The sequence below is a fragment of the Schistocerca serialis genome, chromosome 2, assembly GCF_023864345.2.
Source record: "Schistocerca serialis cubense isolate TAMUIC-IGC-003099 chromosome 2, iqSchSeri2.2, whole genome shotgun sequence".
In the NCBI taxonomy this organism is placed as follows: Eukaryota; Metazoa; Arthropoda; class Insecta; order Orthoptera; family Acrididae; genus Schistocerca; species Schistocerca serialis.
Genome location: NC_064639.1, coordinates 395,436,761 through 395,508,849, shown reverse-complemented (window position 1 = coordinate 395,508,849; position 72,089 = coordinate 395,436,761).

Below are 72,089 nucleotides of genomic sequence, written 5' to 3'. Positions count from 1 at the left end.
TTCACCACTATGCCCTTCTTTTGAAGCCATCTTTGTTTTCAGCACTACTGAGTGCAGTGCATTTGCTCGGTCTAGCGTCGAGTTTGGAGCTTTAGTGCTCGTGTAGGGGCCACATCTTTCTCCGCAGGCAGTGGCATTACGTCCCCTTCAGCGATTTTCATTTTAAATTCCTCTGTTAGTTTCTCTTTGAATGGCATTAATAGGTGACAAATGATGTCGTGGTAAGGCTACAGTTGTTCACTGGCAGCATTCCCTGTCAGCTTGTTTCGCGCTTCATTGTGAAGACTGCAGCAACACTTCACTGATTACAGCACCAGTACAGTATTGGCTGACAGAGAGGAGCTGACAGCTCCATTGCCCGTATAATGCGCAGTTCCCCGCGACCAGGAGCGCCGGTGCTCTGAAGCGCGTGATTTCATTCACGTGGTCGTGACACGCGGCGAGAAAAATGCTGCCACTGGGCCCGCGTTTTTGGTCAATTTGTCGCGCCGTCAGCCGGTAAAAATGCACTTGGGAATGCAGAGAAGCTGAATAATTGGGTTAATGAAACGTTCGCTGTGTGTTCCGCTTGACGTTTTGATAAACTAACTTATCCGGTTAGGATAGCACGCTAAGCGCTTTTAACAAATCTCGTACTTCCTAAACGTCATTAGCGGCTTAGCAAGCGAAATGCGTTGCAACACCCTTTAGACGTCAGGAAGATAAATGTGGTGACTCTGTTGTGATACAATTAAAATGCGTGGTGTGCAGGGTGAAGTAATAGTGTTCGTTGAAATTACAGGATGACAATTATTGAACTGCATGAGAAAAAAACGTAAATTAGTTACAAACTACGGTGTGCACACACTTAAATCAACATGTAAGCGTCACTACAGTTATTCAAATTTCGGTTATGAAATGTTCAATATGCCTTCCATCTTTGGCGATAAAGTGGCGAAGACATGACCCGCTGAAGTGTCGAAACATCGATGCTGTCGATGTCCTTCAGAATGGCTGTTTTCAGTTCAGCAATGGTTCTGGATTTATTCCTGTACATCTTTAATATAGCCCCACAAGAGGAAGTCGTACGTGTTCAGATACGGGGAATATGGCGGCTAATCGAGGTGTATACTAGTGGCCTCTAGGTACCCTGGAGTCTGAATGCGGTTCCCAAAGTGACATCTCTCTCGGGCTTCGATGGGGTCGAACTTCGTCTTGCATGAACCACATCTTGTAGAAGTCGGGGTCACTTTGGATAATGGGAATGAAATTATCTTCCAAATCCTTCACGTACAACTTAGTAGTCACCGTGCCATCAAGGAATATCGCACCGATTATTTCGTGAATGGACATTGCACACCACACAGTCACCCGTTGGGGCTGAAGAGACTTCTCGATTGCGAAATGCGGCTTGACAGTCCCTCATATGTCACACTTTTGCTTATTGACGAACCCATCTTAACGAAAGTGAGCTTCTGTGCTAAAGCATACGAAATCAGTGCATACTGATTCCCATCATGGCCCGCGACAACCGTGCATTTTGAACGTCCTACCCCCATGAACCATGGACCTTGCCATTGGTGGGGAGGCTTGCGTGCCTCAGCGATACAGATCGCCGTAACGTAGGTGGAACCACAACGGAGGGGTATCTGTTGAGAGGCCAGATAAACGTGTGGTTCCTGAAGAGGGGCAGCAGCCTTTTCAGTAGCTGCAGGGGCAACAGTCTGGATGATTGACTGATTTGGCCTCGCAACACTAACCACAACGGCCTTGCTGTGCTGGTACTGCGAACGGCTGAAAGCAAAGGGAGACTACAGCCGTAATTTTTCCCGAGGGCATGCAGCTTTACTGTATGGTTAAATGATGATGGCGTCCTCTTGGGTAAAATATTCCGGAGGTAAAATAATCCCCCATTCGGATCTCCGGGCGGGGACTACTCAGGAGGACGTCGTTATCAGGGGAAAGAAAACTGGCGTTCTACAGATCGGAGTACAAGTTTATATGGCAACTAGCTCTGCAGATGATGAAGAAATTGATGAAGTGTATGATGAGATAAATAAAATTATTCAGGTAGTGAAGGGAGACGAAAATTTAATAGTCATGGGTGACTGGAATTCGAGAGTAGAAAAAGGAGAGAAAGAAACATAGAGGGTGAATATGGATTGGGGGAGAGAAATGAAAGGGGAAGCCGTCTGGTAGAATTTTGCACAGAGCATAACTTAATCATAGCTAACACTTGGTTCAAGAATCATAAAAGAAGGTAGTATACATGGAAAAATCCTGGAGATACTAGAAGGTATCAGATAGATTATATAATGGTAAGACAGAGATTTAGGAACCAGGTTTTAAATTGTAAGACATTTCCAGGGGCAGATGTGGACTCCGATCACAGTCTATTGGTTATGAACTGTAGATTAAAACTGAAGAAACTGCAAAAAGGTGGGAATTTAAGGAGATGGGACCTGGATAAACTGACTAAACCAGAGTTTGTACAGAGTTTCAGGGAGAGCATAAGGAAACAATTGACAGGAATGGGGGAAAGAAATACAAAAGAAGAAGAATGGGTACCTCTGAGGGATGAAGTAGTGAAGGCAGCAGAGGATCAAGTAGGTAAAAAGACGAGGGCTAGTAGAAATCCTTGGGTAACAGAAGAAATACTGAATTTAATTGATGAAAGGAAAAAAATATAAAAACGCAGTAAATGAAGCAGACAAAAACGAATACAAACGTCTCAAAAATGAGATCGACAGGAAGTGCAAAATGGCTAAGCAGGGATGGCTAGAGGACAAATGTAACGATGTAGAGGCTTATCTCACTAGGAGTAAGATAGATACTGCCTACAGGAAAATTAAAGAGACCTTTGGAGAAAAGCGAGCAACTTGTATGAATATAAAGAGTTCAGATGGAAACCCAGTTCTAAGTAAAGAAGGGAAAGCAGAAAGGTGGAAGGAGTATATAGAGGGTCTATACAAGGGCGATGTACTTGAGGACAATATTATGGAAATAGAAGAGGATGTAGATGAAGATGAAATGGGAGATCCGATACTGCGTGAAGAGTCTGACAGAGCACTGAAAGACCTGCGTCGAAACAAGGCCCCGTGAGTAGACAACATTCCATTGGACCTACTGACGGCCTTGGGAGAGCCAGTCCCGACGAAACTCTACCATCTGGTGAGCAAGATGTATTAGACAGGTGAAATACCCTCGGACTTCAAGAAGAATATAATGATTCCAATCCCAAAGAAAGCAGGTGTTGACAGACGTGAAAATTACCGAACTATCAGTTTAATAAGTTACAGCTGCAAAATACTAACGCGAATTCTTTACAGACGAATAGAAAAACTGGTAGAAGCCGACCTCGGCGAAGATCAGTTTGGATTCCGCAGAAATGTTGGAACACGTGAGGCAATACTGACCCTACGACTAATCTTAGAAAATAGATTAAGGAAAGGCAACCCTACATACCTAGCATTAGTAGAAAGCATTAGTAGAGAAAGCTTTTGACAATGTTGACTGGAATACTCTCTTTCAAATTCTAAACGTGGCAGGGGTAAAATACAGGGAGCGAAAGACTATTTACAATTTCTACAGAAACCAGATGGCAGTTACAAGAGTTGAGGGACATTAAAGGGAAGCAGTGGTTGTGAAGAGAGTGAGACACGGTTGTAGCCTATCCCAGATGTTATTCAATTTGTATACTGAGCAAGCAATAAAGGCAACAAAAGAAAAATTCGGAGTAGGTATTAAAATCCATGGAGAAGAAATAAAAACTTTAAGGTTCGCCGACGACATTGTAATTCTGCCAGAGACAGCAAAGGACTTGGGAAGAGCAGCTGGGCGGAATGGACAGTGTCATGAAAGGAGGATATAAGATGTACATCAACAAAAGCAAAACGAGGATAACGGAATGTAGTCGATGATGCTGAGGGAATTAGATTAGAAAAAAAGGAGTTTTGCTATTTGGGGAGCAAAGTAACTGATGATGGTCGAAGTAGAGAGGATATAAAATGTAGACTGGCAATGACAAGGAAAGCGTTCTGAAGAAGAGAAATTTGGTAACATCGAGTATTGATTTGAGTGTCAGGAAGTCGTTTCTGAAAGTATTTGTAAGGAGTGTAGCCATGTATGGAAGTGAAACATGGACGATAAATAGTTTGGACAAGAAGAGAATAGAAGCTTTTGAAATGTGGTGCTACAGAAAAATGCTCAAGATTAGGTGGGTAGATCACATAACTAATGAGGAGGTATTGAATAGAATTGGGGAGAAGAGGAGTTTGTGGCACAACTTGACAAGACGTAGGGACCGGTTGGTAGGACATGTTCTGAGGCATCAAGGTATCACAAATTTAGCGTTGGAGGGCAGCGTGGAGGGTAAAAATAATAGAGGGAGACCAAGAGATGAATACACTAAGCAGATTCATAAGAATGTAGGTTGCAGTAGGTACTGGGAGATGATGAAGCTTGCACAGGATAGAGTAGCATGGAGAGCTGCATCAAACCAGTCTCAGGACTGAAGACAACAACAACAACAAACGCAAACCGTTCAGTATTATGACGATTTTATTTCTTATAGTTCAATAATTGTCACATGTAAGAAATGAGACAGGATCTAGACGAATATGCTTACTAATGTTTACTGAGGTCAGCTATTCTTGGCTGCCGGCTCATATACTAGATTGCTCTCATGTCTGGGCGCTACAAAAACTCGTACTCGGGGAGAACTCTTCACATGCTTTACTACACTACTGGCCACTAAAATTGCTATACCAAGAAGAAATGAAGATGATAAACGCGTATTCATTGGGCCAATATATTATACTAGAACTGACATGTGATTACAATTTCATGCCTTTTCACGCAGTTCCTGAGAAATCAGTACACAGAACAATCACCTCTGGCCGTAATAACGGCCTGGATACGCCTGGGCATTGAGTCAAACAAAGTTTGGATGGCGTGTACAGGTACAGCTGCCCACGCAGCTTCAACACGGTACCACAGTTCATCAAGAGTAGTGACTGACGTATTGTGACTGACCAGTTGCTCGGTCCCCATTGACCAGACGTTTTCAGTTGGTGAGAGATCTGGAGAATCTGCTGGTCAGGGCAGCAGTCGAACATTTTCTGTATCCTGAAAGACCCGTACAGGACCTGCAACATGCGGTCGTGCATTATCCTGCTGAAATGTAGGGTTTCGCAGGGACCAATGAAGGGTAGAGCCAAGGGTCGTAACACATCTGAAATGTAACGTCCACTGTTCAAAGTGCCGTCAATGCGAACAAGACGTGACCGAGACGTTTAACCAGTGGCACCCCATACCATCACGCCGGGTGATATGCCAATATGGCGATGACGAACAAGCGCTTCCAATGTGCGTTCACCGCGAAGTCGCCAAACACGGATGCGACAATCATGATGCTGTAAACAAAACCTGGATTCACCCGAAAAAATGACGTTTTGCCATTCGTGCACCCAGGTTCGTCGTTGAGTACACCATCGCAGGCGCTCCTGTCTGTGAAGCAGCGGCAAGGGTAACCGTAGCCCTGGTATCCGGGCTGATAGTCCATGCTGCTGCTAACGTCGTCGAACTGTTGGTGCAGATGGTTGTTGTCTTGGAAACGTCCCCATCTGTTGACTCAGGGATCGAGACGTGGCTGCGCGATCCGTTACAGCCAAGCGGATAAGATGCCTATCTCGACTGCTAGTGATACGAGGCCGTTGGGATCCAGCACGGCGTTCCGTATTACCCTCCTGAACCCACCGATTCCCTACTCTCCTAACAGTCTTTGGATCTCGACCCACGCGGGCAGCAATGTCGCGATACGATAAAACACAATCGCGATAGGCTACAATCCGACCTTTATCAAAGTCGGAAACGTGATGGTACGCATTTCTCCTCCTTACACGAGCCATCACTACAACGTTTTGTGGGGCGGCGGATAAGTTTGTAAAAATAAATTTGCTGTAACAATGCTTGCAAGTTGAATCAGTTTCTGGCTCTTAGAATGTTGTTAATGCTGTCTTTCGCCGTTCTCAACACTGGCTCTCTATTTACTTTTTGGCACCCAGAAAGTGATTTAATAAAACATGGAACCAGTAATAGAGATCCTAGTGCCCACTTCATTTGAGATACAATTATAGCTGCAACTTATAGCTCTGAGGAATTAGGAGATTGTCCGGGATTTCTAATCAAAAACGGTTTTCCAAAATAGTTGAGTATATTCTGAAATTCACTGATAAAAAACACAAGTATCCCTACAACCTAACTAACAGAGCAGTTCAGAGTCTAATGCGCTGATGCAACTATAAATGTCCGAATTAAATATTAAAACGAATGCTCGCCATAATTTGATGAAAATACTTCATCAAACGCCACGCTAAATATTTGGTAGAATGTCTGTCTCGCGACGGCACGTGAAAATACGACAATACGCAAACTGAAGCTAGATAATGAAAATCATTCCAGAATTAACACTTCACATGAAATGTTTTCATGGTTCCGCGTATCTCTAGTAACTTAATACGGCACCCGAGGCTGTTTGTAGCAGTGACCCTGATGCGACGCGGCTCCCGACACAGATGGCGTGTCATTCAGCGTCTGGAGAGAACTGGGACCTTCCTTCCTCGCGCAGCGTCCTTATATATAAACCCGCGGTGCGGACGGCGAAGGGAACGCCTGATCTTTTCGGCTCTCTCGACTAGCCGCTGGGCTAGTAACGCACCACTTCAAGTTACATAATAATTTATAGCTTCTTTTGCTGATGGCCGAAGAAGCTCTTAATTTAAACGTGCATTCAGCACGCAGGTAAGTATTGATAATAAAATTTTGACGTGGCTAAGTTAAATATTTTGGGCGAGAGAATTAATTAAATTACACTGCACGCAGTAGATGAGCTCTGAACTGGCCCTTTTGAGATCCGCTATCGCTATAATTTTATAGGTATTAAAAGGAAACTTTACACATCTTCATAGTCATAGCGGACCTCCAACCTATTTAAATCTAAACATCCTAGCCTTATTTATTAGCCTACTTAATCTATCTTGCTTCCTTCAGTTTTGAGACGAAAACCACAAAATCATGAATTTCCATTAAAATCTTAATTTGTGAAATCCAAAGTACTATTTTTATTAAATCATTATGAAAGATGAATCTAAATATAAATTTTGAAGTCTCTAGCTCTTTTCTGTTGCGCCAATGATTTTTCCAGAAAAACGTCCAAATCTCGGAAATGGCTGAAGTTATCGAACTGATTTCTAACACACATTAATTTAGTATTATTTCTGACATGCTAGAAAAGTTTTAGTTCATTTGCTTGATTTTTAAGGTATTGCGCAACATTCATGACGCCAGAGCCAGCTACAGCAGACTGGCTGGCACACAATGGAAACTGATGTGAATTTACTACAGCGTGAGTAGGCTGCTTCCCTACATCACCCTCTACTTAAATTTTTTGTTTATGAATGTTAATGAATGAAAAAAAAATTTAATTACAAAAAGGGAAGCAAGAGTACAGTTTAACTCCCTATGAAAATCAAAACTGAAATATAAACCTGTAGAAACATTCAAGAAAACTGATTACCTACATTAATTATTTAAATTGTAGGCATGTTCACTGCCTTTCAAACAATGTCATTACTCAAAATTTTAAGCAAAGTCATGAAATATTTTGGCATACATATTGCCTTAGACAAACAAACACATATAAATTGAAAAAAATTATGAAAATCTTAACTGCATTAAATACATTTTTACATGCACAAATTCAAAGAAAATAACATGACACATAAACAGATGATTATTTCTTAGCAGTCTTTTCTAAACCTGAAAGAAAAGTTCACAAATAATTTTTACACACGTGGTTGTAGCCGCTTTGGCTGGCGTCCTACACGTCCATTCACAAGGGTAGAGGAGGCGAAGTTGCTATGGTGTGCGTCCTTCACGTTCTCTCTAAATTACATGGGGGAAAGGGGAGGGGTCACTGTGAGTTGTGTCCAAGTCACTCCACGCTTTCACGCAGCTACCAAGCTACCATTATCTGGTTTGTCCTGTAGAACAAACAAAAAGAGTGCCTCAGACTCTGTTCACTTAATATCTAAGGGTGGGTCACAATGAAATGGGGATATATACATCTTATCCTTTAATATGTTGCTGGAACAAAGTTAACAGAACTTTCTCAGTATTACTCTCGCGGTTACTTAATTGTCATAAAATCGTTAAACAATTGGCTCAAAACGCCGTCAATGACGTACTTGAGAAAATTTATGCTCAAGGCATACAGTCATAAATCATATTTAATCTAAATTTATTATTTCTGGGCCGGAACACTGAACCAATGCTCGGTACATTCCTGACAAATCTGCGTCTTATTTACTTAACTGACTCATCTTTGATTACCTTATTCTTAGAGATAGTATGAGTATGATTAGTGGTTGTTTTCTCAGCTTCTTTGTACATGTGAGTAACTTTTGGTAACAGTACAATTGTGAGTGTTCAAAACACACTACGTTTAGTTGACTACAAAATCCACTTATTGGTCCTCTGCTGTTGCCAGTTCCACATCTGCAATTAGGTACTTACTTACTTTGAAGTGTATTTATGCGGAGCTAAAATAATGTTTTACGTCTGTCATTATGTACTTACTTACTTTGCTAGTGTATGAACTTAGGTAATACTCACTCCATTTAAATTTAAAGCATAGGAAAGCACATTTATTTAATATTCATAGTGTACTGCAGGTGATTAGTTTGCTCATGCGACAATCCATTTCCACTCGATCGGACGCTGAAACCTCAGGTAGTCTCTCTCGGACCTACCACTAAACTGCATCAAATAATTATGGACGAACGTAATGCTAAATTCCTTAAACCTATAGGACACCATGAGCTGCTCTGTCTCATCTAACATAAGGGTACCTATGGTCGCATTCACGCCTCCAACTCATAACCTCAATACGTGTAGGTGTATCCTGTCACACACTACACTAAAATAATGGCCAGCTCCAACCTTATAAATACTTCAGGGACGTGTCCTTCACGTCTCAACCACAAACACTGCCCAATTCCATTACACTGCTTTTCCTTGCTACACCAGGTGAGTTTATCCTTACCACTTATCTGCATATTTTTCATAACACTAAGCAATCTCTTTTACTATTTCTTAGTTAGCTCTAATGTATACACTAGGTTTCACTACCACTTCAGATCCTGCTTGTACATGAATTCATATATCTTTTTAAATTACTGTTTGTGGACCATTTCCAATACAACAACACATTGTACTTACTATATTACCAGGGTACTATACATACTTGTTACTCAAATACATTTTATATCTTAATTACGTCATACTTCTCAATTATTCGTCACTATTAGGTTTGTTACATTAGGTTTTTTTTTTCACTAATCGGTATATAGAATGGTTACATAACTCATGGCTTGTTAGCCATGACGGAAAATTTTAGTATTTGGAAAGAAAAGGTCGAAAATTTTAGTGGATAGGAAAGAGGAAGAATGAGTGAGACCTGAAATGGAAAGAAGATCTCACACAGCTGGGACTGCACAGCTGCCACACTGTGTAGAGGTTACAGAACAACCTCCTCCCTACAGCATTCATTGGTTTAATGCTGGCTTGGTAACCATAACGGAAAATTTAATGTATGAAAGAAGAGGTCGAAATTTTTGAGGACAGGAAAGAGGAAGAATGAGTGAGACCTGAAAGAGAAAGAAGATCTCACACAGCTGGGACTGCACAGCTGCCACACTGTGTAGAGGTTACAGAACAACCTCCTCCCTACAGCATTCATTAGTTTAATGCTGTAAAGAAGAGTTAGAATTTTTAGGTGGATAGAAAAGATGAAGAGTGAGTGAGACCTGAAATGGAAAGAAGATCTCACACAGCTGGGACTGCACAGCTGCCACACTGTGTAGAGGTTACAGAACAACCTCCTCCCTACAGCATTCATTAGCTTAATGCTGTAAAGAACAGTTAGAAATTTTAGGTGGATAGAAAAGATGAAGAGTGAGTGAGACCTGAAAAGGAAAGAAGATCTCACACAGCTGGGACTGCACAGCTGCCACACTGTGTAGAGGTTACAGAACAACCTCCTCCCTACAGCATTCATTGGCTACCTATGAATCTGCCAGGTCGATCTGAAAATACTTTATGATGCCTTTTTAAAACCTGTCTCAGTTCTTCCTTTTGATTGCCTGAAATCCTATCGATTTCCTGCAATTTAGCTTCTATTTTGTCTAAAATAATTGCTTCTTCTTCTTCTTCTGTGTTCAGCTTATTGTTATTAAGATTAACACCTTCGTCCCAATATCTCCTGTTTTTCAGAACTCGTATAGGCAGCTCCCAAGTTTCATGATCAGTTACTACATGTTTATCACTAAAAGGTACTATAATTACTCCGGTTATTGGCAAGACCATTTTTAACTGGCTTCTTTCAAAGTCAACAACACTCTGATATTTTGACAAGAAATCTATGCCAATTAAAACCTCAATACTGAGATTGTTTACAATTAAACATGGATGATCAATTAAATTTCCATTAATGTTAAAGGGTAGTAAAGCTTCTTGCTTTACCGTTTTTGAAACCTTGCCAGTAGCACCAATTATTCTTAGTCCTGATACCCTCATTACTGTAAGCTTGTTTTTACCAGGTAATGCATCAAAGAAGGACTGAGATATTGCACTCACCTCACTTCCACTATCTAAGAGACATCGTACATTGATACCCAACATATTCACTATTATTATAGGGTGGCTTATTCTAGGTTGTACAGGTGGTTCCTCAAATTCATCTAGTAGTTCCTTTTGGATTTGTCTCCAACTAAAGTGATCGACATCTGTCTTCATTACATTTAGGTCACAGTGTGTAGGGGTTTCCTGAATTACATTCTCAGCTGCTTTTTCCAGTCGGTCTATTAACTTTAAATCGAAACACCGCACGACTTCATTACATTTAGTTTGCTGAACATAACCCAAATTACTGTAGTCTGAGCGATTCTGCGCCTCCAGACCGGGTATAACATTAGTTACAGCTAAACCACTTTCACCATTATCGTCGGTTTCCTTCTCAAGTGACAACTGGTCACAGCTACTGGGTTCATCGACCCCAAACAGCCTACCCTCTACATTCCCACTTATCTCCTGTCCTAAATCTATTAGTACATTATCAACATCCTGCACAGGCACTTTAGATAAGAGCACATCATCCTCATCGTAAATATAAGCATGAATTTCTTCTGCTTCTTCACCTGTCAATTCAGTATTTTGTAGCTCATCCCTACTGTTACACTGCTGCGCCTTATCTTTCTCTTCCCACTTAGAAAGCGTCTCTAACACGGTATCTATCAAATACTGTGAGTGATCTAATATTTCTGTTGTATCCTTAGGTGCTACCGACTCTTCATCCACATGTTCAGTTTGAGTATTCTGATCTGTCTTACCAATTCCCTTAACTACTGGCTTAGGAAAAGTAACCGCCTGGTGAGCGCCAGTGTCCTCATAGACGGGAACTAGTTTTCCTGCCTCGGCATACTACTGTTTCCTTTAGTTTCATTATAGTTAGCTGGCATAGCCTTACTTTCCGTACTGTTGTTTACATGCATATTTCTGTTTGGAACAAAATTATTATCCCTTGGACGCCATTGTTGGTTCTGATAATTATTTCCCCAATTCCTACCTCTCTTAGGATTACGAACACCTACTGTTCTGATGTTTACATTGCCATTTTGCTCGTTCCTAAAATTACTACTATTATTGTTATTGGCATTTCTGTTATTACGTGCTTGCTCCTCATTGGCAGCAACACGTTCTACACGTTCCAAATACTCAATGAAACGATCCATATTGTCTCTAGGGGGTGATATAATTCTAGTTTGCCAGTACCATGGCAGTTTAGCTTCCAGACCTAGTATAATCATTTCTGGTTTTAGCTTTTCCGCCAAATGTGACAAACGTGAAATCCATGACCTAGCAAACTCTTTAATAGATTCTTTGCCTGCATTGAAGCGTTTCCCACTCCAAAATTCTCTCAACACTTCATTTTGCTTATTGCTAGACCAATACTCATTAATAAAAGCTGTTTTAAATTCCGCTAATGTTTTACATTTTAACATAACATCAGCTGACCAACGCATGGCGTCACCTGCTAAATGGCTTCTAATAAACGAGATTTTCTCTCGTTCAGACCAAGTTGGTGGAATCACATCTTCAAAATCGTTCCAGAAATCTAGCGGGTGGATATTTTTATCTGGATCGAACCGCAAGAACTGCCGACACCCGATAAAAGCGGCGTTTGCAGCTACAACTTGTTGTACATTACCATTACCAGAAGTTACTGAAGCTACTTTACTCTCAATGTTAGCAATGTTAGTACTTATATTTTCTACTTTCATTTCAACATTATCTACTCTTTGCACAATATGAGTAGTGTCAGTTTTGATTGCTTCTACTTCTGCTTGACATATGTTTACTTTTATATTAACATCTTTAAATCTATCTGAGCACAGTTCAGACTCCGCCTCGATCTTTTCTGTTAACTTGTGCTCCAACTTCGCATCTTCCATTTGGAAGTCTTTGCGAACCTCAGCAACTTCGGATTTAACTGTTTTATACATTTCAGAAAACTGTTGAGCAACCTTTTTCTTAATATCTTCATGATTGTAATCAATTTTATAATTCAAACTGTCTAGATCCTCTTTCAACTTATTGCAACCAGCCTTGAAGGTATCGTCCATTACCTCCAATCGTTTATTAAAATTTGTTTGGCTGGCCACAATTTCAGACTTTAATTCAGCTGTCATTTGTGCATTACTGGCAGCTATTGCTTGTAATATAACATTTAGATCAACAGCCCCAGCATCTTTGGGTTGCTCACTGGTGGGTTTTTTATCACACTCAGGTGACATAAAACTAGCTCCAATACCCGAATCATCAAAATTAAATGAAACTTCTGATTGATTAGTCATCTCTAACTTCTCCTTCTTAAACTCTACCATTTCTGATGACTGTTTCATTTTTAATTCATCAGAGAAACTATCATCCAATAAATTTACCATTTCTACTTTCCGCTTTACTACAGGGGTCTCTATTATTGAATCATTGCCCCTTCGCACACTATTGTCAGGAGACAATACTTCATTTTTCACTTTAACATTACTACCTTCATGCATGTTTATACTTGAAACGTTGTCTGAATTTACAGTTCCCTCAACAGACATAGGTTCTAATTTAAGTTTAAACTCAGTTTCTTTTGGGGGTTCCATCGCCGACAGTCTTTTAGTGCAGGTTAGTAAAATTTTTAACAGTTTTTCACTTAACTTAGTTCCTTCTGCACGACGTATGGCGTTGCCGGCGCGGCGTACCAGGATTCCTGATGCGACGTGGCACGTTGAACTGCAGACGGCTCTCCGACGGCTGTTGTGTGTTTGCGTGGCCCGCAATTGCAGGCTCTGCGCCGGCTGCTCCAGCGGACGACTGCGGTGCGGCGAGACTGGCTTCTCGCGATGCCGGCAGCACCGCTAGACTCAGTGCCAGCTTCGTCAATCCAGATGTGTTGTTAATCCAATTGCGTCGTTCACATGCACATGTAACACTTTCACTGTTCTATTACTCAGCTGCGTGTCGCATTCCACTCGCGAATCCGAATAGTTAAAAATCACTTTCACTTAGTTGATTTCCCGGCCGATGCACCATATGTGGGGCGGCGGATAAGTTTGTAAAAATAAATTTGCTGTAACAATGCTTGCAAGTTGAATCAGTTTCTGGCTCTTAGAATGTTGTTAATGCTGTCTTTCGCCGTTCTCAACACTGGCTCTCTATTTACTTTTTGGCACCCAGAAAGTGATTTAATAAAACATGGAACCAGTAATAGAGATCCTAGTGCCCACTTCATTTGAGATACAATTATAGCTGCAACTTATAGCTCTGAGGAATTAGGAGATTGTCCGGGATTTCTAATCAAAAACGGTTTTCCAAAATAGTTGAGTATATTCTGAAATTCACTGATAAAAAACACAAGTATCCCTACAACCTAACTAACAGAGCAGTTCAGAGTCTAATGCGCTGATGCAACTATAAATGTCCGAATTAAATATTAAAACGAATGCTCGCCATAATTTGATGAAAATACTTCATCAAACGCCACGCTAAATATTTGGTAGAATGTCTGTCTCGCGACGGCACGTGAAAATACGACAATACGCAAACTGAAGCTAGATAATGAAAATCATTCCAGAATTAACACTTCACATGAAATGTTTTCATGGTTCCGCGTATCTCTAGTAACTTAATACGGCACCCGAGGCTGTTTGTAGCAGTGACCCTGATGCGACGCGGCTCCCGACACAGATGGCGTGTCATTCAGCGTCTGGAGAGAACTGGGACCTTCCTTCCTCGCGCAGCGTCCTTATATATAAACCCGCGGTGCGGACGGCGAAGGGAACGCCTGATCTTTTCGGCTCTCTCGACTAGCCGCTGGGCTAGTAACGCACCACTTCAAGTTACATAATAATTTATAGCTTCTTTTGCTGATGGCCGAAGAAGCTCTTAATTTAAACGTGCATTCAGCACGCAGGTAAGTATTGATAATAAAATTTTGACGTGGCTAAGTTAAATATTTTGGGCGAGAGAATTAATTAAATTACACTGCACGCAGCAGATGAGCTCTGAACTGGCCCTTTTGAGATCCGCTATCGCTATAATTTTATAGGTATTAAAAGGAAACTTTACACATCTTCATAGTCATAGCGGACCTCCAACCTATTTAAATCTAAACATCCTAGCCTTATTTATTAGCCTACTTAATCTATCTTGCTTCCTTCAGTTTTGAGACGAAAACCACAAAATCATGAATTTCCATTAAAATCTTAATTTGTGAAATCCAAAGTACTATTTTTATTAAATCATTATGAAAGATGAATCTAAATATAAATTTTGAAGTCTCTAGCTCTTTTCTGTTGCGCCAATGATTTTTCCAGAAAAACGTCCAAATCTCGGAAATGGCTGAAGTTATCGAACTGATTTCTAACACACATTAATTTAGTATTATTTCTGACATGCTAGAAAAGTTTTAGTTCATTTGCTTGATTTTTAAGGTATTGCGCAACATTCATGACGCCAGAGCCAGCTACAGCAGACTGGCTGGCACACAATGGAAACTGATGTGAATTTACTACAGCGTGAGTAGGCTGCTTCCCTACAGTTTCACCAGACAACGCCGGTCAACTGTTGTTTGTGTATGAGAAATCGGTTGGAAACTTTCCTCATGCCAGCACGTTGTAGGTGTCGCCAATGGCGCCTACCTTGTGTGAATGCTCTGAAAAGCTAATCATTTGCATATCACAGCATCGTCTACCTGTCGGTTAAATTTCGCGTCTGTAGCACGTCACATTCGTGGTGTAGCAATTTTAGTGGCCAGTAGTGTATTTGCAGTATCTATGTTTTACGGTGTACTATGCAATATACTTCTGGCATACTTTCATGTCTGAAAGAACAGACAGTGTTACCTTAGACATGATTACATGTCTAAAGGAACAGACACTGCTATGATCTACAACCGTATGAAATAGAAGAAATATTTTCGCTATTACCAATAATTTTTGTACTGCATAGCAACTACTGAAGTACGTTGACCTCCAAGTACACTTCTGCGTTCGCTTTAAACCTCGTCTTGTTTATCGATAACGAGTATGGGCAACAAAATCAATGTTTTCGAACTTATAGCTTACTCTTTCGCGTTGATTGGTCCGTACCAAACTCATTCTTGGCAATGGTTTAACCTCTCATTCCGAGAGATAGAGACAGAGAGAGAGAGAAATGAGTTTGGCCAGTGTGATGAAGTCAGAGAACCTCCAGACCCTGGCAGCCACACGCCCCACACACGCACCGAGCCGAATGTTCGAATTTATTTATACTGAAGAGGTGAACAACAAGGAAAACCCATCTGGGAAGAGTTTTTCATGTATTAACCAGCAGATGCTCCTCAGAAACAACCGAAAGAAATGACATAGAGACGACAAAATATAACTAGAAGACATTAAATATCACTATTTTGTAATGCCATCCCTAAAATTTTTTGCTTGGGGTAAGCGTAATTAAAATGGAAACAGTCATTGTATCTCAACCCACACGAGCTGCAATGTCACGATACGAGAAACCTCAATCGCGATATGCTACAGTAGGACCCTTATCAAAGTCGGAAACGCGATGGTGCGCATTTCTCCTCCTTACACGAGCCATCACTACAACGTTTCACCAGACAACGCCGGTCAACTGCTGTTTGTGTATGAGAAATCGGTTGGAAACTTTCCTCATGCCACCACGACGTAGGTGTTGCCACTGGCGCCAACCTTGTGTGAATGCTCTGAAAAGCTAATCATTGGCATATCACAGCATCTTCTTCCTGTCGGCTATATTTCGCGTCTGTAACACGTCATATTCGTGGTGTAGCATTTTTAGTGGCCAGTAGTGTATTTGCAGTATCTATCTTTTACGGTGTACTATGCAATATACCTCTGGCATTCTTTCATGTCTGAAAGAACAGACAGTGTTACCTTAGACATGATTACATGTCTAAAGGAACAGACAATGCTATGATCTACAGCCTTATGAAATAGAAGAAATATTTTCGCAATTACCAATAATTTTTCTACTGCCTAGCAACTACTGAAGTACGTTGACCTCCAAGTACACTTCTGCGTTCGCTTTAAACCCCGTCTTGTGTATCGATAACGAGTATGGGCAACTAAAGCACTGTTTCCAAATTTATAGTTTACTCTTTCGCGTTGATTCGTTAACGATGCAGTAGCGCATCGTAATTATCAGCGAAGTAATCGTTGTAAGTAACCTATAACTTCACATGCTCTGCTTCCAAACAAAGCTGCAAGGTGCCAGAAAAGGAAGAAACATTATGAGAAACTGGATGCAACACGCCAGTTCTGTCACTAAGGCCATAGGCCGGTTGTAATTTAACGTTTACTACTTGAGCCACAGTAAAAGGAAAAAATTTTACCCTCTATAGGACTGATGTTCAGACAGTGGGCTGCAGGGTTTGTGTTGGTAGTTGTGTTAGCGCCATGACTCGCCGTTAGGCGGCTGTACCAGTGCGGTGAAATAGGGCACCAGTGTGCACTACAGTTTCAGACAGTCAACATGGTCCTGTACAAGGTGATCACGGCTTTACTCATCAAAACTACAGCAGTATTGCTTCTCTCCACGAGTATCGACGCATGAAAGGTTCAAATGGGTCTGATCACTATGGGACTTAACATCTGAGATCATCAGTCCCCTAGAACTTAGAACTACTTAAAATCAACTAACCTAAGGATATCACACACATCCATGCCCGAGGCAGGATTCGAACCTGCGACCGTAGCGGTCGCGCGGTTCCAGACTGAAGCGCCTAGAACCGCTCGGCCACTCCGGCCCGCATGAAAGGAAACCGGAGAGGTAGCATTTCCGCACCGGAGTCGAAGAACATGATTGGAAATTCGAGTTAATTGGTGATTTGTAAAATCCTCCTGGGAGTGGTCGACGGCCAACTGCGGCACAAATTGTTGGAAAAGTTACCGTTCACATGGATGAGAATGCTGGGCACGATGTGTGGTCTTCAAGCTATTGTTGGAGAAGTTGCTCTTCTAACACAATGTGTCATCTTCAAGCAATACACGATCTGTATCACGATAACTGAACATTCCATGGTCCACCGTTCGAAAAGCTATGCGAACAATTGTGAAATGTTAACTCCGGTTCCAGGCCGTCGTGGATGCAGACGTTCGTCCCAACGTTTGCAATCTGGAACGCAAAAATAGAACGCAGTTTACAAATACTACCCTTTAATGCGTAAATTGAAATGTGTTTCTTTCAATGGTTTATTCGTTATTTCTCTCCAGCATGTCCTTACAAATATTTCCATAAAGTTTCATTATTCTACGACCACTGGTTTTTCATTGGAGCCCTTGCAGATAGCGAAAGTTTATTGCTATGGATCTGTGCTTTACACTGAAGTGCCAAAGAAACTGATATAGGCATGCGTATTGAAATACATAGACACGTAAACAGACAGAAGACGAAATTGCGGTCGGCAACGCCTATAAAAGGCAACAAATGTCTGGCGCAGTTGTTACATCAGTTACTGCTGCTACAACGGCAGGTTATTTAGCTTTCAGCGAGTCTGAACGTGGTTTTATAGTCGGCGCTCAGGCGATGGGATATAGCATCTCCGAGGTAGCAATGAAGTGGGAATATTCTGGTACGACCATTTCATGAGTGTACGGTGAATATCAGGAATCCGGTAAAAAGTCAATTCTCCGTCATCGCTGCGGCCGGGAAAAGATTCTGTAGGAACGGGACCAAATCTTTCAACGTGACAGAAATGCGTCCCTTCCGAAAATTGCTGCAGATTTCAGTGCTGGGCCATCAACAAGTGTCAGCGTGGGAATCGCTCAACGAAACATCATCAGTACGGGCTTTCGGAGCCGAAGGTCCGCTCATGTATCCTTGTTGAATGCAGAAACAAAGCTGTATGCCTCGTCTGGGCCCGTCAACACTGTCATTGGCTGTTGATGACTGGAAACATGTTGTCTGGTCGGACGAGTCTCGTTTCAAATTGTATGGAGCGGATGGACGTGTACGGGTATGGAGTCAACCTCACGAATCCATAGACCCTGCATGTCAGCAGGGGACTGTTCAAAGTGGTGGAGGCTCTGTAATGGTGTGGGGCGTGTGCAGCTGGAATGATATGGAACCCCTGATACGTCTAGATACGACTCTGACAGGTGACACGTACGCAAGCATCCTGTCTGATCACGTGCATCCATTCATGTCCATTGTACATTCCGACAGACTTGGGCAACTCCAGCAGGACTATGCCACACCCAACACGTCCAGAATTGTTACAGAGTGACTCCAGGTATACTATTCTGAGTTTAAACACTCCCGCTGGCCACCAAACTCCCTAGACATGAACATTATTGAACATATCTGGGGTGCCTTGCAACGCGCTGTTCAGAAGAGATCTCCAGTCCCTCGTACTATTACGGGTTTATGGGCGGCGCTGAACGATTCATGTGTGTCAATTCCCTCCAGGACTACTTCAGACATTAGTCGAGTCCACGCCACGTCGTGTCGCTGCAATTCTGCGTGCTCGCTTGGGACCGGCACGATATTAGGCAGGTGTACCAGCTTCTTTGGCTCTTTAGTGAATAAAAGGACGACGCAAGTTAGAGTAGGCGTACTACTCCAGTATGTGCAGTTACATTCAAGTTACAGCACATACCGTGCTCCGTAAAAAAAAAGCAGGATGTAATGTCCAGTGGAACCTCATATCTCTCTAATCTTATACTGCTACAAGTGTTTGTGTTATGGACATGACAGCAAGTAAAGCTGTAGGAAAATGCAAATGCGCACCAACATGTAGATTGTAGAAGAATGTCCAAAGTACATATCAACACTGTCGAGGAGATCACAATTCCGTACAAGAAACTTGTTCAGTGCCGTTACGTTTTCTAGCAGCAGTTTTCTGATGCCCACACTTGCGCCGCCAGAATCCGGATTAAATGAAATGATTTAGGCATCTTCGACACATCATCAGCTCTGACCGGGCAGGCCTAAGACATGGGCAGGGAGTAGGTTCTTACATTGAGTACATCAGGAAGTACCACGGGATGCACCATTTTCTATGGTGAGTCAATCAATTAACACCACTCTCAAAGAATCTTTAATCGCGACAGATCCAGTGGACAACTAAGCGGGAATAACTGAAAAACGATATCATGTACTGAATATCCCCATTTTCATCTCGACGCTAGCAGACACTTACTCGGAAGCGACTTAGCGTTACCGACGTGCATGCGTCTCTTGTCATTACTGAGAGCGAGAAATGTGAAGACCACACTACGATAGAAAAGTAAAACATATAAACGAAATAAGAAGACTGTGGTGTTTCTGAAACAGCACCGAGTTCACTGACATCGATTTCCCAGAACACGACGTACTTCTAAGCGACAGCAACGACAGTCACTAAGAGGTTGTTACGCTCGTGAACCCCAATGTCAAACATTCCGCAAATCCTCTTTGTCATTTACCCAGTCCACAAAATCTGAGCTAAGCGCATTAGCTTTCTACAGGCAACATAAAGTGCTTGTATCAAGTGCAGATGTTACAAATGCAACAAGACAGCCGTCCGTCCATAGCTTGTAGAGTGGGATTGTAGAATTCCTGGGGATGCGATCGTGGCTCATCGACTAGTGACCGACTAAATGAAATTTTTGTATTTACTGTTGCTGAATGTTGACTCCCCAACTACATCGGTGTGCCAAATGTAAGGACGAAAGTAGCTTCAGCATGATGTTTCACTGCTATGTAACCTAATTCGATGGAACTTGGAACTATTACAGTGTAGCATAGACGCTCACTGAAAGAAGTCCGCAATGAAATGAAATGTTGTGTGGCTGGGGCCTCCCGTCGGGTATATATGTCGCGTGGTGCAAATCTTTTTGTGTTGACGCCACTTCGGTGACTTGCATGTCGAGGGGGATGATATGATGATAAAGACAACACAACACCCAGTGCCTGTGCGGCGAGAAATCTTCAACTTAGCTGGGAATCTATCCCGGGCTCCTTTGCACTGCATTCCGCGCTGACAACTCAGCTATCGAGGCGGATGATGCACAACGAGACGAATAGAAATAACACGTTCATTCAAAGACAATAATTACACTGAAGTCACCGCAATTTTTGGTGGTCCCCTGAACATTACACAAGGCAAGACATGGTTCTTAATATGGTGTACGATCACCACTACATGCTCAGCAACGTGCTCCCATGCTGGCCTCGAGGTTGATAAGGAATTCTTATGGTACATCGTTCCATTCCTCCACTAGCGCTGTTTACAACTGCTGGATGGTCTTGATGTAAGTGGACGTGCTGTTAGATATCTCCCCAAGGCATTACACATGCGCTCAGTAGATTTCAAGTTAGGGAAACAGGGAGATACTCAGTTCGTCAAATATCCTTTCGTTCCAAGACCTCCACCATCTGAGCTGTTCGATGCGATCGCGCATTGTCACTCATAAAATTGAAGCCCGAGCCAAATGCAGCCCTGAGAAGATGCGCATGGAGAAGAAGTAAAGTTTGACAGTAATGTTGATTTGTGAGTGTAGACGTTCATGTTCAGTACGGCCATTATGCCTTCCCTCCCCATAACACTTGAAGCGCCAAAACCATCAAGTTCGACAGTGTTCCTGTTTGCGTTACCTGTTCCCACCTCTTTCCATATGAGGTACAAGAATCACTGCTCATAATCTGTCTCACCCAGAAGAGCGCGCAACCTCACCCCTCTTGAACCAGTTGCTTTGCTCTTGTTGGAAGCATCACAGAGGGTGACGCCGATGAGGGGTGCCAACGGAACACAACGCACTGATCGTCGGACAGAGAGATGAGCCCCGTTCAGACGCCGTGCCAGTGTGGAACGTGAGATTGCATGCCTTGCCGTCCTGTTAAATGAGGCCGCAACTGCACCCGCTGTCTGACATGAGCCTCTTCTTGCCTGTTGCAAGCTGTAGCGGTCACCTGCTGCCGTTGTTGGTCGTGGTCTACCGTGTCCTCTCCCTCTGAACGCTCCCCATGTACTTTAGCAATTCTTGAGTCTTGAACCAACAAATTTTGTCGCTCGCCCTGTGTCACAGTTCAGGTTTTAATAATGTATTTCCATCCTTTTTGTAGCGTCAGTTTGTCGTCGTCTTACATATGGACATTCCTCTCCTGTCTTTGCCGGCCACGGTGGCCGAGCGGTTCTAGGCGCTTCAGTCCGGAACCGCGCGACTACTACGGTCGCAGGTTCGAATCCTGCCTCGGGCATGGATGTGTGTGATATCTTTATGTTAGTTAGGTTTAAGTAGTTTTTAGTTCTAGGGGACTGATCACCTCAGATGTTAAGTCCCATAGTGCTCAGAGCCATTTGAACCATTCTTTTTTTTCTCCTGTCTTTGAAAAGTTAACGTAGACCTTTCGCGTTTCAGTTTAGGATTTTCATGGAAGCCTTTCAACATTCATTCTACCTGAAACCCAGGCAACAGTTTCAGGATAGGAAAGGGTCAATCATCAGCTCGTGGAAGGGAGGTCTATCAGATAGCTTGTCGTTTTCACCAAATTAACATTTATTTAAGAAAAATACACTAATCAATTAAATTACTGATTAATAGCAACATGAAAACGACCACAATTATAGTGATATATAAAGTGAGACTGAAATTTACCAATATAAGCTAAAGAAAACTACTGAATGAACACAAAGAATCAGAGTTTATGGAAAGTAAGAATGAAATCTGAATCGTTCAGTAAAGAGAAATTACATATACCAAATACAGAGCACATCAAATTTTATGAAGAACAGTTAGTAGAGAATTTGAACATTCTTCTTTTATGAACAGTAAGAGGGTCAACAGCTTGATTATAATTTACAAAAGTTTATGAGTTAATCCCGCTAAACTCCACCGCCCACAACCCCTGGCGGCAGTCGCTCTACCCAGTTATAGCTGCAAGGAACAAGACAACTGTTCAACTTTTACTAGGTATGACAGAGGCGAGGGCATCCGGCAGCCTACCTTCTGTGTCGTTGCAGAGCGTCTCCAGTGTCCGAGTCTGTGAAGCTGTCGGTGTAGCATCCGACTTCCCTCTCCTCCTGGGCTGCTGGCGCTGTGAATATGCGAAAGTGGGAGGCAATGGCGCAGGTACAGCCGTATGTCATTGTCATAATCATATGTGTTGCAGCCCATCTGCTTAAAATGTGACTTGTTGAATTAATTTCTTGCTAATTACTGTGTTCTACCATACTGTTTACTACTTTGCTAGGCCATAAATTTGCCTTATGTGATACAGGTTTAAGATTGTATTCCATAAATACTTCAGTTATCCGATGTACGGATAACTGGAGCTCACCTTCATTTTTTTGTGTATTACTTTATCATCTGTAGTGCGGTACTTTAGTGTAACTAATTTACTTCCTAGACAATTGTGTGAATTACAGTATTCCGTCTCAGCATGTATGGTGAAAAGAGTATGTGTAATGGAACATTTCTTCCTGACACCTTGACTGATTTCTATTTCATATGTTATTTTCTTTTCGCGCATGATATAAGGTTTTTATTGCCGTAAAGAGTTGCAGTGGGTATCCATTGTCATTCATTATTCGTCATAATTTATGTCTTTCAACTCTAGAAAAAGCTTTCTAAGAATATATGAAAGTGATACGACTTTCAGGATCAAAGGCTCCTTGATTTTCAATAAGTAATTCTGGTATAAGAATACTGTCTTTACACGACCCCAAATCCACTTTGAGCTCCCTGTAGAAGTGCCCCAGCTAAAAGTGTTATTCTATTCTTCAATATTTTCAGTAGATCTTCTACGCCACGTTAAACAGATTAATCGGTCATTCGCTTCTACAGCCTTTTATGTACAGAGATAAATCCTGCTGTTTTCGACGAGCGGGGCATTTGCTCCTTTGACAGTACAACATATTGATGAAATGTATAAGTCTGGAATGAAAAGATTTTCCTGCATGTCTGATTATCTTTGTGTGTATTCCATCTTTTCCTGCAGCTTTTTGGTTTCACTGGATGGTTGGAGTGGGGGAAGTGCAGGCTGAAAATCTTTCTTGATAGTATTTCTCCTTTTTCTACTGTAGGCTGTTGTTAACGAATGAGGAGCAAGTCAGTACAGTAAGTAATATTTTGTATCTGTGTTAGCCGAGGTGGCTGTCAGCTGAAGATAGTTACACAGCAGGCGATCCAGTGGTGCGAAGGTACCAAGTTGACAGCATGCTGACTTTAGCCCTGGCGAAAGTCTGAAGCTACTGGTCGTAAAGTCCATGGGTGGCAAGGGGCTGCTTTCACTTATGCAGCAAGTTGCCCTCGTCTCGTCGTCAAGGGATGGTGTAGACTGCGACACTGGGAATACCATACATCCTAGATACTGCTGGGTATAATGAATATCTGAGAATAACGGTCTGATCGAGAATCAAAGCTTTTGAGATGTAGTGCTACAGACGACAGTTGAAAATTAGGTGGACTGATAAAGCAAGGAATGAGGAGCTTCTACGCAGAATCGAAGAGGAAAAGAACATGTGGAAATCACTAATAAGTAGAAGCAATAGGAAGATAGGACATTTGTTAAGACATGAAGGAATGAGGACCATGGTACTAGAGGGAGCCGTAGAGGGCAAATAATTGAGGTCGTAGGTTGCAAGTGCTACTCTGAGCCGAAGAGGTTGGCACAGCAGAGAAATTCGTGGTGGGTCGCATCAAACCAGTTAGAAGAATGATGAACAAAAAAAAAAAGGTTTGATTGTGGTGGCATATATGTGAGCCGGCTGGCTAGTGTTTCTCCGGTGGTAGCACTCCAACGTGCAAACCGCAACAAGCTGGAGCGACTGAGCATTGCCGTTGGACACCGATAACTTCCATTTGCCCTGATTTTGCTGTGTAGTGAGTCTCACCAAAAGCTCTGCCGGAACTGTAAGATATCGCAACTTCGTCTTTCATGGACGCCGGCTAGCGCATTCTACAGCTTTCTGATTGAGTGTTCTGTTGCTCAGTAGCACTTTGTCTTTAATAGACACTTCTCCCTCTCTGACGTCGTTCTGTTGATCGTCTCCAGTGAAGCTGTGGCGCACCGTTATCTTGAAACGGATTATGAGTTTATTTCTTTTTGTGTGGATGTGCATCCAGAGAGATCTGGTTTGCTGCATTCTCTTCATTGGTAGTTCTAGCACTCCAGCGGATCTTCTACATTCCTCTGTAGTACCAAATTCCAGGGCTTCTAGCCTTCGTCAGTCTCGCTTTCCTATTTCATACCCAAGTAGAGTAACAATTCAAACAAATGCTTTCACGAGACGTTTTCATATTTACAGACTGATGTTCTTCCTGGCGAGTGAATCCTCACTCTAATTAAATGCACTAATTCTGCTCACAGTTTCTTTTAAGCTTCAACCGTTAATTGTACTCCTACTTCCCAGATAATCTTCTATCACTTCTAACTCCATTCTTCCAATTATCATTGGTATTCTACTTTAGTACTCCTTATAATCAGCCGGCCGGTGTGGCCGAGCGGTTCTAGGCGCTACAGTCTGGAGACGCGCGACCGCTACGGTCACAGGTACGAATCCTGCCTCGGGCATGGATGTTTGTGATGTCCTTAGGTTAGTTAGGTTTAAGTAGTTCTAAGTTCTAGGGCACTGATGACCTCAGAAGTTAAGACCCATAGTGCTCAGAGCCATTTGAACCACATCGTCACTTTAATCTTTTTCTTGTTTGTTCTCTTATCATACTCATCACTCAAAATTCACAACATATCATTCTTCTGTCCACTAATTTTGATCTTCTAGCTCAATTTAATTGCGAATTTAGCTTACAGCTTCTTGTACATCCTTGTCTCATGTCTTTTCTAAATTTTGATTCCTGTTCCTTATGAAAATTACTAATCACAGCAATTATATTCTTGTGGAGTCTGAGGATCACAAGTATGTAATTGTATTTTTTAACTGCTTTCTCCAGTACTTTGAACGTCTCTTGCCAGATAGAATTATTCAGTGCCTTGTTGATTTCTGCAGAGCATCATAAATTGTTTTATTTTTTCTTAATTGCAGTTCGATAAGAAGTCTTAGTGCCACAATCACCTCTCCTGTTGCTAATTGGCTCTTGAAACCAAATTGCTCTTCACTCAGTATATCTTTCATTTTCTTTCCAGCTATCCCCAGAATTATCCTTACGAGAACTGTGGCCCCGTATAGATGTGGAGCGGAAATTGGGGTAAAACTAGAAAGGCCTTAACTATATTGCAATAAAGAGCAATCAGTTTACTTTTGTCAAGGGATTTGCTTTGTTAATTCTTATGGTTTTAATCACACTATACTACTAGTGTGCACAACATATCGTTTGTTCTTAACATTATGAAATCATCATCAAGTTAAATATTTAATTAGTTCTAGCTCCCAAATGCAACCGCACTATTCACCATTTCGCGATTAAGTCTTTACAATGCGATTATTAACATAACTAACAACAGGCAAGAGAAACCAGTAATTCCTTAGTCTACTGCTGCCCTCGCTCCCAAACTCTTAGTGAACAATAAGCTCACCGGGTAAAAATTTGTTCACCCAAATGAATTATTAAGCTTTTACAGATGGCCCAGCAATCGAGTCTCGTGATCTACTGCGAGCGTACTGCCTGTACGTGAGCATAACGTAGTGACGACCAATGAGACATTTATGTTTGAAGTGGACATTGCAAGCAAAGGAGTGGCAGAGTGGCAGAAAGGGGCAATTGTATTAGGGCGTGCCATAGCCATACGCTGTATGATATTGTTGATGTTCGCGGGGAACAGTTCAACATGTCTACAAGCAGTGGTGTTGGTGTAATACACGTGACCACGAAACAAGACGTCAGAACTGTGGTCCGAAGAAAATCGTGGCTGAACTGGACAGGAGAAACGTTTCACGGTTTGTGAATCAAAATCGCTTCCAAAACCGGCAGGAATTGTTGCAGGTAGTGAATGAAGGTCCATGCCCACCTCTTAGCGAGACACATTGGCCCGGGAACCGAATGCAATGGATATCAGTTGGCCATTCGTCAGATAAGAACGTAAAGACGACAACAACCAAAGTTCATCTGGCTGGAAGAATATGCGACTGGTTTTCTGACCATTCCCTCACCCTGTTATATCGCGCCTGGCCTGCAAAATCACCTTACTGGAACCCCATCGAAAATCTGTGGGACATGTTGAAATAGAGAGTACACCGCTAGCGTACCCTCATTTTGGCAGAACTGTGTTATCTAATCCTCATTGCGGCGTACTTGTACAACCTTGTGAATTCACTTCCTAGCCAAATCCAAGCGGTTAACAACTCCAGGGGCGGAATGACACGGTATGAAATGTAATGATTTCTCTGGGGGTGATTAATTCCCTGTCCGGCGAGCTTACTTTACATCATAATTTTCAACCACTGACGAGAGCCGCCACCGATCCGACTGTCTACCTTGGCCCCCCCTCTCCCAGACTGACGCTACGAACATCGACCTACGAGTTCCCGCCTACACAAGGAACCTTCTGTCTCGCGCGTTTTAGCCAGTTACAGCGAGTGGGATTTGATGCTCCTACATACGGTGGACTCTTGCTTGGCCAATAGCAACGTCCTCACGTGGCTCCCAGGATGGTGACAACATTCCACGCCATCAAAATACTGCGCTGGAAGCTCCACGTCATTGTGACCAGACTGTAGGTCCTGTGAGATATTGCACTATGTATCTCACCGATATTTTAACATACATTTGTACGTTCATCTATATAATAAATACTTAGCAAGAACTTCGAGTATTTGATATGAAATGAAAATTAAAACACCTGCTGCCGTCTCTTTCGCATTTAATTTATTTACTTAAGTAGCCTTGGTGTTTCATTACATAATTTTCAGGACCAATGGCCAGTGTAAATTGTGAGGAATCCAATCCCGTGTGCAGTCATAAGAGGAGCCAGTTACTCGACACTGTCCCTTCGTTCATCAACCTCGTAACCAGAGATATACGGACACTATCCCTATACCACACTATCCCGTCGTTTATCCAGGTAGATGAACGAAGGTATAGTTGAAAGGGTACAGTACCGCCCGACATTGAAAATAGGTACAACATTCTTCGTTATTCGTGTCAGAACAACATATTTTTTGTAATAATAACTCAATTTCACTTAATACACCGAAGCCGGATGCCAGTGTAGGAAAGAATGACTATTTATTTATTTAATTGATCACACGTGCACTCCCACAAAATAAATCCCTACATCCAATTTGGTGAGATCTGCGAAATGAGTGAATGTATGGTCGTCTGCTAACCGCAGATAGTGAATGTGAATATATGATCATCTTTGGTGGAACCAAAGAGATGAAATTTACCGGAGCTTTGAGCGCCTGAAATGTGGCTGACCAATGCGGTAGCAAGGTGCACCCCCACCTCGACGGAGGTGCGAGCTGACCTGAAGAACGGCCATGTTTCAGCACTCTGCCGCTGGATCTTGTGTTGGTAAGACCTGTCTTAGGTGTGCTCCGTAAAGACAAAAGAGTGGAGACATGGTATGCATGTGAAATACTTAAGAGTAGTTTGGAATAATAATTTCTCTATTTCAGGAACTTTTGTGGGGAGAATTAAATGTCAGGCAGGTAATATTAAGGGGATCATAGTAATCTTCGGAAGTGACCTACGGTCACAATGAAACCACGTGTAGCAATAAGTAGAAATACTTCCGAGTGCTAAAGTTAAGCCGAATTACTGGCGTGTGTACTATAAGTTGGAAATATTTAAGAAATGGCGTGTGCAGGACTTGAAACTAGAGACGAGCACTTCCACGTGGTGAGTACTGTGTGAGTCACAATCTGTGTGCGAGACAAAGGATAGAGAGAAGTACTCGTCCATGGTATCAGTTGAGGACTCGCGTGTGTGATGAATATGTTCTTAATATTACTTTGCGTGTTATGTTTCCGTGTGACGCTTTATTCAAACTATAATACTCTGAGAGAGAAGCAAGGTGAGTCAGCCGTATATCCAGCAACGCCACTTGGCTTGCATTGCATAGGAAGACGTGCATATATCCTCCAGAGTTCATAGTAGGAAAGAAAAGTTACGAAGTGGGGCAGTGTCGTGTGAAACTGGGATAAATACTAATTGAAGTGGGAAAGCTGAAACTGATGTGATTATAACGTTGTGACTATTCTTTATATTGTATGTTGCCAGTGTGACGTATTTCATGAAATTTAAGTATGTGTGGTTGGCATGGGAGAGTAACAAGATAGTTTCAGAGGCAGTGGGTTATGCATGTTCTTTTTTGTACCATTCGGTCTGGAGGAAATTTTCATGATGATGTGTGTGAGAGTCGAAGTGTGAGATATAGCAAAAGGTCCACCATCCTATCCAGAAAGTGCACTGTAGCGTTAAATAATTAAGAGACCATAAGATAGAGAATCACCAATGTAAAGCCATGCCCATTGAGCGGAATTTCTCATGTGTTATTATTGTAGGTTATAGAATTTGTGTGTTTAGGTTATAGAATTTATCGGAATAAATAAGATAGTGGAAAGAAAAAGATTGGTGGCCTTTTCCTTCGAATAGTATGTTGTCATGATACCCAGAATTTATAATGTGTGCGCCATTCATAATCAGTGCGATGGCCGCGTGTTGATCAAAGCCGTTAAATAAGAACGGTCCGAGTTGTGAAAATTACTAATAGTCAGACGTGCGTTTCCGTTTCCGTTGCGTAATATTCAAACAGGAGAATAATTTGTAACTTAATTGTGAGTACTAGAGCTCATGTTACTTGATATATAAGAATGAATCCACTCGCTTGGCAGACCACTCATCTTGCAGGCCTGACTGCTTGATGCCACAGTATGAGCAAGGCATGTGGGTGCCTCTCATAGTGTCATGTAAACCAGGGATTTACAGACACTGGTTATTTAATATTGGCTCCTGTTATTACAATAGACAAGACCGGATTCCTCTCAATTTAGTCAAGGGGTCTGAAGTTGGTGTAAAGGAACTCCGAAACTGGCTACGTAAATAAATTAAAAGCAGAAGACACGACTGCAAGTGTTTCAATTTGCGTTTCTTATTTCAGTGTAATTGTCATCAATATCTGTTGCTTTCCTCTCCCGTGGATCATTGGGAGGTTTCTCAATTTCCTCTTGCAGAATGTCCTCTCTGTTTACATCTTCGTCCTTTTGCTACTGTACTCTCCGATGAAGGTGGCCTGTACCGGAGATTGTTGTTTTGCATTTTTGACACACCGGTGGGAGAAAAGGTAGCAAGAACCTCTCTAGATCAGACAGTAAAGTACGCGCTGCTCCTCCCGCTTTTGTTCACAGGGAACAGTGCAACGGACAGAGGCAACCGCATCTCCGCGCGGTGGAGCGCAGGCCCGCCCGGCCTCTCATATCGGGCAGAGCCCGGCTGCAACCTGAGCACCACCGCGGCGCAAATGAAATTCCGAAGCGACCCGCCATCGCGCAGCAACCGACTCCATTTTGCTCTAATTACGTCACGGTAATCAGCTGGGCCATCTCTCGCCGCCGTATTTCACGCCAACTGGCCCAAGTTCCGCGCCCGGGGCGGAATAATTTCGTTAATATTCCTCGGTTGGCTACTTAATTGCGAACTTCTTCGCCGAGAATGTAATAACAAATTGCTACATTTACTGGCATTCGGAGCAAGTGTAATGATGTTAGGCTGGATGCGGCAGCTACATTTAATTACTTCCCCCCCCCCCCCCCCCCCCTCTCGTGGAAACTAATTGGGCAGTGTCCTCAGCTCATTAGATTTTCAAATTCGGAGGAAGCGTTCTGAAGGAAGTTTAATGAGGACAGTTACAGCATGCGAGAGACTTACGCTACTCGATGTCGCAGGAAATGCAGCACCGAAATTAGTTTCGCGGAAAAAAAGGTGCAAAATGAGTGACCAGTGTTGCGGGTATTGATTGTTCCGAGATCCTGCAGGGTGCTGCTCGTAAGCATCGACTTGAATTTTCGATTTAGTATCCGATGGTGGCTGAACTGTCCGATAATTAGAACATAAGGTAATTAAGTTTCTCGCAATGGATGGGAAACTAAAAGGTCCTTGTGAATGCACAATTGGTACAGGGCTTGCAGAATCATTAAGTAATAGAGGCACGGATTACCTAGCTACAAAATTACCCATACAAAGATGCACGTGAGGGAAATTTACGTTCCAGAAAAACTTTCAGTGTATATGGTATAGTTTTACATTATGTGGACCGTACTTCAGACACTCATGAGTACTAGGTGAAGTACTGAGGAAATGAAAACAAGTCTCCAGTCACCATGATCGAATTCATCTTGACGGATATTCATTCTCCAGTAGGTGTGAACCTCACCGGCCACGTCCAGCATCAGAGTGGTCAAAATCTCAGCTTCTCTCTCGTCCTGGCATCCTCGCGAGAGAGAACCGCGCCTAAAACGGCATTGGCCCAGCTAGGCTCGTCATCTTTTGTCGCTCCATGACGTAAGAGGAGACGGCCCTCAAAAACCCTTTCTACAGAGAAATTTGAAATAGCTGATAGGCACAGCCCCATCCCCTCGCGCCACAAAAGAAAAGGTGCGCTTACTGTAATGGTTAGGCAGGCGACGAACAGTCGCCAGTCGTGCGAAGGGACGGCCCTCACAAGACGGTCTACCAGAAAAATTCAAATATAACCGACCAGAATGAAACATGAGTATCCGTCGACATAGAAGTTTTCTGGGCGCGGTACCATAACCAGAAAACTTATATGCCGACTAACTCTGGCCGTGGAAGCCTACGCAGTTATGTGAATTCCTGTCTTCGCTACATAGCAGAACTTTTATTACTTTAATAAAGCTGACAGTGCTCATACAGTGCCACAGTAAATAGTACTAGTGCTTACTGAAAAGTAATACCTCCCACATTTTTATGAAAAAACTCTTAAAGCTTTTTAAATAAAACAAACGTTATTAAAATTCTACATTTCTACATATTTGCACCCTCTGACGCTAGAGGGCTCCCAATTGTAGCATTTAACATGAAGTGTGTAACGCACGTATGTGTTACGTGAGAAACAGCAGGCTGTAATCTAGTTTAGAATTCGAAGTGTTCGTCCACACATAAGCAGCTTCAGCATTACCATGCTAGACCACACACGAGTGCTGCAACGTCTGGAACAATTCGACACCTTGGATCCACTGTCACCTACTTGCCTCCATTTGGACCCAACTTGGCCCCACCCGATTTTCATCTGTTTGCACAACTTAAGGAACACCTTCGAGGACTTCACTTTGATAATGATGAAGCAGCGCAAGCGGAGGTGAGATTGTGGCTCCATCAACAAATATTATATACTACGGTACCATCAACCGGTCTCTTGTTGGTTGCCAGGGTGACTGTGTAGAAATAAATATGTAGACATGAAGAATAAAGATGTAGAAGTTGGTAAAGCTTGTTTCATTTAAAAAGCTTTCAAAAATATCTCTTTAATAATTTGGGGGCGCCACTTTTCAGCACGCCCTCGCACGTTAAAGTATGTAGAAACGGACGGGATAAGTGTGTTAGCTACTTGTTAGATCACAGTTGTTTCTGTTGTATGTGATATATTCTTTTTTCCTGTGTCGAATCCACCGGAGGAATTAATCTGAAGTTGTGGCAGAAAATAATCTAGAAAAAGAGCCAGCCAGAATACTGGCGGACGCCTTTCAGTTCTTCTGTAGGATCGTTACTCCAGAACCGTTAATAATGCTCAACGACGCAAAGTGTTTATAAAAAAATGGAAAAACCCGAAAAAAATCCTTAACTTTTTTGTAGATTGTTTCTGGATTTATTATTTCATTCAACAGTGTAGTAGGCAACGTATTAAAACTTACTGATTAACTTGCATACCGCCGCGAGAATCAAACCGTGGCTCTTACCTCTCATGGCCCATAGAAGAGAGAGAATGTTAGTGAAGATTTTGCACAGATTGTGTGGGGTAACAGGATAATTTAGTCGGTAATGACATTTGCCACAGAAAGGAAGGATGTGGGTTAGATTATCGGAGAAGTGTTCTCTTACAATCTGTCAGGACCTTTTGAGGACAAGTACGTGATTAATCTCATTTAAAACCTGCAGAGTTCTCAACTTAGTTTTGGACAATCATGGAGTAACTGATACTGGGAGCTACCCATTTTTTTCAGATAATGGGCTAAAATGTAGGGTATAGTGATGCAAACGACTCGTTTACATTACGCTAGTGTTACCTAGTCAGGAGTTGGCGGCACTTGGAAGTTCTCCTTTTGTGGTGTCCAAAGATTGCCTGTGCACCTGATCTGAACGGGTTTTACTGCTATTTTCAGGGACTGTGGGATGCATCAGTCTTCTGACTCATTGGCTACAATCCGTACGAATCCTCCCTTTGCCAACCTGTTCATCTCAGCGCAGCAGCTGCACTCAATTTTGTCTATTATTTACTGGATTTACTGCAGTATCTATCTTTATCTACACTTTTTGCCCTACACCTCCCACCAGTTCCACGTAACTTATTCCGTGGAACAGACTGTCGTTCGACGTCACGAAACTTGTCGCCCTACGAAGTCAACAGAGGACTGCCATTCGCATAGTGAGAGAGTGCCCCAAGGTTGTTTCCTTACCTGTTGATAAAGGCCACTGTTGTTCTCTCCAAAACGAGTACACTGAGAAGATGCAGAGCGCGCTAAATGACTACTCCTACAGGTAGATCAACGCTGAACCAAGAAAGTGGATATCAAGAGCAGGGTGCTTCTCAAGGAATAGGAATTACCAGAGTGGATCATCAAGAAGCTTTCGCCACAAGGAACTATACACCCAAGATGTTATGAACTCCCCAAGGTCGAGAAAGATGCGGTGCCGTTATGCCCCACTATCAGCAACATCAGAGCTCCTAGTTATATTCTGAAAACATGCCTGACAAAGATACTAAGTCCTCAAGAGGATAAATACTCACATCACATCCGCAGTTCTGTCGATTTTACGAAATGCCTCAATAACTTCAGGCTTAAGGAGTTAGCTTTGTCATGTTTCTTTATTCACTAGGGTGCCTCTAGGTCAGTCGTAACTGAGTGGTCAAAAATTTGACGAAAAATCACCTACATTTCAGGCATGTCCTAAGGGTACAATAAAGCGCAACGCTGGAATATAATCATTGCACATTTAGTGTGCCACATACATTCCATTCGCGAAAAATTCATTTTTGATTAAGAACGTAATTTGGTGATAATGAACTGCCCACCGCCATGTATACTTCCCGCTGGAGTCAAACACACTGCTTAGTTGAGGCTAGCCATCGGGAATGTGCTAACGAGGTACACATTTGAATGAAATTAGAATGAAATCCAGATCATTAGTCGCTTACAGGCGTTGATAAATGTCAACGGGGACAGTTGAAAATGTTTGTCCCGACCAGGACTCGAACCTGGGATCTCCTCCTTACAGGGCAGACGCTCTGTCCGACTGACTCATCCAGGACACAGAGGATAGTGCGACTGCAGGGACTTACCTCTGGCACGCTCCCTGTGAGACCCACACTTCCAGCTTACTGTCCACACACTACATTTGTAGTGACGTTGACCACTATACTCATTACTCGCGGCAGTCACTCTACCGATTCCCGTAAGAGTTTGAGCAGTGTGAGTGCATCCGCACTGAAAAAGGTCATTGGCTGCTAAGCCTCATCTACACTCCTGGAAATTGAAATAAGAACACCGTGAATTCATTGTCCCAGGAAGGGGTAACTTTATTGACACATTCCTGGGGTCAGATACATCACATGATCACACTGACAGAACCACAGGCACATAGACACAGGCAACAGAGCATGCAAAATGTCGGCACTAGTACAGTGTATATCCACCTTTCGCAGCAATGCAGGCTGCTATTCTCCCATGGAGACGATCGTAGAGATGCTGGATGTAGTCCTGTGGAATGGCTTGCCATGCCATTTCCCCCTGGCGCCTCAGTTGGACCAGCGTTCGTGCTGGACGTGCAGACCGCGTGAGACGACGCTTCATCCAGTCCCAAACATGCTCAATGGGGGACAGATCCGGAGATCTTGCTGGCCAGGGTAGTTGACTTACACCTTCTAGAGCACGTTGGGTGGCACGGGATACATGCGGACGTGCATTGTCCTGTTGGAACAGCAAGTTCCCTTGCCGGTCTAGGAATGGTAGAACGATGGGTTCGATGACGGTTTGGATGTACCGTGCACTATTCAGTGTCCCCTCGACGATCACCAGTGGTGTACGGCCAGTGTAGGAGATCGCTCCCCACACCATGATGCCGGGTGTTGGCCCTGTGTGCCTCGGTCGTATGCAGTCCTGATTGTGGCGCTCACCTGCACGGCGCCAAACACGCATACGACCATCATTGGCACCAAGGCAGAAGCGACTCTCATCGCTGAAGACGACACGTCTCCATTCGTCCCTCCATTCACGCCTGTCGCGACACCACTGGAGGCGGGCTGCACGATGTTGGGGCGTGAGCGGAAGACGGCCTAACGGTGTGCGGGACCGTAGCCCAGCTTAATGGAGACGGTTGCGAATGGTCCTCGCCGATACCCCAGGAGCAACAGTGTCCCTAATTTGCTGGGAAGTGGCGGTGCGGTCCCCTACGGCACTGCGTAGGATCCTACGGTCTTGGCGTGCATCCGTGCGTCGCTGCGGTCCGGTCCCAGGTCGACGGGCACGTGCACCTTCCGCCGACCACTGGCGACAACATCGATGTACTGTGGAGACCTCACGCCCCACGTGTTGAGCAATTCGGCGGTACGTCCACCCGGCCTCCCGCATGCCCACTATACGCCCTCGCTCAAAGTCCGTCAACTGCACATACGGTTCACGTCCACGCTGTCGCGGCATGCTACCAGTGTTAAAGACTGCGATGGAGCTCCGTATGCCACGGCAAACTGGCTGACACTGGCGGCAAATGCTGCGCAGCTAGCGCCATTTGACGGCCAACACCGCGGTTCCTGGTGTGTCCGCTGTGCCGTGCGTGTGATCATTGCTTGTACAGCCCTCTCGCAGTGTCCGGAGCAAGTATGGTGGGTCTGACACACCGGTGTCAATGTGTTCTTTTTTCCATTTCCAGGAGTGCATATGAAGCATCTTGATACAGGTACATATTTGTTTTCCGTGGAAGCACAACACCGATATTCCTAGCTTAGTATGACACTAGATATACACCAAGAGGAATACCTAATTTGTGTAGAATGCCGCTTTCAGAACATGTAGCTGCGGAAATAACGAATTTGCAAAATCACAGGCTTCGAATGGCTTACGTAGTTTTCTATCGTTAACATCATGGACGCCTCAGTTAGTTTGCGTCTTTGCTTCTTCGGAAAAAAATATTAATGGTATTTTTAAGTAGTCAGATGGCTCTAAGGACTATGGGACTTAACATCTGAGGTCATCAGCCTATTATCCGATCACTTCACAATTGCCGTTTTGGGTTTGAGCGCTATTAGCTGTTTCCGTACTCTGCGGTTCGTTGTTCTGGAGGACGCGTCAGCGGACTAGTAGGGTTCAATTAAAATGTAATACGGTTAACGAACTGCACTTGTTGTACGGCAGCGAATAAATCAAACTTAAAACTGCATTGTGTTAACACATTCTTCTATCCAAATACAACAGAAACGAACACAAGGAAAATAACTTTTATGGCCCAGTAGTGCGTGTAGAAGACAACAGATTTTTGTTAAACATTCACTTTTAATATGTTCTTTTACCGAAACCATTGAAAATGATAATAAAAAAGTTGTTTTACGATCTAAAAATTGAATCGAATGTGCAATCCATTAGAAACTAATACGTACTTTTACAGTGATAGGTTCAAAATTAAAATTAAACTGTCCTTTTACTATCTAATAACTTGAATGTGTAGCAGATTAAAAAAAAGTTCGGTATTAATACGTGAACCTAATGGAAAGCGTAAGAAATGAAAGTGAATAACAATGAAATAGAGATTTCGGTGCTGGAACTAATAACTAAATACAGACGAACAAATACAGAAATGGATTTTTTATTACATAATTTTACAGACTAGTGTGGAAAAATCAAATTTGTTTATAATCTAATAGTTAACGTATAAAGCATTAGGGTCTGTGTAGCTAGATGCTGCATAAGTGTACACAATACCTTTAATCCGTGTAAGGGCTGAACAGTTTTGTACTGCAGCTACTGCTCTCACCATAGCCCTTTCTAACGGTATTAGCAAAGCTTTTACGTATTTATCGACAGAACTAAACTACGTTATTTATTAACACTTTTTCATTTGAGCGTACTCTCCAATAACATATATTTCCGCGATAACTATTCATTTCAGCAGACGCCAAGAATACGCATCAGCTGTAATATGCACTACTGGCCATTAAAATTGCTACACCAAGAAGCAATGCAGATGATAAACGGGTATTCATTGGACAAATACATAATACTAAAACTAACATGTGATTACATTTTCACGCAATTTGGGTGCATACATCCTGAGAAATCACTAGCCAGAACAACCAACTCTGGCCGTAATAACGGCCTTGATACGCCTGGGGATTGAGTCAAACAGAGCTTGGATGGCGAGTACAGATACAGCTGCAAATGCAGCTCAACAGGATACCACAGTTCATCAAGAGTAGTGACTGGCGTATTGTGACGAGCCAGTTGCTCGGCCACCATTGACCAGACGTTTTCAGTTGGTGAGAGATCTGGAGAATGTGCTGTCCAGGGCAGCAGTCGAACATTTTCTGTATCGATAAAGGTCCATACAGGACCTCCAACATGAGGTCGTGCATTATCCTGCTGAAATGTAGGGTTTCGCAGGGATCGAATGATGGGTAGAGCCACGGGTCGTAACACATCTGAAATGTAACGTCCACCGTTCAAAGTGCCGTCAATGCTAACAACAGGTGACCGAGACGTGTAACCAATGGCACCCCATACCATAACACCCTGGTGATATGCCAGTATGGCGATGACGAATACACGCTTCGAATGTGCGTTCACCACGATGTCGCGAAACACGGATCATTATGCTGTAAATAGAACATGGATTCATCGAATAAATGACATTTTGCCATTCGTGCACCCAGCTTCGTTGTTGAGTACACCATCGCAGGCCCTCCTGTCTGTGATGCAGCTTCAAGGGTAACCGCAGCCATGGTCTCCGAGCTGATAGTCAATGCTGCTGCAAACGTCGTCGAACTGTTCGTACAGATGGTTCTTGTCTTGCAAACGTCTGATCTGTTGATTCAGGGTTCGAGACGTGGCTGCACGATCCGTTACAGCCATGCGGATAAGATGCCTGTCATCTCAACTGCTAGTGATACGAGGCCGTTCGGATCCAGCACCGCGTTCCGTATTACCCTCCTAAACTCACCGATTCCGTATTCTTCTAACAGTCATCGGATCTCGACCAACGTGAGCAGGAATGTCAAGATACGATAAACCGCAATCGCGAGAGGCTACAATCCGACGTTTATCAAAGTCGGAAACGTAATGGTACGCATTTCTCCTTCTTACACAAGGCACCACAACAATGTTCACCAGTCAACGCCGGTCAACTGCTGTTTGTGTATGAGAAATCGGTTGGAAACTTTCCTCATGTCAGCACGTTGTAGGTGTCGCCACCGGCGCCAACCTTGTGTGAATGCTCTGAAAAGCTAATCATTTGCATATCACAGCTTCTTCTTCCTGTCGTTAAATTTCGCGTCTGTGGCACGTCATCTTCGTGGTGTAGTAATTTCAATGGCCAGGACTGTACCGCTCCGAGCGGCCTGGGTCATTCGGGTATTGTTTAGTATTGTCGGGGGCCTTCGGTCACGTCTGCACTGACACGAGGTTTAGTTCCGCGTTCTGCCATCGGCAGTTGTAAAATAAACAGGTAATAAGGAGTTTGTAAATGTATTGGATGTGCTCTACGTTATAATAAAAATCACATTAAAAACTTATTTTAAAACTAATATGAATAAATAAACAAACTCACCAGTCAACAAAGTTTGCGTCTGGCTTTGACGACAGAAAACTGGTTGATCATATCTTCATAGTTCAGACCGTTATCAGTTAGGAGGTAGGCTTCGATGTGACGATTGGACAAGGCGTTCAATCTCTCCTCAAAAAACCTAGAACGTAGGTACGATTTCAGTCTTTTAAGAGCCGAAAACGAGCGTTCTGCAGATCAATTTTTTAATTGCCAGACAGAGAAATATTCTCAGAGCAATGTCAACATTCGGAAACACTGACTGTAACCTCTCCTTTCCTAAAAGTTTCTTCATTTCGACTGGTATATCACTAATCTCAGAAGATTTAAAAAGTTCCGTGAAATGTACACATTCACTAGTGACGGAAGGTTCTAAATGTGTCATATGACGGAGTTTTGCTTCACTTTAAGCAACATCGTCAGGTGCTGTTCTTAAGGTTACTGAAAACTGTGAAGGAGTCCAACAGTGTTCTATAGCTTTCCTTCCTCCTCACTAATTCGGCGTACAAGTTGTCGAGCACTAGGAGAAATGCTTGGACTCTAAATTTTTCTCTTCCAGTCAGAAAAACTTCTTCAGAGTCCCTTTCTTCGTTATCGTGAAGTTTGCTTTTTCGTGATCTTTTATAGGTGCATTCATAGTCTATATCAGTCACAATCTCCATGGATTTATTTACCTGATAGTTGAACATACCACAAATACATGCAATAAATCCTACAAGTGCTTCATATAATTCATACACTATTTTATTATCAACATTTACACTTTGCAATTTCAGATTTACACTATTAAATCTCTGGAGTATGTCCTTCCAAACTGTCATCATGGATACTGTTTCTAGCCTGCTGAGTTGATTCAATGAAACTGAAGCCTCATTTCGCACATGTCTCTTTTCAAACGTATTTTGGCAATATGTATGAGGGCATTGATAACATCCTCCCAGTTTTCGTACAGACTTACATACGTTTCCTCTCTTGCTGACTAACATGTTTTTGCCCTACCGTTTTGCTTCCTGGTTTCATGACGGAAAGAAGATTATCTCGACACTGTGTAGAAGCAGAAAACTTTTGCAGTACATTGAAAAACGAACATGCTTCCCGACAACAGCTTGGAGCACTAGTGCCAACTAAATTCATAGAATGTGCTGCACAAGGCACATAATGCGGTTTCGGATTTCTTTCTTTAATGCGTGCCTGCAAACCAGTGTAGTCTCCTGATATATTGCTTGGGTTGTCACCTGACTGGCCTCTACAGTCAGTAATATCAATGGAATTTGTAGACAGGACTTATAGTACGGCGTCAGCTAAGTTTTCAGGCTTGTGTCCCGGGTTCGGTAAAAACAGAAGTAAACGTTAAACAGGTTCACTGGACTGCTGATGATTGGAAAAATGTTGTCTGGTCGGATGAGTTTCGTTTCAAATTGTATCGAGCGGATGGGCGTGTACGGGCATGGAGACAACCTCATGAATCCATGGACCCTGCATACCAGCAGGGGACTGTTCAAAGTGGTGGAGGCTCTGTATTAGGGTGGGGCATGTGCAGTTGGAGTGATATGGAACGCCTGATACGTCTAGATATGATTCTGAAAGGTGACACGAACGTAAGCAATCTGTCTGATCACATGCATCCATTCATGTCCATTGTACATTCCGACTGTCCAGCAGGACGATAGGACAGCTCATACATCAAGAATTGCTACAGAGTGGCTTCAGTAGAACTCTTCTGAGTTTAAACACTTCCGCTGGCCTCCAAACTCTCCATACATGTACAATCTTGAGCAAATCTGGGGATGCCTTGCAACGTGCTGTTCAGAAGAGACCTCCACCCCTTCGTACTTTTACGGATTTATGGACAGGCGTGCAGATTTCATGGTGTCAATTCCCTAAAGCGCTGCTTCAGACATTAGTCGAGTTCATGCTACGTCGTATTGTGGAACTTCTGCGTGCTCACGTAGGCCCTACAGTATGTTAGGCAGGTGTACCAGTTTCTTTGGCTCTTTATATTGCAAAGGTGCTATCAGTAATGAAGTGAATTACGCAGAAGGTTACTGAATATGTTACTGTTCTGTGGACCTTGCTGCAGGTAGAAAATTAATACAGTGTAGTGAAAATTTAGCAAGACGAAATTTTGTGACTGGAGCTGTATGTAAATACGTAAACACAGACATCAACTCGAATATTTACTATTACCCAGCAGCGCACTGTTCCGAGCGCATTCTTTTCTCTCTTCAGCTCTCCACTTTCCATCCCCCACCCCACTCCGTCCCTGACACTCATTCACTCGACCCGCCTCCCTCTCTCTCTCACACACCCACACACATACGCACACAGTCAGAAAATTAATATCGACGGATTGGTATGCGTAATTTACTTCATTACTGATAGCACCTTTGTAATATACAGTGAAGAGCCAAAGAAACTGGTACACCTGCCTAATATCCTGTAGGGCCTCAGTGAGCACGCAGAAGTTCCGCAACACGACGTGGCACGGACTCGACTAATGTCTGAAGCAGCGCTGGAGGGAATTGACACCATGAATCCTGCAGGCCTGTCCATAAATCCGTAAGAGTACGAAGGGGTGGAGATCTCTTCTGGACAGCGCGTTGCAAGGCATCCCAGATATGCTCAATAATGTACGTGTACGTGGAGTTTGGTGGCCAGCAGAAGTGTTTAAACTTAGAAGAGTTTTAATGGAGCCACTCTGTAGCAATTCTGGATGTATGGGCTGTCGTATTGTCCTGCTGGAATTGCCCAAGTCCGTCGGAATGTACAATGGACATGAATGGATGCATGTCATCAGACAGGACGCTTACGTACGTGTAACTTTTCAGAATCGTATCTAGACGTAACAGGGGTCCCATATCACTCCAGCTACATATGCTCCGCCGCATTACAGAGCCTCCCCAGTTTGAACAGTCCCCGCTGGCAATGTAGAGTCCATGGATTCATGCGGTTGTCTCCATACCCGTACACGCCAATCCACTCGATGCAATTTGAAACGAGACTCGTCCGACCAGGCAACATGTTTCCAGATATCAGCAGTCCAATGACAGAGTTGACGGGTCCAGGCTAGCGTAAAGCTTTGTGTCGTGCAGTCATCAAAGATTCAGATGTGGGCCTTCGGCTCCGGATGACGTTTCGCTGAATGGTTCGCACGCTGACATTTGTTGATGGCCCAGAATTGATATATGCAGCAATTTGTGGGAGGGTGCACTTCTGTCACGTTGAACGATTCTTTTTAGTCGTTGTTGGTCCCGTTCTTGGAGGATCTTTTTCCAGCCGCAGTGATGCCGGAGTTTTGATGTTTCACCGAATTCCTGATTTTCACGGTACACTCGTGAAGTGGTCGTACAGGAAACTCCCACTTCATCGGCACCTCGGAGATGCTGTGTCTCATTTCTCGTGCGCCAACTATAATAACACATTAAAACTCACTTAAATGTTGAGAACCTGGCATTGTGACAGCTGTAACCGATCCAACAATTGCACCAAACGCTTGTTGTCTTGTATAGGCGTTGCCGACCGCAGCGCCGTGTTGTGCCCGTTTACATATATCTGTATTTGAATACGCATGCCTTTACCAGTTTTTTTGGCGCTTCAGTATAGAATCTTTGAATATACTCGATTCTTCTGCCAGAAACAGAGTAAAGCATATATTGCTTCTACGATTTTGAAAACTATATACAGTTTTTAGACTTTCCTGTTGCTATAGAAATGTGGAGGCACGAACACCACTGTTAATTTTCAGTCTGACGTACTGGCATGTATTTTTCTTTATTTTACACTCCTGTTTTGATGTGGGCATAGTGGTAACCCAAATATATTTGCGATGCAACTTTAACTGTATCGACTTACATAGGCATAAAACACCCTAATGTTTCGTAGAACTGAAAAATAATTCTTTCATTGTTGTTATGGTTTCATCTAGCCTAAAATATTTGAATTCTAGATGTTTCATTTATTTTAAGCACTCAGAATAGTGATCGATACTGAACATGAATGTTTCGGGTCAGACGTTAAAGCAGCTCTTACGCAATGCTATCTCTCTTTCGCTGTTTACTTTGTACGTGGGGTCTTATCAGCACTTGATTTTCATTGTAGTAATAATTTAATGGAGTTTTACTGACTATAACAAAGAAATGTTTTAATTTTTCTAAAAAAAATCTAGTATTGAACTACGACGACTGCACTGAAAGTGATGCTAGGCTGGAACTTCACGGAACCGGGCTTTAATTGACTTGGCACGGATTTGGCGAACCTGGATTTCCTAAGTGAGGTGTGCCGATTACCACAAGTAGTCCGCTGTAACTGTAAGCTTGGCCCTGTTTCTGTCACCACTTTGCAGCGTGTCCGTTGAGCTTTGTGTAACAGGGAGTGGGGATTTTAGCTCAACCGTCTGGATCGCAAGCGTGGTACAAACATCCATAAGAACCCTATGCCAAGGTCTGCACGCCGATGAGGTGAATGGCTGTTGAAGCGGAATGAAGGCTAGCGGCAACCTCTGGGGAAACTACCGCACCTCAGTTAAGTGAGACTTGCCCAACTATGCGGCACCGTCTACGTGGACCACTGTGACGAACCCAACACAAAACAACTCTCCCAATGGGAAGAGTCTTCCGTGTGAGGCTAATAACACGCACTCTGTAGCAATGGCTTAGATAATTCACTGTTAGCTTCGGCTGACAAAAGAATGCCACTTAGCAAGAGGATATTTGCTGTATGTTCATTGTGTTTCCGATTATTAAAAGAGGAAAATTTAGAAAAAGTGTCGCCCTTCTACTTACATAAAGGAGTACAGTATAATAGTCTCACTGAACAATGTCGAGCGCTTGAGGAACAGCAGAGTGCTGGTAGAAACTGCCACATCATGTCAAGTTGAATAATTACAGAAAGCGAAAGCGTTCGGTGATTACCCAGTTTCGACCGAACTAAACAACACACTTCGTTTTAGCAGGGACCTAATGGATAAGGCGTCGAGGGACTGAAGGGAGGAAGGCACAGTGCGAAGATCTTGGCAAGATAGGCATTAAAAATCAGCTGAAGCAACTGAACAGTGACCTACAAAAGGTTGCCACATTCATTCTTACCTTCAGTTCTCCAGTGCTCCATCATAGTAAAGCAGGATTCATCAGCCCAAAGTGAGACCCTATATTGTAACCCTGAAGCGCTGCTTCAAATGTCTGAACTGTGGATATACCATAGAAGCATTCAGTGTTCCGGCAACGTGTGGAAAATGCGGCCAAGCTGCACACCAATAGGGTATGGGATTCTGTTCTGTGTGAACTGTACGGGCAGTAATACTGTTTGAGGCTCCAACTGCCAAGTTTTTCAGGATGAAGGACATTAAAGTAAGATGGAGGATCCACTATTTGGAAGCGAGAAACAATGTTGTTCAGAAGCTGCCAACATTTATAACATCATTTCCACCAGTGACTCGACGCAAACTTTACTAACCGTAGTTACCACAAACATCTGTTCCTGAAAGTGGCTTGCAATGCTGCTTTAACTACAAAAACGGTTGTTTCCGACAGTCAGGAAAATAATCGAGCAGATAAACTATCCTCAAAAGCTATAAATACATCTCTAAAGGTACATAACCAAAGGTAAGTAGCGTGCTTGCAACTATTACGTCACTAACTTCCCAAGTAAAAATGAAAGTGTTATTGAAGAGGTCGGAAGCAAAGAGAAACAACCCGGGGGCATCTGATCTCGCTACATCAGTCTTGTGTGAGGTGTCTGATGGAAGCACAGGCGATGGAGAGATAGAAATCTCATCTGCTAGCAGTCCCACGTCTGTACCAACATCTCTACCCGACGGATAGATAAGGGAAAAAAAGGAGCGGAACCTCACCGAAAAAATTGCTCCCGTTTTTCAGTGGAACTTAGATGAGTTCAGAACACATGAGGAGGAACCATGCGGCCTATCTATGTGCTTGTTTATACAAAAACGAATTTTTCAATCTACTTACACCCTTGTGCTTAGGGGCTATAGCACCCTTTAACAGGACGGCCTGAGTGGGGAGAGACCTAAGGGAATAGTCTCCAGCCAAATAGATGACGCATACCAATTCCTGTCTCTACCGTTATGCACCAGCTTGCCAGAGTTTGCTATAATAGTGCACAGGATGACCAAATGGTCATTACTTGCCCCCTAACTAAGCTCTGTGGAACGAAGTTCTCAGTAACTTCATCACACAGCTCCCTCGGCCGTATCTTCTTTGAGGAGACTTCACTGTTCATCAAGTGCTGTGGGGCTTCAGTACAATTTGCTACCAAGATCAAGCTGTGAAAACCATTTTTGTTGTTAGTAAATACACAGCATCGTTCCCTGACATCAATCTTTTCTTATGCTTTCCATTCTTCGCGCGAGAAGTGAGCGACAACCACTTCCCAATGTGGATTCATCTACAATAGCTGGACAGTTTCCAGACGTACGGAACTGTTTCAGTTTCATATCCTAAACACGGGAAGGATCGGAATTGTTCTAGTAATTGTTTTTAGTAGGACTGCGGGAAAGACCTAGGAGTGGATGAACAAGGGACGACTTGTCTGGATTTCAGAATCCAGATAGTCTCTTAGTCGTTTCTTATGTCAGTTCAGAAGCTATCACTCCACCGTTGATAGTGTATCCTTGGTGGAGGCATTCCTACGTGAGCAACACCTACCTGGTGATTTTTTTTCAGCCTCGAAAAAGCCTGTGATTCTACTTGGAGGAGAAATGTATGTATTTGCCTTCCTGGGACGTCTTCCTGCTTCTGCATGTTACTGGGTCGTTATAATTAAAATGCAGCTACTCACGAAGGTCCAGTGTGACCTCTTATTTGTGCTGCAGCAATACTTGGTAAATATACTAATGCATCAGTGCCGAACCGATGTACAATGGGAAAAAGTTAGTTCCAACTTTGGCCACCCGGTGCAAATCTGGCGCTCTACAGCATCTCGTCGATGTCTCCAGTGCTCTCCCTTGTGCTCATATTGTACAAATTGTGATAGCTGCAGTTACTTACAAAAGCAGAATTATGCCATTCTCAGCTGTTTGAGATTTTCTGTGCTTGTCTCCTTCCTCTTCGGTTACATACGCGAACATTTCTAAGAGTGTTTCTTTCATTCACAGCACCAGATTTGCATATGGTGGCCAAAACTGGAATTAATTCTTTTCCAACGTAAATTAACGCATTCGAATATCTACCAAGTTTCGCTATAGTAGATAATTACAGACTACTTTGGACCTTTGTGAATTGCTGTAGATTAATTATAATCACTCGGTACTTCCTCTCTCCGCGTTATTTTAGGCATCAAGTTAGTGATGTTTTGTCACATTGCTTCCTACAGAAATCAGTGTTTTTCTGGACAATATTCTAGCTGTTAACTTCTTTTGTTCATCTTCTTATCCAGTCTCCCAGTAATATACGACACCTGAAAATGACTATTAAACGACAGGAAAGTTGGCATCAAAAATTCGTTTTAAGTTTTCGTCTGCAAAAATTTTGTATTTAATTTCTTACCGTACCAGTCGTCCTTTTAATATTACAGAACTAAAATTAAGAGACGCAATTTTAGATTTTAAAGTGTCGATGAGGTATCTGGGCCTATGTTTTGATCAATAGCTTGCGTGGCTGCCACATTTGAAGGACTTGAAAATTCAGTCCCTTAAATGCCTCAACATTTTGAAGTATGGTATGTGGAGCGTAAACAGAACGTCTGCTCCAGTTTTATGGAGGTTTTGTTCAATCGCCGGCATGATTACTCATATGCGGTGTAAGAGCCTGCTAGACCATCATACCTGAAGGTACTGGATTCATACCGCCATGGGAGCCTTTGGTTGGCCACAGGTACATTTAGAACGACCCCATTGTTAGTTTCTGAACCGAAGGTGGCGAGCCACCACTTCCAATTAGATGACAACTGCTCATGGTGCGAATATTTTGCAAAATGTACCGGCTACCACAGACTGCTGCATATCACATTGTTGCTCGTCGATTCATGGAGTGACTTATGACTATAGTGCTCGCGAGCAACAGGGGCATTTGCGATCCGAGCAAAGAACTGACTTTTAGGAATGGATGTGGCGAATATTATTGATGTACATCAACATTTAAGTAAATCCCCTCCTTGGCTTCTTAAGATGCTCCGAGTTGTCTTACAGTTCATATGACATATGTTTACACTACTGGCCATTAAAATTGCTACAGACGCGAAATTTAAACGACAGGAAGAAGATGCTGTGATATGCAAATGATTAGCTTTTTAGAGCACTCACACAAGGTTGGCGCCGGTGGCGACACCTACAACGTGCTGACATGAGGAAAGTTTCCAACCGATTTCTCATACACAAACAGCAGTTCACAGGCGTTGCCTGGTGAAACGTTGTTGTCATGCCTCGTGTAAGAAGGAGAAATGTGTATCATCACGTTTCCGACTTAGATAAAGGTCGGATTGTAGCCTATCGCGATTGTGGTTTATCGTTTCGCGACATTGCTGCTCACGTTGGTCGAGATCTAATGACTGTTAGCAGAATATGGAATCGGTGGGTTCAAAAGCGTAATACGGAACGCGGTGCTGGATCCCAACGGCCTCGATCACTAGCAGTCGAGATGGCAGGTATCTTATCCGCATGGCTGTAACGGATCGTGCAGCAACGTCTCGATTGAATCAACAGATGGGGACGTTTGCAAGACAACAACCATCTGTACGAACAGTCCGAAGACGTTTGCAGCAGCATGGACTATCAGCTCGGAGACCATGGCTGCGGTTACCCTTGACGCTGCATCACAGACGTTGAGCACCTGCGATGGTGTACTCAACGACGAACCTGCCTGCACGAATGGCAAAACGTCATTTTTTTCGGATGAATCCAGGTTCTGTTTACAGCATCAAGATGGTCGCATCCGTGTTTCGCGACATCGCGGTGAACGAGCATTCGAAGCGTCTATTCGTCATCGCTATACTGGCGTATCACCCAGGGTGACGGTAAGGGGTGCCATTGGTTACACGTCTCGGCCACCTCTTGTTCGCATTGACGGCACTTCGAACGGTGGACGTTACATTTCAGATGTGTTACGACCCGTGGCTCTAACCTTCATTCGATCCCTGCGAAACCCTACAATTCAGCGGAACAATGCACGACCGCATGTTGCAGGTCCTGTACGGGACTTTCTGGATACAGGAAATGGTCGACTGCTGTCCTGGCCAGCACATTCTCCAGATCTCTCACCAATTGAAAACATCTGGTCAATGGTGGCCGAGCAACTGGTTTGTTAAAATACGTCAGTCACTACTCTTGATGAACTGTGGTATCGTGTTGATGCTGCCTGGACAGCCATCCAAGCTCTGTTTGACTCAATGCCCAGGCGTATCAAGGCCGTTATTACGGTCAGAGGTGGTTGTTCTGGATACTGATTTCTCAGGATCTATGCACCCAAATTGATTGAAAATGTAATCACATGTCAGTTTTAGTATAATATATTTGTCTAATGACTACCCGTTTATCATCTGCATTTCTTCTTGATGTAGCAGTTTTAATGGCCAGTAGTGTAGAAACATTTTAGTCGAGTAACAAAATTATAAAATTGGGCCAAATAAGCGAAATCTGCTCAATAGTTTTTGCTGATCGTTCCTTCAGAGTGCGCCTACCAGATAAATGTAGGGCATATCACGCTGAGCTGTTGCGCAATTCTTAAGGCACTGGAGCGATGGGTCGAGACCAGAGGAATACGTTTCTGTGACTACCGATAACGACACTCAACACTCAATAACCATTCAGACTATCATAAAAATTATAACAGTTAAGGAATCAAGAATGATGAGGTTTTTTAATTGTTATAATTTTAATTACAATTTGAACGGCTATAGAGTCTTAAGTGCTGATATTGTTAGTCTGAGTAATGGTGCCCTCCTCAGAAAGTTGTCTGTAACACGTTTCAAATCTACATCGATTCTCCTCGTGCTCTCCAGGCACTTCAATCAGTGCACGCAGAAAAACAGTTTTGCGGGATACGTCAGATACTCTTCTCATGCAGTAACAATTTACAAAGGTGGCAGTATTCTGCTGTGTACCTGGGCGTAAGGGCAAAGAGTAACCTGAGTTAGTAGGCAAGGCGCCCTTCGGAGTGACAAACAGCAAGTCATTCCGCTACAGGCTATGAATTCGCTATTGAGACCAGGGAGTGTTCTGCGCTCATAGGCAGCGCACCGCGCCTGGTACACGAGGCGCTCGGGGACCACAGCACAGAAACGACACCTGAGGATGGGCTTATAACGGTCCGAAACCAGTCGTGTGAAATTAATTTACTACTGAAGCGATATTTTAAACCTCTGCTTTGACGAAATTGGTTTCAGTAATGAAGAGGGGAAGTTGTAATTTACGGAATGTGACGACAATACAACAGGCTATTCTACATAAGAATACGGTCATGGCTACGTTCTGCTGTTTTAATTTAGGGTGTGTAAATTAGGAGGTAAGATTTCAGATGAAAATTCAAGCCATGTGTAAGTCTACAGCCATAAATTCGGCGTTTTGAAAAATATTTATATCTTAGGATGCAGATGTGCTTAAAATACCTTCAGTTGCGGATACAGATAAGGAAATTGATGATACGATGGTTCATTGATCCACTCAGACCTGTATTTACTGAAGAACACCTTCCAACGGTAACAAGGGGCTAGAGTAATGCGGGGATGACTATAAACACAAATTGTTTGAAATCTTTCTCCTGGCGAAAGAGTGCAACTCCTCTTGCAGAAATTTGCGGATGTGAGAGAGTGCCTGGTTCCAGCAGCCTGACCGTTCGTACGAGACATGCAGCTGGACGTGTGTAACAGCAGGCATACGACGCCAGAATTCTAATTGCTCATTCTGCGTCTTCTATAGTTGAGTCCCTCTTGTAGCAGGTCATGCACGGTCTAGGTCCCATTCACGATTCTGATCTGTGAAACTGTTTCAGTGATGTACGGGTCTCTATTCCTTTAATGAGTACTTAAGTTTCTTCAAGAGATGGCATGAATTTATTCTGCAAACCACCCGGATAGCCGTACGCTTTAAAGCAGTGCTTCCAGGACGGGGAGATACGCTGGCCCCGGATAGAATCCGCCCGGCAGACTAACGACAAGAATCGCTGTGGTCAGCCTGGTTGTGGATTATAGGTGCCGCTAGGTGAATACTGGGCTGGTACCACAGTCCAGCCTCAAATACTCGATCCGTAAGCGGCTAAAAAACATTCGCTCACTTACAGATGGGTTACACGCAGACAACTGGGGTCCACATATTTCCGTGGTGTAACGGGCTGGTGACAGGATGGGCAACCGTGCATCGCATAAATTAACAATGTCAAATCCGTGAACAACCCACGCCTATCCTGCTCTGATGAGGGAGAAAGTCGTAGAAAACAAGTAGAAGAAGAAGAAAGAATAAGATAAACCTATTCCATAAGTGCAGTGCTTGCTACAACACTTTCCACAATAAAGTCACGAGTACCTCCTCTTAGACACGTCCAAATGATCGCATATGTTGTCTGTTCATGAAAATAAATGCTCTGTTAGACCACGTAATCGGAACGCAAACCACGTATCTATCGAACTGAACTTAATGTTGATCGCAAAGTATTAAAATTAAATATCCTGAGCACTGAACGCACGTCTGCTTGGACCACGAACAGTGAAACCTGATACGTGACTGTTCACGGCTGTTGGCACCACCTGAGTGCTTTAATAGTAACGCAAATAATGTTTAATTGACACTCTGAGAAGTGAACACACTATCTCTCGTAATATGGACTTCCGATACCAGTAACACCGCACTCACGATCAGTCTCGGAGGAATACATTAAATGAATTGGCAATTTGGAATAAGGATAACCATCAGCTGTAGAATGGAATGACGACAATGCAAATTTGTGTTGGACCGGGACTCGAACCAGCATTTCCCGCTTATTGCCAGCGGTCGTCTTACCCTTTGGCTATCCGTGCACGACTCTAAGCCAGACACAAAGTTCCATATGTCATCAACCATGCATCTACGACCTGTAATCGTACGTCCATTATGTATATTGCGTACAGGTCAGACATTATACTGGTGAAACGGCAGTAGAGTCTCTTTCTCATACTTCTGGGCAATGAGAGAGCAGCAAAACCAAACGCTATCATCTAAGGCCATGTTACAAGCGGCCAATGAGACAAGCAGACACTATCTCCACCAGAATAGTCATTTTATAGCTCGTGACTATTACGAAGCATGCTACCTGTTTGAGATTTAAGACATGTTGCACAACATTTCGATTTGCACCAGGCCAGTACCCATAAATGTCACAAGAGTAAAATGAAATGTATTCAAGGATGCTTGAGTTCCAACTTTAACTTGACGTGGTTTATGTACCGAGAAGTTTACCAACGCGAAAAAATTTAGTAATGACAACGCAGCATCACTTATAGAGGTTTGGGGCGGAGCTTCAATTTCAGCGAGAAATTAGTTGTATAAAAATGTGACCTCAGCACGAAGTTTGGATGGTCGGCGCGGTCTCAGAAGTAGCTTGCCGGGCGTAGCTGTGAAACTTTTATCTGCGCGCGGCCCCGATACGAGCGACGTCATAACGGCCACTTTAACGGCCGCAAGTAAAAACTGATTTATCACTGGTGACGCCGCTGCGGCTGCGGTGTCCGGGCCCAGAATTGGTGAAGACGGCGCGAGAAGTTGCGGCGGGGTCGGTTGGGGGCGCCCCCTGGGAGCTGGAGTGCTGGGATGACGGAAGCGGCGGCCGCTACGCTATCGGAAGCCGATAATCACTTTCCTGATCCCCGGCGGGGCGGCCCATCCTCCCCGGCCCCCGGACTCTGACGACTGATTGAGTGGCCCGGCGCCACACTGGATGCGACGCGCCCGCCGTTTGCTCGCAAAATGGATCCGCACACTCCGCTCCGCGCAAGTTTCGCTGCCCAAGTTCCCTGGCGCTTACTTTTCGCTGTTGTGTAATCTTTGGTGAATGGCGACCAAAAACTCGGTGGAATCACAGAACAGGAATATCAATCCAGTGAGCATTCAGATGCGCAGAACAGTGTTTTTGTAGCTTACAATGACTACGCTACGGCGCAATGTTTCGTCTGAGTGCCGCTTATATCTGTTTATACATACGTATTACACTGAAGCGCCAAGGAAACTGATATAGGCATGCGTATTCAAATGTAGAGATATGTAAACAGGCAGAATACGGCGCTGCAGTCGACAACGCCTATATAAGATAAGTGTCTGGCGCAGTTGTTAAATTGGTTACTGCTGGAACATTGACAGGTTAGCAGGATTTAAGTGAGTTTGAAGGTGGTGTTATATTCGGCGTACGAGCGATGGGACACAGCATCTACGAGGTAGCGATGAAATGGGGATTTTCCCGAACGACCATTTCACGAGTGTCCGTGAATATCAGGTATCCGGTAAAACATCAAATTTCCGACCTCGCTGCGGCCTAAAAAAATTATTGCAAGAACGGGACCAACGACGACTGAAAAGAATCGTTCAACGTGATATACGTGCAACCCTTCCGCAAATGGCAGAAGATTTCAATACCGGGCCATCAGCAAGTGTCAGCATGCAAACCATTCAACGAAATATCATAGATATGGTCTTTCGGAGCCGATGGCCCGCAAGTGTACCCTTGTTGACTGCACTACACAAAGTGCGACGCTTCGCCTGAGCCCATCAACACCGACATTGGACGTTTGACGACTGGAAACTTTTAGAACTGTGTGCCGGACAGAGACTTGAACTCGGGACTTTTGCCTTTCGCGGGCAAGAGCACTTGCCCACGAAAGGTAAAGGTCCCGAGTTCGAGTGTCGGTCCGGCACACAGTTTTAATCTGCCAGTAAGTTTCATATCACCGCACACTCTGCTGCAGAGTGAAAATCTCATTCTGGACTGGAAACATTTTTCCCGATCGGACGAGTCTCGTTTCAAATTGTATCGAGCGGATAGACGTGTGCGAGTATGGAGACAACCTTCTGAATCCATGGATCCTAAATGTCAGCAGTGGACTGATTAAGGTGATTGAGGCTCTGTAATGGTGTGGGGCATGTACAGTTGGAGTGATGTGGGACCCCTGATATGTCTAGATTCCACTCTGGCAGGTGACACGTACGTAAGCATCCTGTCTGATCACCTGCATCCATTCATGTCCATTGTGCATTCTGACGAATTTGGGTGATTTCATCAGAACAATGCGACACCCCACGCGTTCATAATTGCTCCAGAGTGGCTCCAGGAACACTCTTCTGAGTTTAAACACTTACGCTGGCCACCAAATTCTCCAGGAATAAACATTATTGAGCATATCTGGGATATCATGCTGTTTAGAATGCGTCTCCACCCCTTCGTACACTTACAGATTTATGGACAGCCCTGCAGGGCTCAGGACGTCAGTTCCCCCCAGCACCACTTCAGACATTAGTCGAGTCCATGCCACATCGAATTGCGACACTTCTGCGTGCTCGCGGGGGCCCGACGCGATATTAGGCGGGTGCGCCGGTTCTCTTCAGTGTACGAAAAATCACTGTCAAGTGTATGGCACGGTACCTGGCATGCTAGCGCATGTTACAGGTTCTTCCCGTTCCATTCTCATTCGGAACGCTAGAAGAATGACTGCTTAATGAATCTCCCGCTAAACCCGATGGGCAGAACAGCTGAATAGGATTGTGGAAAGGGCCAAATGGGGTGTTGGTCAGTTTCACTTCAAAATTGTAATTTATTGTAATTTAGTAACATTTACAAGCAAAGCGGCACATAGCCGAACTTTTAGAACTACGAGTTTCAAACTCCAATTCTTTCACGGCTTAAGGCCTCCATACAAGACATCTTAAAAATCAACTAGGTAAATTTCAAGTGACTGAGAACACGCAGTTAAAATTACAAATAAAAGAATATATATCACAGCTAGTCTCAAAGCCTCAAGGCAAAAGTTGATAGACAAACATAAACAAGATGCAATGCAAACGGCTGAAGGCCCACAATAAAAATGTCATGATTTTAAAATAATTACCATAACCTTTCAAAGGCGGAAGGCCGCAATGTCTTTGATTAAAGGGTAATTTTAAGAATAAGGTTTTAAGCGGTTAAAGGCCCACTATTGAATTTTCCAAAATTAAAAAAATATCATAAACCTTTAAGGACAGAAGGCCGCAATGTTTAAGCTTGAAAGGTAATTTTAATAATAAGGTTTCAAGCGGCTGAAGGCCCACAATTAATTTTCAAAAATTTTAAAAAAATATAAGCGTTGAGTTTTCAGTGGCTAAAAGCGCACTAAAAGAAAAGACAACACAACAACCATAACCTTTCAGCAAATATCCACATGCCGGAATTCAAACTTACTTATACATGGCTGAAGGCCTTTGATTTACATAAAACACAGTAAAACCAAGAATTTCTTAAATTATTGGCTATAATAAATTATAACAGACAATTAAACACCCGTGAGAAAGACAGTAAAGACTACGGCACTCAGAAGCCTCCAGGGGTCGGTCTGCCCTTGTTCACTTAGGTGAGACACATGGTGAGTCCAACCACACTTGATCCTTCGGAACCTAACCAAGGGACAGCCACGGACTGACCGACAAAAGAACTTCCTTGCCACCAATCGGTACATGAGAACTCAAACACCAAAATGTTACAGACGTAATTATCCACAATCAAATATGTAAATGTATTAAGCTGTCAAAACTACACACCGTGTTGGACAGCGACAATAGGTGAGGAAAGGACACTGCCTGAAATTACGTTAGTGGCCAGGGCAGGTAACGGGAACGCTAACGGCCATAAGGCAGAAAATTCCGCTGGTGCACTTGAATTGTAGTCAACCAACATAGTTAATTCCACTGCATGGTGGCTAAATGGCTCTGAGCACTATGGGACTTAACTTCTAAGGTCATCAGTCCCCTAGAACTTAGAACTACTTAAACGTAACTAACCTAAGGACATTACACACATCCATGCCCGAGGCAGGATTCGAACCTGCGATCGTAGCGGTCACGCGTTTTTAAACTGAAGCGCCTAGAACCGCACGGTCACAATGGCCGGCTGGTGGCTAAATCTCAACAATACAAACACTAGGTGTTAGTCACAGGAAAACCTCCCCAACAGCGAACCACCGAAACGGACCACACAAGATGAATGGACGTGGCTTGGGTACTTAAAACACCACTCAACTTTGTCCTGGGTCGGTGAACCACGAACCTCGTAGCGATCGGACAGCTCTACACACGCTCCGACACCGTGCAGGCACCGCCAGTGGACCCAGTCGACTGCACCGCGTGGAGATATCCTCACTGGTCCACAGCAACCGACCGACTACCCTCAGAATGCCGACAACATCTAAAATACTCGTCAGTGGAAATAAGGCCAAATACACACACAACCTGACAAACACTGCACGAAGACCTGAACGATACACAACGGTAACTAAGCACGCACGAAGACAAATCGGGAGTCGATGCACATACACACAGCCCACTCATAATCGATCGGCGAGCCAAAACGCGTAGTCCGGGAGGACGGCCGACCGACGATTCACCAAGAGCATTGCCCGGCTCAAGTGATGCAGGTCCGGACTGCGCACCAGATGCGTTCCAACTGACTGGCAGACCCGAACTCGCGACCCGAACTGGCTTGCGACAGACAGGAAGTAATAGCAGTCGAGCAAAGATACTACGAGAGGGTATATATTGATAAGCACTGCTAGCACCGCTCACGGTCAGGCAAAGCAGCAACTCAGAGACAACAGTAATTTAAATTAACGTAGTGAGGGGAAAGTACGTTAAAAGGGGTAAAATACGTGATGGCGGGAACACGAGCCACGGTTCTCAAGCAAGAACCCGGGGTGTCATGCCGAAATAAACTAACTAGCAGATTCTAAAAAGTGTTACAAGACAGTGGACGAGAAAGGCCGCAAGCGAAACACTCGGTTGGACCCACCCCTGCAGAGGAAACACGCCCACGGGCAAGACGACCAACTAACAGCCATTTCTAAGCCGGCAACGAAAATACCGAAACATACTCCAGGCAACCCGACAACCCTACACAGTAGAAGGCACCGAGTTAAGCCTCACAAGATGACCAAAGTTGAAGGGACTATTCGAAGCTGATAACCAAAAAGCTACCAGAACTTTAAGACCGGAAGGTAATGTGCCCACACTGAATCCAGCTTACTGTCACCAGCTTGGGTTCCCTCTAGACGACAAATAGTGTCTTCAAGGCCTTCAATAGCCTTAAAGGAAACCGAATTGCGGCTCCTGTCTCTCCGACCACCGCCGACGTGGCGTCAACCGGCTGCAGCATGGCAGTGCGCGAACGTGCTAGCAATTCTGGAGCACTGCCCTCAGTCGGTTGGCGCCTTATTGTCAAAAAGCCAACAAGATGGCCTTCTTAGCAGGCCGATCCCCGGACTCTGGCTAACCGCCATTATCTTAAAACCTGAAACAATAACAAGCCAAACAATACGAAGCCACAAACACAATCGGAACAAGAGTGAAACTGACCGCAACTAGGTTGCTAATCACAAGCGTAACCACACTCTGCTACCAGTGAGACGCCTGCTAAACCCTCTCTGTCCATGCAGTAATTGCTGTAATTTTGTCCTCATTGTCCCTAGGTTGGCGAAAGTTTGGACGCTGATGGCTGCATTCTTAATACTGATTCTCGAACTTCTGTAGCTAGACTTTCGCTGGATACGTTTATCATTAAGAGATCTCATTTAAGGTTTACCCATATTTCCGCGACGATCGCTTGTGAGTCAAACAAAGCCGTGAACGTTAGTGCTCTCTTCTTTGTATCTGTTCTTATCCTCTGTTAACCCTTTAAGACGAAGGAACATTTGTTCTTTGACTCTGATAATTCTAAAATTTTTCTGTTGTTATACACTGGGCATCGCAAGCGAAGGATGGCTTTTTCGAAACTCGATAATTGTCTCCCATTGCGACGCAGAAGTGCGTGTAGTCTTCCTCTATAATGGAGCAAAAGCGTGGAGCATTTCATACACTCTACTGTTCAGAATGGACACGAAAGAGGCTAAGGAGGTGGCGTGAAGGGTGCAAATGAAACCAACCGCTTTGCAGGGGTGTTAATTCGCACAAATTTTGCTACAAACGCACTGCGACGCACTGCGACTACGTTCTTGATAACCATTCCCACTGCTGCCCTCGGACGATCCATCCCTTCTCCAAGCACGTCGTGGATCTCATTCAACATGATCACACTCCTATGGAGTGCCGCTTGAGCGCAGTATTTGTTCTGGTGTATATGTTGGAACCACTAGAGATCGTTCAAAGCCGCGATCCAAAGCCACAAAGAGTGTTTATGGTTTTTAAACCCTCCTGTTTTGTGCTCTCCTGTGGCCGGCCGGTGTGACCGAGCGGTTCTAGGCGCTTCAGTCTGTAACCGCGCGACCGCTACGGTCGCAGGTTCGAATCCTGCCCCGGGCATGGATTAGGTTTAAGTAGTTCTAAGTTATAGGGGACTGATGGCCTCAGATGTTAAGTCCAATAGTGCTCAGAGCCATTTTAATTTTGCTCTCCTGTGGCGTGATTGACATATGAGACTTATGTACGAAGAAAACGGGAAAAGGTCCCTCTAAAGCCACCCAGTACGACAACATCCTCGATGCCAACCACCCACCTTTGTTGAGCATTTTCAAAATGTACCTGTACCACGAACAACTAATGCAGCTGCTGCAGCTTCTACTAGCGAAAATGGAGCATCGGAGGGGCCAACGCAGGCATCTACTACTTCGTCAAAGGGTGTCTCTGTAGAGTTAAATAAAGTCCTGAGCACCCAACACATTTTCTACGTCATTACACTGCCAGTGTAGAGAGATCTGTTCAAAACGATCGTGTATTTCATGCACGCCATTTATAGACATATTAATGATTTCCATTCATTATATGTAATGAACCAGAAATGAAGATTTCAAGAGACAAGCGTACAGGCATTTCGCTCTTATGCGACAACAGTCATAGCTGAAATGCCACTTTTATATTACAGGAAACGAACTATAGCTACCGTCAATTTGTAGCTCTTGAATTGAACGGTTTGTATTCGAGGCCCTATTTTAATAAATTATGCAAATATGCTGCGGCAGTATTGCTTAATGGCTTTCTAGTACACGAATGTGAAAGTTTCCCCCAAATCATCGAGTCTGTACTAAAGTAGAAATGTACCACAGTTTGAAATACATTTAGAGATGAGACTCTTTCGTTTTTATGGTACAATGATAATTTCAAAGTCATAGAAAGACCTACTTGTAGCACATTGCTATACTACAACGACATTGCACATTGCATAGAAAAAAAGAGGAAAAAGGAGAATGGAATACGCAGAAGGCATGGTCAGATGTCAATGGCATACACGATATCGGCTAATATGTTATGATCAGCGTTGCAATTCTCTGTGACAGATAGAACGATCAACAGAGTACGTTAGTGTTACTCGGTATTTGATGTTGTTACCATGCGTAGTAGGGTATACAGGGTGATTTTTCCACCTTGTACAAACTCTAGGGATTGATGTACGAGAGAACACGGTACAAAAAAGGTCTAATGAACTTCGGAAATGCATGATTTCCATGCTAGAGACCATTAATTGAATTACACTTTGTTACAGAGACTGCGGTCTAATACACGCTGTACCATGCAGCCGCTGTTACAGAATGCATGGTTTCCTCCTAGAGGGTGATACCGTTCCTCAAACGTCATAGTAATTGGTAATGTTGTGTCTGATTCACTTCTCTTGCTGACTCACCTTATGATACAGCGTTCTACACAATGATTCCATGTTCGAATCGAGAGCTTGCTGACATGGTGTTTACTCACGGAAAGGCAAATGGCAAGGGTCGGCGGGCAGCAAGATTGTATCAGGAGATGTATCCCCGCCGACAACAGCCACAGCGTTCGATGTTTGCAACAGTGTTTCACTGTCTGTTTGATACAGGATAGTTTCAGGAAGCAGGAAATCATGAAGGACATACCCGAAATGTTCGGACACCAGACTTGGAGGAAAATATGATTTATACTGTGGAAGGTGGCCGCCGTGTCAGAACCAGGCTGTTGAGCCGCCAATACAGCGTGTCTCCAAGTCAATTTTTACTGCCTTTATTAGTTATAACGTCTGCAGGGCTTGCTGGCGACAGACTTTCCACATCTGGAGCAGCTCTGTCAGTGCTTTTTTCACGAGACAACCACGATTCCGGGATTTGTGTCATCCATCCTATTCAGAGAGGAGGCCATCTTTATGCGTAGTGATATCTACGACTTCCATAACAGTCATCTGTGGGATAGTATGCAGAACTCCAATGGTATGGTGACCGTGAATCATAGGCAGTGGTGTAGCTGAAATGTGTGGGCTGGGATAATTGGCCACCGCATTTTGGGACCAGTCTTCCTTCTGCATCGCCTGACAGGCCAGAACTAACGGAGTTTCTTGCGAGAGACTTAGCCTGTCCTGCTGGAAGAAGTGCGACTGATGATTCGAATGGTTACGTGGTTGCTACATGATGGTGCTCCAGTCCACTTCGCCGTTAACGTCCGGACGCATGACAATCCTGTCTTCCCTGGTCGATGGATCGGACGAGGGTTGCATAACCTACTCGTTCATCGGATTTCTGGTTATGGGGCCATATCAGAAGTACTGTTTATGCAGAGCCCATTCCAGATGTGAAGACATTGGGACAGCGTATTCATGATGCCTTGGACAATGTTCGGATGGAGCGTGGCCGATGTGATGGTGTGACACAGAACATGCTAGGGGGCGTACAAGCATGCGTCGAGGCACATGGAAACTATTTCCAACACATTCTGTAACTGTGGCCGCATTGTACAGAGAGCATTGGACCGCAGTCTCTGTAACAATGTATGATCGAATAAATGGTGTGTAGCATGGAAACCATGCATTTCCGGACATACGTTCAGTAGGAAATTTGTGTTCCGCATCCTGTCACCGATCAATGACTAGAGTTTGTACAAGGTGGAAAAAATCACCCTGCATAAGGGGTGTAACAGCGTCAATGTTGCATGGTCACTGTGTGGGGCACAGAGATACCACGTTCTCGTATGAGACAGTGTTATCAGCACCTGACGGAGTTTGGTTCAAATGGCTCTGAGCACTATGCGACTTAACTTCTGAGATCATCAGTCGCCTAGAACTTAGAACTAATTAAACCTAACTAACCTAAGGACATCACACACATCCATGCCCGAGGCAGGATTCGAAACTGCGACCGTTCCAGATTGTAGCGCCTAGAAAGGCACGGCCATTCCGGCCGGCTGTTGCAGAGGGATCGATGGAGACACCCTTGTGTTATTAGGATTCCTGAGAACCTGTGAAGCGTCATCGACCCTGCTATAACAGTGGTAGAGTTCAATCGAGCCTGCGACCGTAGCGGCCACGTCTCACCGCAAAGGGATTATCGCCATATTATGCAGCAAGCACGTCGGTAACTCCTTCCCATTTATGCCTGCCATCTAAAAATAAGTAATGGAATGCCTGAACCATTCTGTGCCACCGCGCGCCATTTCCGGTAACATCACAACCCAAACGGCTGCCTGCTACCGCGACCGGGAACCTGATGAGTGCTGACAGATTGTGTTCAACGATCTACATCTACATCTACATCTATACTCCGCGAGCCACCTTACGGTGTGTGGCGGAGGGTACTTATTGTACCACTATCTGATCCCCCCTTCCCTGTTCCATTCACGAATTGTGCGTGGGAAGAACGACTGCTTGTAAGTCTCCGTATTTGCTCTAATTTCTCGGATCTTTTCGTTGTGATCATTACGCGAGATATATGTGGGCGGTAGTAATATGTTGCCCATCTCTTCCCGGAATGTGCTCTCTCGTAATTTCGATAATAAACCTCTCCGTATTGCGTAACGCCTTTCTTGAAGTGTCCGCCACTGGAGCTTGTTCAGCATCTCCGTAACGCTCTCGCGCTGACTAAATGTCCCCATGACGAATCGCGCTGCTTTTCGCTGGATCATGTCTATCTCTTCTATTAATCCAACCTGGTAAGGGTCCCATACTGATGAGCAATACTCAAGAATCGGACGAACAAGCGTTTTGTAAGCTACTTCTTTCGTCGATGAGTCACATTTTCTTAGAATTCTTCCTATGAATCTCAACCTGGCGCCTGCTTTTCCCACTATTTGTTTTATGTGATCATTCCACTTCAGATCGCTCCGGATAGTAACTCCTAAGTATTTTACGGTCGTTATCGCTTCCAATGATTTACCACCTATGGCATAATCGTACTGGAATGGATTTCTGCCCCTATGTATGCGCATTATATTACATTTATCTACGTTTAGGGAAAGCTGCCAGCTGTCGCACCATGCATTAATCCTCTGCAGGTCCTCCTGGAGTACGTACGAGTCTTCTGATGTTGCTACTTTCTTGTAGACAACCGTGTCATCTGCAAATAGCCTCACGGAGCTACCGATGTTGTCAACTAAGTCATTTATGTATATTGTAAACAATAAAGGTCCTATCACGCTTCCCTGCGGTACTCCCGAAATTACCTCTACATCTGCAGATTTTGAACCGTTAAGAATGACATGTTGTGTTCTTTCTTCTAGGAAGTCCTGAATCCAATCACAAACCTGGTCCGATATTCCGTAAGCTCGTATTTTTTTCACTAAACGTAAGTGCGGAACCGTATCAAATGCCTTCCTGAAGTCCAGGAATACGGCATCAATCTGCTCGCCAGTGTCTACGGCACTGTGAATTTCTTGGGCAAATAGGGCGAGCTGAGTTTCACATGATCTCTGTTTGCGGAATCCATGTTGGTTATGATGAAGGAGATTTGTATTATCTAAGAACGTCATAATACGAGAACACAAAACATGTTCCATTATTCTACAACAGATTGACGTAAGCGAAATAGGCCTATAATTATTCGCATCTGATTTATGACCCTTCTTGAAAATGGGAACGACCTGCGCTTGCTTCCAGTCGCTAGGTACTTTACGTTCTTCCAGCGATCTACGATAAATTGCTGATAGAAAGGGGGCAAGTTCTTTAGCATAATCACTGTAGAATCTTAAGGGTATCTCGTCTGGTCCGGATGCTTTTCCGCTACTAAGTGATAGCAGTTGTTTTTCAATTCCGATATCGTTTATTTCAATATTTTCCATTTTGGCGTCCGTGCGACGGCTGAAGTCAGGGACCGTGTTACGATTTTCCGCAGTGAAACAGTTTCGGAACACTGAATTCAGTATTTCTGCCTTTCTTCGGTCGTCCTCTGTTTCGGTGCCATCGTGGTCAACGAGTGACTGAATAGGGGATTTAGATCCGCTTACCGATTTTACATATGACCAAAACTTTTTAGGGTTCTTGTTTAGATTGTTTGCCAATGTTTTATGTTCGAATTCGTTGAATGCTTCTCTCATTGCTCTCTTTACGCTCTTTTTCGCTTCGTTCAGCTTTTCCTTATCAGCTATGATTCGACTACTCTTAAACCTATGATGAAGCTTTCTTTGTTTCCGTAGTACCTTTCGTACATGATTGTTATACCACGGTGGATCTTTCCCCTCGCTTTGGACCTTAGTCGGTACGAACTTATCTAAGGCGGACTGGACGATGTTTCTGAATTTTTTCCATTTTTGTTCCACATCCTCTTCCTCAGAAATGAACGTTTGATGGTGGTCACTCAGATATTCTGCGATTTGTGCCCTATCACTCTTGTTAAGCAAATATATTTTCCTTCCTTTCTTGGCATCTCTTATTACACTTGTAGTCATTGATGCAACCACTGACTTATGATCACTGATACCCTCTTCTACATTCACGGAGTCGAAAAGTTCCGGTCTATTTGTTGCTATGAGGTCTAAAACGTTAGCTTCACGAGTTGGTTCTCTAACTATCTGCTCGAAGTAATTCTCGGACAAGGCAGTCAGGATAATGTCACAAGAGTCTCTGTCCCTGGCTCCAGTTCTGATTGTGTGACTATCCCATTCTATGCCTGGTAGATTGAAGTCTCCCCCTATTACAATAGTATGATCACGAAACTTCTTCACGACGTTCTGCAGGTTCTCTCTGAGGCGCTCAACTACTACGGTTGCTGATGCAGGTGGTCTATAGAAGCATCCGACTATCATATCTGACCCACCTTTGATACTTAACTTAACCCAGATTATTTCACATTCGCATTCGCTAATAACTTCACTGGATATTATTGAATTCTTTACTGCTATAAATACTCCTCCACCATTGGCGTTTATCCTATCCTTGCGGTATATATTCCATTCTGTGTCTAGGATTTCGTTACTGTTCACTTCCGGTTTTAACCAACTTTCCGTTCCTAATACTATATGCGCACTATTTCCTTCAATAAGAGATACTAATTCAGGAACCTTGCCCTGGATACTCCTGCAGTTTACCAATATTACGTTAATGAGTCGTGTATCTGCATTCCCTCAGATGACAACCGTCTGGCAGTAATACAGCGAGCCGAGGAGAAATCCCACTCTTACCGTGTGTTGGAGAGTCACAACTGTGCTACTCCCGGCGCCATGGTGTGAAAGGCCTTGTGATTGACTCCAGGTCACGGCTAGTAGTGAAAGAGTATAACGGCATGTCACGGACATCCTCGGACGCCGTGGGTTACCTGTCATACGACAGTATCTTGGTGCCATTTTTGAAACCGGGTCAGTGCTCGTTCTCAAGCGGCACGTGTCCCTATGAACTGTCTGCGTGATGTTTAGGTACGTCAATGGCCAGAAAGATCACTGGATCTGTCCGCTATAGAACATGTGTGGCACCAGCTCGGACGTCAAGTCCATTTCGGCTCGAGTATCCTAGATATCAACCAGTTACAGCAGTTCTGGGCGAGATTACTTCTGGAGAGGATACAACGGCTTTATTAGACCCATCCCAATCGAGTCGGAGGGCTACAACTTGAGCCTCGTCTTCTATAAGCAGTCATGGCATATTACATCAAATGCTTTCTCAGAATCTAAGAAAAAGTAGCATTCCATTCCTCTTGTGTCAGAAAATCCACTTTATGTCATATTCAATTGATACACCGCACTTACGATGCCTCGGGGACAGGGACAGCACTGTGCTGATATGTCTCCAGACTCACCAATAACACTTTTGGGATTCGCAGTTTCATCGCAATCGTTATGTTTTTAAAAGCACAGTTAAGCAGTGTGATCGGGCACATTTCATTAATTCTGTTGCTGTTGCCGGTCTTAAGTTCTGGGGTAATGAAACCAACCTTACGCGGAATGTGAGGGCTACTCCACAATTAATTCCCCGTTTCCATTACGGTAGTTCCGACGATGGTGTTAGTCCCAGGAGCATTCCGTTTGGTTCCACAGTTGTACAATTTCATCAGTGGTACAGTCTTTTCCTGAGACATAGATCGGCTTACATTCTCAAGCTCAGTTTCACAAAAGGGGTTATTTACATCCGTCTTACTGTATATGTTGTAATAGTAATCCTGGGCTTTCGATGTTATGCTGCGTTGTGAGGAACGATCCTATGTCTTCCCACACCCAAATATTTGTCAGTCATGGTAACATTCGATCGTAAATTTATCGATCTGCTTCATTGGGGAGTGTATAATGAAGTTACCACTGGTCTTGGCGAGGTCAGCATTCCAGAGTAATAGCTACCCACTGACAGTTCTTGGGGTAGTGTGTGACTGTTGTTCCTTGGCGCGAGCGACTAGCGTCTACAGTCTGTAGTCAGCGTTGATCGGGTGAACCGCTAATTAGCTTTTAATATGTTTATTTGTGCCGCGGTCTTTTCGATCTAATGTTTCAATGCGAAACCATCAGTGTTGTCTGGTGGCGTGCGGAATATCGCTAAACTGAGTGTATTTGAAAGCGTTGTGATGAGTAACCTGTTCAGTAATAAAACATACAGTTCATTATGAGCTAACAGCCACTATTCTGAATCAAGACCCTCAATATCGGATTTCTTACACCATCAGTAAATGAAATAAAAATATCTTAACTTCTTGGAATGGAGAGAGGCAGGATTGTCGTTATGTAGCACACCAGAGATCGTGTTATATGCTTTTCAATGATTTTAATCCTTGTTTCATTTATGACGCCAACAATCAACAGCGTGGCATCCAATAGCGTCCATGTGACAGCTAAAAGGCCAGGGGAGCAGTCCAGGTGAGCAGACCAGGGATATGGCGCGTTTTTAATATTTTGGAAGACGAATGGCGACTTGTAAATACCAATGAAAAGTTCCAGTTCCGACCCTGTTAAAAATCTGTTAAAACAACTTTTTATTCATTTTCTTGAAAAATTAAGATACCTGACTGCGTTCCCTGAAAGCTAGGCCTTGGGTAGGGGGCGCTGGAGGGGGGAGGGGGGCTGTTCGCGGCCCATGATGGTGGCGACTTTTCGATCTGAGAATGTGTAAAGGAGATGCTATTTTATCTTCTGCAGTGGTAGTCGGCCACGATTTGTTTTGGGCAAAGTGTAAAAATTTTTGACTTGTGCCTGTAAATACTGTGGTACGTATCAACACCGTGGGTATCACCACTTCGGTATAGCTCGCGTAGGCATTGAAAGTAAAATTGTGTAGTTCGTTTGTGCCAAATCGTTTTGCTGTGCACATCTAATACTAGTGGACCTTTGATTCGGCACACTGTATTTACCATTGCGAAAACACTGCTGTGGCGACCCTTACATCCCACAGCTTGACCCCAGGCTCGGCCAGCCACTGTGGCAGAACGGTTCTAGGCGCTTCAGTCCAGAACCGCGCTGCTACTATGGTCGCAGGTTCGAATCCTGCCTCGGGCATGGATGTGTGTCATGTCCTGAGGTTAGTTAGGTTTAAATAGTTCTAAGTCTAGGGGACTGATGAACACAGATGTTAAGTCCCGTAGTGGTTAGAGCCATTTGAACCATTTGAACCACAGGCCTCGTAAATTTCGTCTTCAAGTGCAGACTCGCATACTAAAATAATCTTCAGTTTCCAATATCCTCCACCCCGATGTATTTCAGCGCTTTGGAGACTGTCAAGTAGTATTCAGAGAATAACTCGTACTACATCGCAGTTCATTACACTCGATCAGACGGTTGTCGATACGTAAATGCTGCCTATGCGACGGTCTGATTGCATAGATGTACGTAGTGTGATAACCGAATACTTTTTCCGAAATGTCAAGGAGCTTTAAACTTTGAAAGACGTATTTTAATTCTGGACATATGTTCAACTTCAAACACTGGCCTTTGGTGTTTAGTACACAATTCTAGTTGCTTCCAATGATTAAACTTCCGTCAGAATTATTGGGTATCTCAGTTTTGAAGGACAAAGTACATTTCTCAGACGCTAGAGTTTTTTATACAACCAAGGTGGCCGATGAAAGTGGTTCACAGGCCTGTTTGCAGTATCCGCGAATATGAAAGCATGTGAATTTTTATTACACGTGGCTCTGCCCACAATACCTCGTTTATGAATCCACTGTGTAGACACGTTCCTTCAGACTGTCGCCCCCAGTCCAGCCCTCCGCTGGCGCCATTGCAGGTGGCTCAGCATTGTTCTGCTAGAGACCTGTCTCGAGCAGGGGCTGCCCTGTCTGCCCTATATGGCTGTGGGCCTGTCCAGCAAAGATTTACTGAGGGATGGGCTCGCCACCAATGGCTTTCAACTCCCAACATGCCGTTTCTATGAGCTAAGAACCACAAAAATACCGTATGCTTCTAGTGACCTACCAGGCTCCATCGCCTGCTCAAGCTGTTAACTTTCTAGAGTCAGGGTGTAACAAAATCTTTAATAATTTCTCATATACGAAAAATAGGTGAGAGAGTATTTTGTTCTCTCTCAACATATAAACTAAAATAACATATATAAATAGATGAATTTATTACAGATGGTAACTAACATTGTCAGCTTGCCTCGGTCTCCCCTACAAAATGAAGCCATAAACACAGTACATCAAATTTTTCTTTAAAGGAAAATGGGCCATTATATTTCTGGTTTCAATGAACTACGTCTTCGTTTTGAAATGTAAAACATCATCTGGAAAAAGTATAATGGGGATTGTGACCATATGTCTGACAAAAATTATAATGAGACCATGTAACTGAGGCAATGGTGGCACAACTAAGTCACTATGTGGGCATAACTTGTATCAACTGGTTGTGGCACCATTGCCTCTGTTGCCTTGTCTCATTATTTTTCGCTATTGTTGTCAGATGTATGGTCGCAATCCCCATTTTACTTTCTGCAACTGATGTTTTACATTTGAAAACGACGACGTAGTGCTTAAAAACAGTAACGTAACCCCCCTTCTTTTAAAGAAATATTTTGTGTATTGTGGCTGTGGATTCTCTATTCTAGTGTCAAATAAACGTTTAAAGAAAGTTCTAGTAGTTGCTTTGTTGTGCATGAGTAATATTTCACATACTTCAGGTAAAGACGATGTCAATTTGTAATCTGGAATATTCAGATTACATGTGGCGGATAGTATTATGATTGCCTTTTTTCCCTATTAGTATTTATGCAAGGCAACCAGTCGTACCACGTTTAGTTGTTCAAGTGCGTCCTTCAAACCAGTTTATGAAGTAGAGGTATTGTGTGTTTTATCTTACACACCTTGTCGAATTTAGTACATGAATTACATGTGGGAACGTGTGAAGTTTTGAATTGTTCACGACTCATGATAAAGAAAAGGAAGCGATTCTTGCTTATCTGGTCTGACTGATGCGGCTATTATTTTTAAGATGCGAAATTTGGTAATGCTAGTTTTATGAATGATTTTCTTTTAACTGAGTACTGGTTATGCAATTTTGCAGAGTAGCTACGAGAGAAGATAAGAAATTAACGCACAATAATGTTTAATAGGTAACAAAAAAAATCACAAATGAACTTACATCCTATATCTACTTTTGTACATAGTCAGCAACGTTCTCAACACACTCCTCCCATCTCAGCACTAGTTCCAATATGCCCTGTTCGCAGACGTCCGTTGGACTGGAGTATAGGCATTTGTGGGCAGCTAATTTCACTTCCGCATCTTTTGCAAAGCGTTGGTCTGGCAGGAGTTTCTTTGTGGGACCAAATAGATGAAAGTATCACGGTGCAAGATCCGAACTGAACGGTGGATGTTGCCGACTCTCCACCCAAATTTGGCGATTTTCTCACGAAGAGTAGCAGCAACGTTTGGGCGAGCATTCTCATGAAGAAGTTTGACACCACCAACATTAATATTGTGGCGTTTGTCACGAAGCTCACGACGCCACTTAATCAAATTTTTAACGCAGGCTGCAGCATTCACAGTGGTCCCGCGTTCAGCAAAGTCCACCAATAACAAACCATGCATACCCCAGAACACCGTCGCAAACACTTTACTAACAGCCTGAGTCATTTTGAATTTTGTTCCTACAGGGGATCCAGTATGACTCCACTCCATAGAGGCCTGATTGGTTCCAGGCGTGTGTTGGTACGCCCACGGCTCATCACAATTGACGATTCTTTTCAGAAAGTCACGCCCTTCAGCGGTGTAGAGTGTTAATTGATCTAAGCTTGTCATCGTTCGCTGCCCCTTGGGGTTGTCTGTCAGATTCTTAGCCATCCAGCGAGCATTAAGTTTACGAAATTTCAAAGATTCGTGAACAATACCGTACACCGCAAGATATGAAATGTTGAACTGCTGCAATAAGGTTCGCAACTGCACACATCGGACTTTCAAAACTGCTGCCTCAATGGCTCCATCATTCTGCAGGACTGCAGCTGCTACCGGCCGCCTATAGCGCTCCGAATCACTAAGGTTAACACGGTCCTCTTGGAAGAATGCACACTACCTGGAGACGTTTCTACGGCGCATACTGTCGTCACCATACACGTCACAAATGTCTCTATGAATTTCACTCGGTTTGTGCCCCTTGGCCCACATACATTGAACTACAAAAGAATGATTCAAATGGCTCTGAGCACTATGGGACTTAACTGCTGAGGTAATCAGTTCCCTAGAAGTTAGAACTACTTAAACCTAACTAACCTAAGGACATTACACACATAAATGCCCGAGGCAGGATTCGAACCTGCAACCGTAGCAGCAGCGCGGTTCCAGACTGTAGCGCCTAGAACCGCTCGGCGACTCCGGCCGTCATTGACCTACACTTCGCTGCTCTTCAGAAGTTGACGACAGTAACATGCGTGTCATGTTTGCTTAGTAGTTCAATTTCTCTCGCTAGAGCTGCACATACAAACGAATTACCCTCTGCAGCGCATACTTCAGACTATATCGTCACGAAATAGCAACATTCCATCTACAGTACCTGGGGGGAGAAAAATTATTGCACGTGCCTTTCCGATCCTTTACATTCTTTCCTAATCTACCTTTCCGAGCAAGTTAAACCCCTAGTCCACGTTGCATACTTTCTGTTGACAGAAGCCAGCTGCCCCAATAGGTATTGCAAAAGAAGCTTTGACCATCTCTGTTCCCCAGACGTTTTTGCTGTAAAGTTGGTTCGCGCAGACAGTGTTGCTTGTCGCTACGAAGCGCGAGCGTCTGTTTACGTTGTCTCATTTCACAGACTGCTCTGTCGGAATACATTCCGCCTCTCGCTACAGACGCTAAATTTCCTTTAGAACTCGGCGCCACTGCCTTCTCTAGCCGGTTCAATTTAATTGCGGCGTTTGCTTTACGGCCTCTATATTCAGTCTCTTACGGAAACACTAGCTTTTAGAGTTCATTCACACTACTGAGTTTAAATGTTATTTGATCACTTCCTGTCTTTTCTGTCTGTCTAGGGAATATTCAGTTTCTGACTTTTCCTTAATACCCCCTTATAAACAGCGTCTCGACAACGAGGAAATTCTCTCACCGTCTCGTGTAACAGTCACAGGATGTCAAACGCCCACTTCAACTTCAGCGTAGGATCTTTACCATAGTTCAAACCAGAAGTGATACTTCTACTCCTCTAGCAGGTTTCTTACTCGCTTAAAAATGGAGTAGGTTATTTTCGACCCATTTTTCTACAGCTTGTTGATCACACATCTGTTGAGTAAGTGTTGACTTTCTTAAAAGATCTTTCGCCAGCAATGGTGGGTTCAATCATTTTTCCTTCTCTATCGTCTTTCATTCTTTCATCACAAAAAGAGAAGGATGCTTTCTGACCATCACTGCACTTTTGCTTCAATTGTTTCTTACCCATTTTCTATCAGGCAGAGAATAAATCGCGTATTTTTTTTCCTTGTACTGCTGCAGTTCAGTGCCCTTCATAAGGTAATAAAGAGTGTAATTGCTGTAGTGTCGATATTTCTATTGGTGACTGATGACGTTGTACTGAACAACATTACATTAGTATTTACGTCGTTGCAGATTAATATTAATAGCCTTTACAAGTTCTATGTCTTTAGGTCGGCTAGTACCTCCAAATACACACGTCAAAAAAGGATTTGCATCACCTCGGTTCCGAGAGTTCCGGAACCTGTACAGAAAATTGGAATAGACATCAACATAAACATCATTTCCGCCCTTTTTATTGCTCATGAAAACCACACATTGCATGTTGTACCACCATACAGCAAGAATGTCAGATGTGGCGGTCCAGATTGCAGTACACACCCGTACCTCTAATACCCAGTAGAACGTCTTCTTGCATTGATGCATGCCTTTATTAGTCGCGGCATACTACCCACAAGTTCCACAAGGCATTGTTGGTCCAGATTGTCCCACTCCTCAACGACGATTCGGCGTAGATCCCTCAGAGTGATTGGTGGATCATGTCGTCCATAAATAGCCCATTTAAATCTATCTCAGGCATGTTGCGTATGGTTCATGTCTGGAGAAGATGCCGACCACTCTAATGGAGTGACGTCGTTATCCTGAAGGAAGTCATTCAGAAGATGTGCACGATGGGGGCGCGAATTGTCGTCCATGAAGACGGATGCCTCGCCAATATGCTGCCGATATGGTTGCATTATCGGTCGGAGGATGGCATTCACGTATCGTACAGCCGTTACGACACCTTCCATGACCACCAGTGGCGTACGTCGGCCCCACATCATGCCACCCCAAAACAGCAGGGAACCTCCATCTTGCTGCACTCGCTGAACAGTGTGTCTAATGCGTTGAGCCTGATTGGGTTGCCGCCAAACACGTCCCCGACGATTGTCTGGTTGAAGGCACATGAGACACTCATCAGTGAAGAGAGCGTGATGCCAATCCTGAGCGGTCCACTCGGCACGTTGGTGGGCCCATCTGTACCGCGCTGCGTGGTGTCGTGGTTGCAAAGATGGACCTCGCCATAGACATCGGGAGTGAAGTTGCGCATCATGCAGCCTATTGTGCACAGTTTGAGTCGCAACACGACGTCCTGAGGCTGCACGAAAAGCATTATTCAACACGTTGGCGTTGCTGTCGGTGTTCTTGTGACCCATAATCCGTATTTAGCGGTCACCCACTGCAGTAGTAGCCCTCGAGCGGCCTGAACGAGGCATGTCATCGACAGTTCCTCTCTCTTTGTATGTCCTCCATGTCCAAAAAACATCGCTTTGGTTCACTCCGATGTCTGGACACTTCCCTTGTTGAGGGCCCTTCCTGGCAAAAAGTAACAATGCAGACGCGGTCCAACCGCCGTATTGACCATTTAGTCATGGTTGAACTACAGGCAACACGAGCCTTGTACCTTCATCCTGGTGGAATGACTGTAACTGATCGTATGTGGGATCCCCTCCGTCTAATAAGCGTTTACATCCTTCGGCGGGTTTAGTGACATCTCTGAACAGTCAAAGGGACTGTGTCGGTGATACAGTGCTATCAGTCAACGCCTATCTTCAGGGTTCTGGGACCTTGGTGATGAAATTTTTTTTTAATTTGTGTATAAATGCAAAAGCAAGCTATTAATGGTTACTTTCCCCAGGGAAGCAGGACCAGGAGTTGAAGCGTGGATGTGTGGACGGAAATCGTTTAGTTTATACTGGCGCAGTACAGCCGTGAAGAAAATATCGGGTTTTAATATTCCTGACGTGCTTGTGTAAAGTCTCTTCAGTGCATAGAAAAAACAACCAACACTTTGAAGTGGATACATATTAAGGTACCACATAAAAAATTATGTGCATTTATAGCCGTCATGTACTTTATATTTATTTTAGTATACCTCAATTTACTTTTTAAGGAAGGAAGATAACCGTTTAACATTCCGGTGATGATGAGGCTTTTAGAGACGAAGCGCAATTTCAGATTACCGAACAACTCGAAATGAAAGGTCATGTCCTGTTCAAAGGACCCGTCTCGATATTTGCCTTTTTATCCCCAACTGTGAAACAGGGGATGGAGAAAAATATGGGAGCACCACAATCACAACACACTCCCTTGCATAATACGGTGTAAGAAAACCATCGGCATTCAAAATAGCTTCCAGTCGTGTTGGAATGGATAAAAACAGATCCTGTATCGTTTTCAAGGGGATCTTATACCATCTTTCCTGCAAATTGTGGCAAGCTGGAGTTGGATATCGTTCATGCACTTTTGTCTCCTAAGCAGACTACAAAGACTCAATATTAGTGAGATCTGGAGACTAGTGGCCACGGGAGGTGTGACAGTTTATCTTAGCTGCATGAAAAGCAGCCCCGT